This window comes from Pristiophorus japonicus, chromosome 7, assembly GCF_044704955.1.
Source record: "Pristiophorus japonicus isolate sPriJap1 chromosome 7, sPriJap1.hap1, whole genome shotgun sequence".
In the NCBI taxonomy this organism is placed as follows: domain Eukaryota; kingdom Metazoa; phylum Chordata; class Chondrichthyes; family Pristiophoridae; genus Pristiophorus; species Pristiophorus japonicus.
Genome location: NC_091983.1, coordinates 5,384,041 through 5,456,129, shown reverse-complemented (window position 1 = coordinate 5,456,129; position 72,089 = coordinate 5,384,041). Strand labels below are relative to the sequence as shown.

Genomic DNA, 72,089 nt, shown 5'->3' with positions numbered 1-72,089 from the left:
TGAGTATTTACAGTATTTTCTGTTTTTCTTTCTATTCTGCACGTTGTCTTGATTTCATGTGTCTCTCTATCACTGCCTGTCTTGATTTACATGGAACAAAAAGAATGGAAAGATCCCATACAGCTTTTACGGTCAGACACTCCACAAGGACATTTTTCAGTATCTCACTGACTGCCTGACTGTCTTGATGTGAAACAAAGTGATACACAGCAGCATTACATGTGGACCAGGCCAGAATCAAATCAATCAGGTTTAATACAACAGCAGCTAATAAGACAGTAGACCACATCTCACACAAACACACACTTTTGCTCTCTCTCTCTCGCACAGACACACACACACACACACACACACACAGCCTGCAGAGGGAGGATTGCTGTGTTGAAAGTTCAAAAATGAACAGACACTTTTCAATATCTTATCATTTCACTTTGTGGCCTACAGAAACAGGCTTGTTGCCTTTTGATTTCATTCTCTCTCTGACCGTCAATCTCTCTCTCTCTCTCTCAATGCCTGTTTCTGTAGGCCACAAAATGAAATAAGATACTGAAAAGTGTCCGTTTTTGAACTTCCAACACAGCAATCCTCCCTCTGTTTCTCTCACTCACACACTCTCCCTTTCTCTCTCTCACTCACACACTCTCCCTTTCCCTCTCTCACTCACACACTCTCCCTTTCTCTCTCTCACTCACACACTCTCCCTTTCCCTCTCTCACTCACACACTCTCCCTTTCCCCCTCTCACTGACTGTCCGTCCCTCACTCACACACTCCCTTTCTCTCTCTCTCACTCACACACTCTCCCTTTCTCTCTCTCACACACACACTCTCCCTTTCTCTCTCACACACTCTCCCTTTCTCTCTCCCTCACACACTCTCCCTTTCTCTCTCTCCCTCACACACTCTCCCTTTCTCTCTCTCCCTCACACACTCTCCCTTTCTCTCTCTCCCTCACACACTCTCCCTTTCTCTCTTTCCCTCACATACTCTCCCTTTCTCACACACATTCCCTTTCTCTCTCTCACTCACACACTCTCCCTTTCTCTCACTCACACACTCTCCCTTTCTCTCTCACTCACACACTCTCCCTTTCTCTCTCACTCACACACTCTCCCTTTCTCTCTCACTCACACAATCTCCCTTTCTCTCACTCACACACTCTCCCTTTCTCTCTCTCCCTTATACACTCTCCCTTTCTCTCTCACTCACACACTCTCCCTTTCTCTCACTCACACAATCTCCCTTTCTCTCACTCACACACTCCCTTTCTCTCTCTCCCTCACACACTCTCCCTTTCTCTCTCCCTCACACACTCTCCCTTTCTCTCTCTCTCCCTCACACTCTCCCTTTCTCTCTCTCTCCCTCACACACTCTCCCTTTCTCTCTCCCTCACACACTCTCCCTTTCTCTCTCCCTCACACACTCTCCCTTTCTCTCTCTCCCTCACACACTCTCCCTTTCTCTCTCTCCCTCACACACTCTCCCTTTCTCTCTCTCCCTTATACACTCTCCCTTTCTCTCTCTCCCTTATACACTCTCCCTTTCTCTCTCTCTCCCTTTCTCTCTCTCTCCCTCACACACACTCCCTTTCTCTCTCTCTCACACACTCTCCCTTTCTCTCTCTCCCTCACACACTCTCCCTTTCTCTCTCTCCCTCACACTCTCCCTTTCTCTCCCTCACACACTCTCCCTTTCTCTCTCTCCCTCACACACTCTCCTTTCTCTCTCTCCCTCTCACTCTCCTTTCCCTCTCACACTCTCCCTTTCTCTCTCTCCCTCACACACTCTCCCTTTCTCTCTCTCGCTGACAGTCCATCTGTCTGTCTGTGTGTGTCTCTCTCTCTCTCCCTCACACACACTCCCTTTCTTTCTCTCTCACTTACACACTCTCCCTCCCACACACATTGAATTGACATTTAGTGACATGACACACAGCCACGCATACATTCATACACGTTCACAAAGACTCTGGTTCGGCCTCAACTGGAGTATTGTGTCCAATTCTGGGCCCCGCACTTTAGGAAGGATATGAAAGCCTTAGAGAGGGTGCAGAAAATATTTACAAGAATGGTTCCAGGGATGAGGGACTTCAGTTTCTTGGATGGACTGGGGAGGCTGGGTTTGTTCTCCTTAGAGCAGAGAATGTTGAGGAGAGATTTGATCGAGGTGTTCAAAATCACGAGGGGTCTAGCCTGAATGGAGAGAAAATGTTCCCATTGGCAGAAGGGTTGTGAACCAGCGGACACAGTGATTTTGTTTCAGACATGAGATGCAGTAACAGTGCACACGGCAAGTTACGTGAACACAGACAGGCCCTGCTTACACACCAGCTTTTGCTCTCTCTCTCTCTCTCTCTCTCTCTTACACGCACACACACACACAGGCCAGCCTGCAAACAGTGCCAGCAATGATTGAAAGTGGATTTCTCTCGTTGCTCTGCTGTATTTGGCAGTTTAAAAGCAAAACATCACTTTTCAATATCTTATCTTTACACTTTGTGGTCTACAGAAACAGGCTTTCTATTCTGCATCTTGCCTTTTGATTTCATGTTTCTCTCTCTCACTGCCTGTATGTCTTGTCTGGATTAAGGTGGAGTGGACAAAGTCATCCACAAAGACATTTTTCAGTATCTCACTGACTCCCTATCTTGATGTGAAATAAAGTGATACACAGCAGCATTACATGTGGACCAGGCCAGAATCAAATCAATCGGGTTTAATACAACAACAGCAGGCAAGGCACCAGCCCACACTAACATGAGCATTTGCAATCTTTCTCTCTCTCTCACACACTCTCACCAGCCTACAGAGGGATGATTGCCATGTTGGAAGTTTAAAACAAAACAGACACATTTCAGTATCTTAACATTTCAATTTGTGGCCGACAGAAACAGGCTTTCTATTCTGCATCTTGCCCTTTGATTTCATTTCTCTCTCACTTACTGTCATTCACACTGTCTCTCTCTCACTGACGCGCGCTCTCTCTCTGTGACGCTCTCTCTCTCTCTGTGACACACTCACTCTCTCACTGACTCTCTCTCTCTGACACACTGACTCTCTCTCTCTCTCTCTCTCTCTCTCACTGACTCACTGACTCTCTCTCTCTCTCTCTCTCTCTCTCTCACTGACTCTCTCTCTCTCTCTCTCGCTCACTGACTCTCTCTCTCTCGCTCACTGACTCTCTCTCTCTCTCGCTCACTGACTCTCTCGCTCACTGTGCACTGTGCAGTTAAGATGATACGTGGCTTGAGGAATGGTTCAAGAGGGAGGGATTCAAATTCCTGGGACATTGGAACTGGTTCTGGGGGAGGTGGGACTAGTACAAACCGGAGGGTCTGCACCTGGGCAGGAATGTTTGCTAGTGCTGTTGGAGAGGGTTTAAACTAATATGGCAGGGGGATGGGATTCTATGCAGGGAGACAGATGGAAGTAAAATGGGGGCAGAAGCAAAAGGTAGAAAGGAGATAAGGAAAGCTGGAGGGCAGAGAAATCAAAGACAAAAATCAAAAATGGCCACATTACAACATAATTCTAAAAGGACAAAGAATGTTAAAAAAGCAAGCCTGAAGGCTCTGTGTCTCAATGCGAGGAGCATTCGTAATAAGGTGGATGAATTAACTGCGCAGATAGCAGTTAACGGATATGATGTAATTGGGATTACGGAGACATGGCTCCAGGGTGACCAAGGCTGGGATCTCAACATCCAGGGGTATTCAATATTCAGGAAGGATAGACAGAAAGGAAAGGGAAGTGGGGCAGCATTGCTGGTTAAAGAGGAGATTAATGCAATAGTAAGGAAGGACATTAGCCTGGATGATGTGGAATCTGTATGAGTACAGCTGCGGAACACCAAAGGGCAGAAAACGCTGGTGGAATTGTGTACAGACCACCAAATAGTGGTCATGAAGTTGGGGATGGCATCAAACAGAAAATTAGGGATGCGTGCAATAAAGATAGTTATCTTTAAACTAAAGGGTTAGTTTAATCTACTTATAGATTCGGCTAACCAAAATGGTACCAATACGGTGGAGGAGGATTTCCTGGAGTGTATTAGGGATGGTTTTCTAGACCAATATGTCGAGGAACCAACTAGAGAGCAGGCTATCCGAGACTGGGTCTTGTGTAATCAGAGAGGATTAATTGGCAATCTTGTTGTGCGAGGCCCCTTGGGGAAGAGTGACCATAATATGGTAGAATTCTTCATTAAGATGGAGAGTGACACAGTTAATTCAGAGACTAGAGTCCTGAACTTAAAGAAAAGTAACTTTGATGGTATGAGATGTGAATTGGCTAGGATACACTGGCGAATGATACTTAAAGGGTTGACGGTGGATAGGCAATGGCAGACATTTAAAGATCACATGGATGAACTACAACAATTGTACATCCCTGTCAGGCGTAAAAATAAAACGGGGAAGGTGGCTCAACCGTGGCTAACAAGGGAAATTAGGGATAGTGTTAAATCCAAGGAAGAGGCATATAAATTGGCCAGAAAAAGCAGCAAACCTGAGGACTGGGAGAAATTTAGAATTCAGCAGAGGAGGACAAAGGGTTTAATTAGGAGGGGGAAAATAGAGTATGAGAGTAAGCTTGCTGGGAACATAAAAACTGACTGCAAAAGCTTCTATAGATATGTGAAGAGAAAGCGATTAGTAAAGACAAATATAGGTCCCTTACAGTCAGAATCAGATGAATTTATGATGGGGAACAAAGAAATGGCAGACCAATTGAACAAATACTTTGGTTCTGTCTTCACTAAGGAAGAGACAAATAACCTTCCGGAAATACTAGGGAACGGAGGGTTTAGCGAGAAGGAAGAACTGAAGGAAATCCTGATTAGTAAGGAAAGTGTGTTCGGGAAATTGATGGGATTGAAGGCCGATAAATCCCCGGGGCCTGATAGTCTGCATCCAGAGTACTTAAGGAAGTGGCCCTAGAAATAGTGGACGCATTGATGGTCATTTTCAAACATTCTATAGACTCTGGATCAGTTCCTATGGATTGGAGGATAGCTAATGTAACCCCACTTTTTTAAAAAGGAGGGAGCGAGAAAACGGAATTATAGACCGGTTAGCCCGACATCAGTAGTGGGGAAATGTTGGAATCAATTATTAAAGACGTAATAGCAGTGCATTTGGAAAGCAGTGACAGGATCGGTCCAAGTCAGTATGGATTTAAGAAAGGGAAATCATACTTGACAAATCCTCTAGAATTTTTTGAGGATGTAACTAGTAGACTGGACAAGGGAGAACCAGTGGATGTGGTGTATTTGGACTTTCAAAAGGCTTTTGACAAGGTCCCACACAAGAGATTGGTGTGCAAAATCAAAGCACATAGTATTGGGGTAATGTATTGACGTGGATAGAGAACTGGCTGGCAGACAGGAAGCAGAGAGTCGGGATAAATGGGACCTTTTCAGAATGGCAGGCAGTGACTCATGGAGTACCGCAAGGTTCAGTGCTGGGCCCTAGCTATTTACAATATACATTTATGATTTGGATGAAGGAGTTCAATGTAATATCTCAAAGTTTGCAGATGACACTAAGCTGGGTGGTAGTGTGAGCTGTGAAGAGGGTGCTAAGAGGCTGCAGGGTGACTTGGACAGGTTAGGTGAGTGGGAAAATGCATGGAAGATGCAGTATAATGTAGATAAATGTGAGGTTATCCACTTTGGTGGCAAGAACAGGGAGGCAGAATATTATCTGAATGGTGACAGATTAGGAAAAGGGGAGGTGCAACGAGACCTGGGTGTCATGGTACATCAGTCATTGTATATTGGCATGCAGGTACAGCAGGCGGTGAAAAGGCAAATGGCATGTTGGCCTTCATAGCGAGAGGATTTGAGTATAGGAAGCAGGGAGGTCTTACTGCAGTTTACAGGGCCTTGGTGAGGCCACACCTTGAATATTGTGTACAGTTCTGGTCTCCTAACTTGAGGAAGGATATTCTTGCAATTGAGGGAGTGCAGCGAAGGTTCACCAGACTGATTCCCGGGATGGCAGGACTGACATATGAAGAAAGAGCGGGGATCTCATCAAAGCATATAAAATTCTGACGGGATTGGACAGGTTAGATGCAGGAAGAATGTTCCCGATGTTGGGGAAGTCCAGAACCAGGGCTCACAGCCTAAGGATAAGGGGTAAGCCATTTAGGACCGAGATGAGGAGAAACGTCTTCACTCAGAGAATTGTGAAGCTGTGGAATTCTCTACCACAGAAAGTTGTTGAGGTCAGTTCGTTAGATATATTCAAGAGGGAGTTAGATGTGGCCCTTACGGCTAAAGGGATCAAGGGGTATGGAGAGAAAGCAGGAGTGGGGTGCTGAGGGAATGATCAGCCATGATCATATTGAATGGTGGTGCAGGCTCGAAGGGCCGAATGGCCTGCTCCTCCACCTATGTTCTATGTTTCTATATTGTGTTTATTATTTTCAGACTAATCAATCGATTTGATTATTTTCTGGACAGGGCTTTATTGGGGAGTGTATGTAGAGTGTTTTCAGAGCAGAAGCTGTTGTGGGATCTTTCCATTTATTTCATTCCACTCCACTCATCTCAAATCACAGACAGATAGACATGTTGTTTACAAAAGGAAACTGTATACACATTATAGTTATTTATTCTAGATAGCATTTACTTATTTTATGCTTTCCTGCGCAGTTTCCTGGGGCGTTAATCATGCCTGTCCAATCCCCAACACCTTGCGGTTCTGAGCTCCACACTCACTTAGAAATCTCCAGCCCCTTGTGGTCCTGAGCCCCACACTCACTCACCAATCCCCAGCCATTTGTGGTCCTGAGCCCCACATTCACTCACCAATCCCCAGCCCACTCCCCCAGTCCCTTGTGGTCCTGAGCTCCACACTCACTCATAAGAACATAACACCATAAGAAATAAGAGCAGGAGTAGGCCATACGGCCCCTCGAGCCTGCTCCGCCATTCAATAAGATAATGGCTAATCTGATCATGGACTCAGCTCCACTTCCCTGCCCGCTCCCCATAACCCTTTACTCCCTTATTGCTCAAAAATCTGTCTATCTCCGCCTTAAATACATTCAATGACCCAGCCTCCACAGCTCTCTGGGGTAGAGAGTTCCAAAGATTTACAACCGAGAAAAAATTGTTCCTCATCTCTGTTTTAAATGGGCGGCCTCTTATTCTGAGACTATGTCCCCTAGTTTTAGTTTCCCCTATGAGTTGGAAATAACCTCTCTGCATCCATTGTCGAGCCTCCTTATTATCTTATATGTTTTGATAAGATCACCTCTCGTTCTTCTGAATTCCAATGTGTATAGGTCCAACCTATCTTCATAAGTTAACCCCCTCATCTCAAGAATCAACCTCATGAACCTTCTCTGAACAGCCTTACTGATTACTTACTGTACCTGCATACTAACTTTTTGTGTTTCATGCACAAGGACCCCCAGGTCTCTCTGTACAGCAACACTTTGCAATTTTTCTCCATTTAAATTGTAATTTGCTTTTCTATTTTTTTTTGCCAAAGTGGATAACCTCACATTTTCCCACATTATACTCCATCTGCCAATGTTTTACCAAATCGCTTAGCCTGTCTGTATCTATTTGCAGATTTTTTATGTCCTCCTCAACAATTTGCTTTCCTACCCATCTTTGTATCAACATTACACTCGGTCCCTTCAACCAAGTCATTAATATAGATTGTAAATAGTTGAGGACCCAGCACTGATCCCTGCGGCACCCCACTAGTTACTGTTTGGCAACCGTAAAATGACCCATTTATCCCAACTCTGTTTTCTGTTAATTAGCCAATCCTCTATCCATGGTAATATTACCCCCAACCTCGTGAACTTTTATCTTGTGCAGTAGCCTTTTATGTGGCACCTTCTCGAAATCCATATATTCCACATCCACTGGTTCCCCTTTATCCACCCTGCTCATTACATCCTCAAAGAACTCCAGCAAATTTGTCAAACATGATTTTCCTTTCATAAAACCATGCTGACTCTGCTGGACTGCATTATGTTTTTGCAAATGGCCTGCTATGGCTTATTTAATGATGGAATCCAACATTTTCCCAACAACAGATGTTAGGTAACTGGTCTACAGTGTCCTGCTTTCTGTCTCCCTTCTTTTTTAATTAGGGGTGTTACATTTACAATTTTCCAATCTGCTGCGACTTCTCCAGACTCCAGGGAATGTTGGTAGATTGCAACCATGCATCCACTATCTCAGCAGCCAATTCTTTTAAGACACTAGGATGTAGGCCATCTGTCCAAGGGAATTGTCCGTCTTTAGTCCCATTATTTTACCAAGTACTTTTTCTTTAGTGATATTAATTGTTTTAAGTTCCCCCTCCCTATATCTCCTTGATTATTGTCATGTATGTACATGCTGTTTGTAGCCACCAGATGGTGTAATTGCTGCGCGGTGCTGCTCTGGTATAAAAGTCCAGCCAGTTTGTGAGTCAAGCACTTTGGTCCAAAATAAAGCAGAAGCAAGGTTGTACCTTGCTTCGTTAAACAGTACTCAGTTTGAACCTTTATTGCATACATAACAATTGTCTATCATTGTGATGTTTTCAGTGCCATCTACTGTGAAGAATGATACAAAATATTTGTTCAAAGTCTCTGCCATTTCCCTGTCCCCCATTATTAATTCCCCAGACTCATCCTCCAAGGGATCAATGTTTACTTTAGCTATCCTTTTCCTTTTTATATACTATCTGCTTTTACATTTCTTGCTAGTTTACGCTCATAATCCATCTTCTATCTCTTTATTATTGGTTTTTAAAAATCTCCCAATCCTCTGGACTCCCAGTAATCTTGGCAATATTCTATACCATTATTTTCAATTTGATAGCATCCTTTACTTCCTTAGTTAGCTACGGATGGTTATCCCTTCTCCTACAGTCCTTCCTTCTCATTGGGATATATTTTTGTTGAGAGTTATGAAGTATCTCCTTGAATGTCTGCCACTGCTCATCAACCGTCTTGCCCTGTAATCAATTTTCTCAGTTCACTTGAACCAACTCTGCCTTCATACCTTTGTAATCGCTTTTATTTAAGATCAGGACACTGGTTTGAGACCCAACTTTCTCACCCTCCAACTGAATTTGAAATTCAACCATGCTATGATCATTCTTTCCTAGAGGATCCTTTACTATGAGATTATTTATTAATCCAGTCTCATTACACAGTACCAGATCTAAGATAGCCTGCCTCCAGGATTTTGAGCCAGAGATGATGAAGGAACGGCGATATATTTTCAAATCAGGATGGTTTATGACTTGGAGGGGGACTTGGAGGTGGTGGTGTTCCCTTGTGCCTACTGCCTTCTACATTTAGGCAGGGCTGGGAGCTGTGGTCAAAGAAGCATCTTGTAGATGGTACACACTGCAGCCACGGTGCACCGGTGGCAGAGGGAGTGAATGTTTAAGGGAGTGATGGATGGGATGCTCATCAAGAGGACTGCTTTTTCCTGGATGGTGTCAAGATTTTTGAGTGTTGGAGTTGCACCCATCCACGCAAGCAGAGATTATTCCATCACACTCCTGACCTGTGGCTTGTAGGTGATAGAAGAGCTTTAGGGAATCTGGAGGTGATGCACCTGCCACTGCTCTACTCTTGTAGTCACAGTATTTATGTAGCTGGTCCAGTTAAGTTTCTGATAAATGGTGATGCCCAGGATGTTGATGGTGGGGCATTAGACGATGGTAACACCGTTAAATGCCAATGTTGGACTCTCAATGTTGGTTTTATATGGTTGTCCCAAGGTGATTCAGAGGCAGAATCAGACAATGAGCCCAAGACAAAGGACAAGATGTTAGTAGGATGGATCGTGAGTTGGGTTAACCAGCTCAATTTCAAGGAGGAGCGCAAAATTGAGACACGGAGGGGTTTAGCGAGTAAATTCCAGGGAGTGGCGCCTGAGGCCACTGAACGTTCGTCCATCGCTGGCAGTGTGAAGCGAGCGGGTGATGCACAAGCGGCCACAGTCAGAGGAACAGAGAATTCTAGGGACGTGGGAGGGTCGTCGAGCTGGAGGAGGTTTCAGAGATAGGGAGGGGAAAGGCCATGAAGGGACTGAAGAATTTTAAATTGGAGGCATTCGAGGACCGGGAGCTAATATGGTGAGTGAACAGGAGAGTGAGGTTGGAGCGGAACCCGGGGAGGGGCAAGTACAAATATCAGAACTTGGAATAGCTAAAGATTTCAAGTATACAAGGTGGAAGAGCAGCCCGGGGAGCACTGGAACAGACATGTCTGGAGTTAACGCAGGCATGGAGGAGGGTTCAGCAGGAGATGGGCTTAGGAAGGTGTGGGGATAGACAATGGTAAGGGGATAGATGTATCTCCTTATGATAGAGAGTATAGGGGGTCGGGAGTTCAGCTCGAGGTTGTACACTGAGATTGTGGACAGTCAGGTTTAGCCTCAGACAGTGGCTGGAGAGGGGGATGAAGTGGCGAGGGGCGGAGTTTGTGGTGGGGTAGAATAAGATGGTTTCAATCTTCCCAATATTTAACTGGCGAAAATTCAAACTAAAGAAACAGCAGCATGTAAAAAAAACACTGAATCGAAACAGTGAAAGAATACAAAAATATAAACTACTAATATTTCATCGTTCAGTCATTCTCTCGTTAACCAGAATTGAGCAGAAATCCATCTGCTAATTTTAATTAACAGGAAATTATAGACGGAATGAGCTCAATTTGTTGATGTTCCCCCTAGGCAGTGACGTTCCACACCCAGAGTACAGGGCAGGTCATTTACCCAGCTGTTTCCAGATGTGGACACTCCATTATAGGAAGGAAATTAAAAAACTCTGGAAAGTCTGTCCTGCGGATCCACGAGGATGTTACCAGGGATGTGGAGTTACTGTCAGGGAGGGAATTTGAGAATCATGGGCTCATTTCACTAAAGTTGAAAAGATTATGAGACGATTTGATGGAACTCTTCAAGATTCTGAAAGTTTATGATGAAGTAAATGTTTACAGATCATTTCCACTGTTTGGTCAAAGGGCACACATTCAGGCGAATTCCAAGATTTACAGGCAAGACTGGATTTATTTCCTTATGTGCTGGTTAGAATGCATAATTTATCCCCAAAAACAGTTACCGAAGTAAGTCGATAAATTGTTATCAAAAGATAATTCTACTGTTTCTTTTGGAGACTAGGTGGGATGTTATTGGTAATAGCTAATGAGCAGGAGATTGGGATTAGACTGGGTGGGATATTAACGGTAATGGGTAGGGGCATAGGAACACAAGAACAGCGGTAGGCCATTTAGTCCCCGAGCCTGTTCTGCCATTCCATCAGATCATTGCTGATCTGCGATCTAACTTCATAAACCCGCCTTTGTCCCATATTCCTTGAAACTTTTATTTAACAAAAAGTGATCAGTCTTTGATTCAAAAATAACAATTGATCAGCATCAATTGTTGTTTGTGGAAGAGTTCCAAACTTCTACTACCCTTAATGTGTCGAGGTGTTTCCTAATATCACTCCTGAAAGGTCATGAACAGGTACAGAAAATAATCAAAATGTCTAATGGAATGCTGGCTGTTATATCTGGGGACTGTGGAAATTATGATGCAGCAATACAAAACCCTAATTTTTAAACTATGTAACCAAGTCCTAGAATCTCCATCCAGCAGAAATAATTCTCTCGATCCACCCTATCTGTTCCCTTTAACACCTTAAACTTCGATCAGATCACCCTTTAACCTTTTCAATTCTGAGGAATATAAACATAATTTGCTAATCTATCCTTGTAACTTAGCCCTTGGAGTCCAGGTATCATTCTGGTAAACCCATACTGCACTCCCTCCAAGGTCAATATATCCTTCCTAAGATGTGGTGCCCAGAACTGCTCACAGTACTCCAGGTATAGTCTAACCAGGGTTTTGTATAGCTGCAGCTTAACTTCCACACCCTTGTATTCTAGTCCTCTGGATATAAATGCCAGCATCCCATTACCCTTTTTGATTATTTTCTGTACCTGTTCATGAGATTTTAATGATCTACATACCTGGACACCCAAGGCTGTTGACATCTACTGTTTTTAAGCTTACCATTTAGAAAGTACCCTGTCCTACCCTTCTTGGGCCCAAAGTGGATGACCTTACTTTGGCCTATATTGAAATCCATTTGCTACAGTTTTACCCATTAACTTAAGCTGTCAAGATCTCTTTGTAATTTTATGCTTTCATCTACACTGCTGCCTATCTTTCGGTCATCGGTAAATCTGAATATATGACTTTCTATGCCATCATCTAATTCTTCAATAAATAGTGAATAGTTGAGGCCCCAACATAGATCCCTTCTGGGCACCGCTGGTCACATCCTGTCAATTTGAGTAATTACCTATGATCCTTACTGCCTGTCTCTGAGCCTGTTTCCTAACCATTCTCCCTCAATTCCATGGGCTTCTACCTTAATTTACAGTCTCTGATGTTGGACTTCATAAAATAAGAACATAAGAACATAAGAAATAAGAGCAGGAGTAGGCCATACAAGCCCCTCAAGCCTGCTCCACCATTTAATATGATCATGGCTGGTCCGATCATGGACTCAGCTCCACTTCCCTGCCCGTACCCCATAACCCCCTATTCCCTTATCGGTTAAGAAACTGTTTATTTCTGTCTTAAATTTATTCAATGTCCCAGCTTCCGCAGCTCTCTGAGGCAGCGAATTCCACAGATTTACAACCCTCTGAGAGAAGAAATTCCTTCTCATCTCAGTTTTAAATGGGCGGCCCCTTATTCTAAGATGATGCCCCCTAGTTCTAGTCTCCCCTATCAGTGGAAACATCCTCTCTGTATCCACCTTGTCAAGCCCCCTTATGATCTTATATGTTTCAATAAGATCACCTCTCATTCTTCTGAATTCCAATTGGGTAGAGGCCCAACCTACTCAACCTTTCCTCATAAGTCAACCCCCTGAACTCCAGAATCAACCAAGTGAGTCTTCTCTGAACTGCCTCCAAAGCAAGTATATCCTTTCGTAAATATGGAAACCAAAACTGTACACAGTATTCCAGGTGTGGCCTCACCAATACCTTACACAGCTGTAGCAAGACTTCCCTGCTTTTATACTCCATCCCCTTTGCAATAAAGGCCAAGATTCTATTGGCCTTCCTGATCACTTGCTGTACCTGCATACTATCCTTTTGTGTTTCATGCACCAGGACCCCCAGGTCCCGCTGTACTGCAGCACTTTGCAATCTTTCTTCATTTAAATCGTAACTTGCTCTTCGATTTCTTTTCTGCCAAAGTGCATGACCTCACACTTTCCAACACTTTCACACTCCATCAGCCAAATTTTTGCCCACTCACTAAGCCTGTCTATGTCCTTCTGCAGATTTTTTGTGTCCTCCTCACACATTGCTTTTCCTCCCATCTTTGTATCGTCAGCAAACTTGGCTACGTTACACTCAGTCCTTTCTTCCAAGTCGTTAATGTAGATTGTAAATAGTTGGGGTCCCAGCACTGATCCCTGCGGCACCCCAGAAGTTACCAGAGAATGAACCATTTATCCCGACTCCCTGTTTTCTGTTAGTTAGCCAATCCTCTATCCATGCTAATATATATTACCCCCAACCCCGTGAACTTTTATCTTGTGCAGTAACCTTTGATGTGGCACCTTGTCAAATGCCTTCTGGGAGTCCAAGTACACCACATCCACTGGTTCCCCTTTATCCACCCTGTTCATTACATCCTCAAAAAATTCCAGCATATTTGTCAAACATGACCTTCCTTTCATAAATCCATGCTGACTCTGCCTGACTGCATTATGCTTTTCCAAATGTCCTGCTACTGCTTCTTTAATAATGTCTTCTGGAAGTCCATATAAATACCATCATACTTTCGTCACCTCACCAAAAAATTCAATAAGATTAGTCAGGCATGAACAAATCCATGCAAGAGGTTGGGATTAGTCTAGGTGGGAATATTAACAGTAATGGGCAGTGAGCAGGAGGTTGGGATTAGACTGCTTGGGATATGAACAGTAATGGGTAGTGAGCAGGAGGTTGGGATTAGAGTGGAAAGGATATTGACAATAATGGACAGTGAGCAGGAGGTTGGGATTAGAGTGGATAGGATATGAACAGTAATGGGTAGTGAGCAGGAGGTTGGGATTAGAGTGGATAGGATATTGACAGTAATGGGTAGTGAGCAGGAGGTTGGGATTAGAGTGGATAGGATATTGACAGTAATGGGTAGTGAGCAGGAGGTTGGGATTAGAGTGGATAGGATATTGACAGTAATGGACAGTGAGCAGGAGGTTGGGATCAGACTGGGTGACTCAGGGAGCAGAGAAACACTTGCATAGCATCGATGGTTTCTCCGTCCCTGTAGTTTTTTGTGTTTGGGTTGTTTTCCTGGTTTGGGTTTCAGACATTTTCACTATTTGAGCTATTTTCTTTTAAATGTCTTTTGTTTAACCCACAGACAATTTTTTTTTTTTTACAACGAGCAGTTCCCCGATTTAGCATTAAATAGTTTCCGGTGACTCAGCTCCTTGCTTTCCCTCCAAGTTGCCTCTGTCTCTCCTTTTCCCAGTCCCATTAACATGGTTTCCATTTGCTTTCAGTGCACACAAGAGTTGTACCCGTACTGTTCCCCTGTCCCTTGTACAGATACTGACGGATCTGTTGGGTATTTACATCTCTTCGTATCATTGGTTCACTCTCTCAATATTTGCCGTTTGATACATTTATTTGATATTTTGCCGGTTTGTATTCTGTAACAATCTACAAGTCTAAGATTTGATATTGCACTAAAACAAATCACACGTTGGGGTGTATTAATTTGATATTGAGCCGAAATAGTGAGATAGTCCTGCAACTTTAAAAATCATTGTCGTGACCGCACTTACAATACTGTGTACAGTTCTGGTAGCCTCAGTACAAGGGTTATCGCAGCTGTTCAAGAGAGCAACGACAATGATTGAGAGGATGGAGGGGTTGGATTAGGAGGAACTATTATTTAAATTAGGCATTTCTCACTGGAGAAGAGAGGTCGCGACATGATATGATTGCTGTTTCACTTTGCCAAGAGTAGAAGCGCTTGAAGGAGGGTAAATTCAAAACTATTCTGTGGAAACTATATTTCAGTGAGGGACTGGTCATTCTGGGAACAGGCTCTCCAGGTAGATGCTGGAAGCATTTAGTATTGATTCTTTAAAGGGCAAATGAGATAGATTTATTTCAGGAAATAACATTTTGGGATGCAGTATAGGAATAATGAGAGATATGACATGTGGTAAGTGCAACATGCTGGGGAGGAATGGTGACTTTGGACCCAAGGTTCCCAAAGCTCTCCACCAACTCCATTATCATTGTAGCATGTGAATACCAGAGTGTTAGATGGGGAATTATACGGAGCTTGGTCTTTCCTCATCTAGCAATTCCTTTCTTCCTATATTAGGATATTCTGTCAGCTCTGTCATGTTAGAACAATCTAAGCTCATTCTGTGTCTCTCCCACTTACATGATATTCTTGTCCACTGAAGCATTCCTCACCCGTTAACCAGAGACACAGTCCCTCCACACACTCTTCAATCGCCTGTTCCAGTCTGTCCTGATAGAATTTTGTTAACTGGAACAGTTGTTAATCGTCGCACTTTGTCAAGAGCTCAGTGATTGTAGAGTTAGGATGTGTGAACACAAATGGCCACAGTAACATGCATTTTCAGAAAACCCATATACACTGCATGTGTCGCATTCCATCAATCTATTCTTAAACACACTGTGCAAATTTGTCAAACACGACTTATCTACAGCCTCCCCTGTATCTGCAAATGTTGATTAATTCAATCTTGAATTACACTTTCCAGGGGTTTGCTCACAACACAGCACCCCTGCTGCGCTCTATCTCATCGCAACTGCTCAATAGTCTGCAAAACCCAACGAGAATTGTGCTGTTTCCCTTCCTATTCCTTATATGTATAATTATAGATTCTATCTTAACATAACTCCCGGGAACATCCTTACGTTCTGGCACTGTCACAGAACACTAATACTGAAATCCACAACTATTGTTCACTCCCCTCAAAATGTAAGAATCAGGATCATTTTGCTGCAAGTCCTATGCAAACCCAAGCCCTGTCCTATAGTTTATAGATCACTGCACCCAGAAGTATAATGACAGCCGCTGCATAGGAACATCATTGCCTCCAAGTCATGCCATCCCGACAGGGATATATAAACGCTGTTCCGTCATCGTCGCTGGGTCAAAATCATGGAACTTTCTGTCCCAACTGTTATATTAATTCTCTCGAATGTCATATCGCCATATTTCCCACCCTCCAGTCACATCAGCTGATACACTTCCCACTGCTCCATTCACCCGCTCTGTAAAACCGTTGTTATTGATGGGTTCAGGTTGCGGCCGTCCCTTCCCTTCTCCCTGAACTCACTCTAGTGCCACAAGAACGTGAGCCCCTCCTCCTCCTCCAGCCCCACATTGACCTGCCTCACATTTCCCTCCATAAGCAGCCCAGTGCAAACCCATCCGGAGACCATCACAATGAGGCCCTGTCTTTTCGTCTAGTGCCTCAGTCTTAATATTTCCTCTATAAACGTGTTACTGGTTCCGACCATGGCATTTTGTGCTTTATTTTCCCTTCCCATAGATGGTCCCACCTATTCTCGGATGTTCATCCCTCTGGCACCATGGCGGCAACTTATCATTCGGGCCCTGCTCATGGCTGCAGAAAAGGCCGTCTAATTCCCCTGACTATAGAATCTCCCATCAGTATCGCTCTCCTATTCCTGTGCCCCACCTGCCTCTGACCCCCGCCCTACCCGGGGTGACCTCTTGCTGCAGTGTTCTCAGGAAGACCACCCCGAGTCAGTGCCTCTATCCACCTTACAGTCCCCAATACCAGGTATCTATTGAAAAGTTCCAGTACCGAGGGGCTCCCTCCACCTGTGACTACTGCTCACTCCAAGGTGCACGTGTGCACTAATGCCGCACAGAGACCATGACAGCAGCTCGAAGTGGGCTGGGCCCTGGAATCCACACAGCATTGGTTTTGAGTCTTGCAACCTCAGAGCCAATCCCAATTGCAGCTCTTGAAGTGTGTGTTCCAATGGTTGATGGGTTGCTGTGTAACGCCGGAAAGGGTTTGGTTTTCTCCCTTCAACTTTCAGTTGGACAGTGGGAGAATCCGCCAGACTCTGATTATTTGTAGCCTCTTGTGGAATACCGGAGGCGCGCATGTGCAGTACCCACATGGGTCATGCTTCCATATGGAGGTCAGGGGATCTGATGGTGGCCGGGTCGGGGCGAGAGAGAGAGAGACTGGGGAGAGAGAAAGAGGAAAAGATAGGGACAGAGAGAAATAAACAAGGAGCAGAGAGAAAGAGAGAGAGAGAGAGAGAGAAAGATGGAGAGAATGCGTTCAGATGTGTAGTCCGATCCCAGTAACTGAACGCTGGCTGCACTTCGTAACAACACAGGTGAACTACTATTTGTTTGCTGAAAAAAGACACAGAAAATACTTTGATTAAACAGATAATGTACAATTTTGATTTGGTATAAACGTTTGAAAAAGGAGATTAAAAATCGAGAGTACAATGAAGTTTGTTTCCCAATATTTAATTGGAAAGTACCTACAATAATTCAACTTTTTGAGCTAAGAACAGGGATTAATATTGTGGCAAATGTTTGAGAGAAAAACATTAAAAGTTAAATTCATAAATTAACATCTTTACGTCAACGTAATAGTAAATATTTCCCAGTCGTCTGATTGTTTATTTCTGTTCAATCATAGCTTTTTCTGCTTTCTGTTTTTAATTCGGTGATGCAAACAGTGTATGTGTTTTTCTGCATTTCTGACATGTTTCATTAGCTTAAGACGAAGTTTATTAATGGAAGTGATTGAAGTTGGAAATATGGATACCCTTTTTTTTCCAGTTCTTTTTAATACTGTGAACGAAAAAACTACAGCACTTTATATGTGTTGATTGTCTGGTTGCACTGTGAATAATATTCTAATCACTTATGTGGACCTACAGCACGTCAGTGTGTGGAAAGTATTTTTATCTAAGCTGATACCATACGGTATTTGTGTGCCTTTTGATTAAAATGGAGTCCTGGCCCTTCCAGAACTTTCTGCATTTTAGCAGCCAGCTTGCATAAACAGCTAAACCTGCTGTTAGATGGCTGATGGCCATCAGACAGCTAGGAGACAAGTCATGCTGAGACAAGTAACCCCCCATGGTGCTCTCCTATTGTCTACACTACAGGAGTTCCATGTCACCCCACCCTTATCTTCTAGCCATTATCTCTTTCCGAGACCTCATCCATTTGATGCAAACAGATAAACTGACCAGGAAATTGGAACAATCCTGACACAATACAAGACAGGTGATAGCCCATTACCTATGACTCATGGAGTAATGGCCGTTTGGCTTTGTGATAACCCTGACAAAAGGAAATATCTGGATACCATGTCAGGACCACGATATAGTAATTAACTCTTTATCTGTATTCACTGACTGTGAGACAGAGCAATACACAGGGAGAGGCCAGAACTTTCGTTTTACTGTATAAATATCTTGTTAAACTGAACCATTTCGGAGGTGTTCACTTAGCCCTTGACTGAGTGTGACCTACCCCTTGCAAGCAAGTAACTTAAAGAAACTTCTACCGGAGCTGTAAGTGTCGGAGTCATTCTTTTCGGAGGTCGAGATTTCGACAGTTATAACTTGGAGGTTCCACCGAGATGCATACTCTCTGTCCTGTGAGTAAAACGGATACGGGCATAGTGCCTCTCCAGTGAAAGGCTTCAGTGGCCAAACAAGGTGAGCCTTTTGCTCACAAGAGGTTTCTTCACTGTTGAATCGCATATGTAATCTGTTGTCCACAGCGGAGGTACTGCATCTACAAGACTCGGCATTTAAAAGTTAAAGGTATTTTTTTTATAACCATTTCTTTCTCAGCTCGCCAGCAGAAGAGAACAGATTCTGGAAAAAATCTCGAGACAGCCCGGGGAAGGTTTCAGTAGGTAAGGGAGCGCTAGTCGATCGAAAAGGGTTCCAGGTTCTTATGTGATAAGATTTTTATTGTTTTTAATTCGGAAGGGGTTCTTATGTGATAAGACTATTAAAAAAAAAGAGAAAAAAGAAAGCGCTAATCGATCGAAGGTTCTTATGTGATAAGATTTTTATTGTTTTTCATTCGGAAGGGGTTCTTATGTGACAAGACTATATAAAAAAAAATAAAGCGCAATCGATCAAAGAGTTTGGGTACGGAACCTTAAGTTTTATCAGTTTTTATTAGGATAAGTTAAGGACTCGGTCTGTAGTGGCGTACAACGCAGACTGGGAATTTGTTTAGAGGTTATGATTTGTGTACTCGCGGGAATATTGTTTGTTGTCCTTGTATTACTGTTGTGTGCAACACCTTTGAGAGAGATTGCCATTAGAGAAACGGGAAGAGTCACTAGGGAAAATTGTGATTCGGGGGAAAAAAAAAACCACAAGGATTGATTAAGAAAAGAAACAGTAACTGATTGATCAACTACGATTGGTTCGTGCCAACATATCTCACACACCCAGACTGAGCCCGAATTAAGAGCCTTTTCAGGCCACGTAACGGCCAGGAGAAGTGGGCGTAGAGAACTCGGTTGGCCGAAAGGATTGTGAGATCAGAAACTGTGGGAAAATCTTAATCATCCAGAATGGGTGCCGGAGCAAGTTAAAACACCACAAAAGGCACACCAGCCTATGTCATGCTCCAGAATTGTGGTCAGTCTTCAATTGACCAAAGAAACAAAAACGGTAAAGTGGACTAAGGGTGAAAACAGGCCATTTCCACCCGATGGTTCATTTAATTTAGAGAGAACAACTTGTCTCCAGGAGTGTCTTATAAACAGAGATCCAGGTAGAAAAAAAAAGGAAAGTAATAGAAAAGGCCTGGGTTCCGATTCTTCAAGCCCATGTAAAATTAACAGAGGAAGTAAATCAAATGGAAAAAAAAAGAGAACCTGATAGTGACTTATGGATTAAAAAAAAAATGAAGTTAGCAAAAGAAAAAGCTTTATTGAATGGAGAGAGACTTGTGAATGTCTTGTCGTTGAATGAGAGTGCTTCTGTGTTTTTTTCCTTGTGTCTGGAAACCTGTTTGGAAAGGTTGTGGAGCTGCCTGTTTGTTTTAGCTCCACCCACTTTTTCAAACAAAGTGAAGTTTTTTTTTACCCTTCATAGTGTTGTCCTGTATGTGGGAAGTTTAAGACATTTTAAGTTAGAAGCGCAGTTGTGGATTTATTCGGATGAGAAGTTACGGAGCTAGGAAATGCACAAAGGATAGGTTTGTTGAAACATGGTCCCGGTGGTTAAAAGTTGTAATTACTTTTTTTTTTAAAAGCCTTTGTGGGTCTCTCGAGGTGCAGACTGGGGGAGTACACTTTCATTGTCCTTGGTGTAAAATCTTGGTACAAAAGCTTCTAGCTCAGTAAGAGGATTTTTTTTAGATAAAGAATGGCAGTACAATATTTGAATTGGGATTTTGAGATATTTCAGGTGATCTCCTTGATCAACATTTTGGGTGTATTGGAAAAATCTTGGGTTTGGAAGCCTTTTAATAAAATTAGAAAACAAGTACTTTACATTCTGTGATCTGTGAATCACTATAAGCATAAATGAGAAGTCCGTGTAACACACAGATTCGTCCAGTTCAGAAGCCCACACAAATGGAGGTGTGTCCAAGATCTATGAGCTGTGAATGAATCTACTATATTCTCACAATGCTTAAAGGATGTGGAATGAAGTATCCCGGAATGCTTTCCAGAGTCTTAAGCAGTCCCTCACTTCAGCACCAGCCTTGGGATTACCAGATTACACTAAGCTATTCAACTTATTTGTGCATCACAAGTCGGGTTTTGCACAATCTGTTTTGAATCAGTTACATGGGGACAAGCAGCGACCGGTAGCATATTTCAGGACCCAACTAGACCCAGTGGCACGCGGACTACCAGGATGTCTTCCTTCATTGGCAGCAGCTTATTATGCTATGCAACAGGCTCAGACAATAACTCTAAATCATCAGACCATTTTGTACATCCCACAGTCTGTCGAGATTTTACTTACTAAATGTGCCACCCAACACCTAACCTCCGCAAGAACCACTAAATATGAAGTCGAACTGTTATCAAATCCGAACCTTATCATCAAAAGATGCACTACCTTAAATCCAGCCACTCTACTCCCCACGGAAGACGACGGCGAACCCCATTCATGTGAAATGGTAACCGAATTAGTGACGAAACCACGTATCAATTTAACAGATGTACCAATGTGTAACCCTGATCTAGTGTACTATGTTGACGGATCAGCCCTACGAAATGATAGGGGCCAACCTAGAGCGGCTTATGCAATTGTAACTCAGTTTAATGTTGTCGAAACAGCCTCTCTTCCAGACTCCTTTTCAGCCCAACAAGCCGAATTGTTTGCGTTAACTCGAGCCTGTATTCTGGCTGAAGGACACACAGTTAATATCTACACTGACTCCAGGTATGCTTTTGGGGTATCACATGACTATGGACAAATTTGGAAGATTCGCGGGTACCTGACTTCTTCAGGAACCCCCTATCAAAAATGCAGAACAAGTGGAAAATCTCCTGCGAGCCATTCAATGCCCTTTGAAACTTGCCATTATCAAATGCCAAGCACATACAGGCCAGTCGAATGAGGTGGCACTTGGGAATGCCAGAGCTGATAATGCAGCTAAGTCAGCAGCTCTGTCGAAAGGGGGGATGCAGGTGTCATTGTTCCCATTAAGGAAAAATAATTGCTCAGACCCGCCACCCACTATTAATGACGTGCTGGCCTTTCAGACACAGGCTAGTACGGAGGAGGTGGTGACCTGGACGAAGGATCAATGTTATAAAAATCCAGGATGAATATGGGTTCACCACGACGGCCGCGTGGTGGCCCCTAGATCCTTACTTCCATGGATTGCCCGATGTGTTCATACATTCACACATGCAGGCAAAGGGGGATTGGCAGATTATATTTTGGCAACTTGGTATGCACCAGGTATTTCGGCAATTGCAAAACAAATCTGTGAAAATTGTGTTACCTGTCAGACAATGAATCCGGATAAGACGGAAAAAGTAGAATCTGCCTCCCACCCAAATCCAGTCGGGCCTTTTATACATTTACAAATGGATTATATTGAATGACCTATGTGTATGGGATTCAAGTATGTATTAGTTATTGTAGATGTGTTCTCTAGATGGATTGAAGCCTTTCCATGTAAAAAGGCCGATGCCACTACTGTTGCTAAATGTTTGTTAAAAGAAATTGTACCGCGCTTCGGAATCCCTGCTAAGCTTTCTAGTGATAACGGGTCACATTTCACGGGAACTGTTATAAGAGAAATGTGTAAAGCATTGCAGATTAATCAACGTTTTTATTGCAGTTATCATCCACAATCAGCTGGACTTGTTGAAAGATATAATGGAATGCTTAAAAATAAGCTGGCAAAACTATGCAATGACACTGGACTGAAATGGACAGAACTGCTGCCCTTAGCTTTGATGGTAATGCGATCTGCAACCAACAGAACAGGCCTGTCACCGCATGAGATAGTTATGGGACGTCCCCAACGACTACCTTTTACAGCACCATTTACTGCAAAACAGATGGACATCCACAAAATGGAGGAAAATATGTTGAATTATTGTATTGCACTAACCAAATGTATTTCCAGCTTTCATTCACAGGTAAAGGAAGCCCAAGTCAAGCCAGCGGAAGGGAAGTGTCATAACCTGGAGCCAGGGGAATTCGTTTACATCAAGATTTTTAAAAGGAAAAGCAGTCTACAGCCAAGATTCGAAGGACCATACCAGGTCCTGCTGGCGACCAATACTGCAATCAAGGTAAAGGAAAGACCAACATGGATCCACGCATCCCATTGCAAACGGGCACCCGACCAGGAGGAAGGGACGAAGGAATCAGAGGAACAGAAAAAGGAAGACAGAATAAGGAACTGTATGGACTATGGGGACTGATGGTGCTGGGCTTGACAGGGTTTTACTTCACATTATTGATTACACCAGGGGTACAGACCCGCCACCGAAGGGAATTGCACGTAAACGTATTTATGGCACTGAGTCATAGGTATGCTCAAGAAAGAAACTTGTCGAGTTGTTGGATATGTTCCCATGTACCTGTCCACTCCAGGGGGGGTATTCCCCTGAGATCTGTCCCCTTTAACGAATCAGAAATGGTAGAATGGTTGACAGTGCAAAACAGGACAAAACTAACTAAGGGGCCAGAAACGAAGGAGCAAACAGAATGGAGGTCGGCAGGGTATAAACTTACAGCCTTCCAGGGATGGTACCAGCCCCATTATGATAATAACCATCAGCCTCCCTTCCTAAGCATTACTCCCAGAATTGGGAATCCTGAAAGTATAATATGACTAAAGGACCAGAAATGGGACGCAGCAAGTGTTCCCAAATGACTAAATGACAAGCCACAACTAATCCCACTGAGAGAAAGATAGCAACCGTTGGCTGGACAACGGTCCATAACAAAGCCCCAGGTGAAGGGTGGGAAGGTGAGACCACTCGAGTATGGATAGTGCGAAAGGACCAGGAGCTGACGTCCTATAATTGCACCTACTTTATTTGTGGCCATAAAGCCTACCCATGGTTACCAGCCAACTGGACAGGGTCCTGTTACTTAGGATATGTGGTACCCTTTATCAGATCAATAAAGACTCTAAGGGATGCCTATGGAAGCCACAGATTTAAACGGGATTTGACGTGGCTAAACGGAATATTCAAGGTAATGGTGCCACCCTATGGAATAGCATCGACCGAATGGCAGTTACGGGAACTGGCTAACTTAGTCGAATCAGTAGCCAACGCAACTTCCCAAGCCTTTGAAGGGATAAATGACGAAATGGTAGCTATTCGAACAGTGGCTCTCCAAAATTGTATGGCCTTAGATTATCTCCTCGCCAAGGAGGGAGGAACATGCGCATTAATAGGTGGAGAATGCTGTACGTATATCCCAGATAAATCAGAAGATATCGGCAGTCTAGCTGAAAACATCAGGATGGTTGGGAGCCCTGGGGAAATCTGTGGGACAGGGTTTGATCATATTCCTGCTGATAGTCTTCGCCCTGTATCTATTTGTCATCGTTAAGTGTTGCTGTGCCAGGGTGGGAGAAACTATGTTACCTACCGAGACCACGGCTAGAGTTATGGTAGCAACAACTGTTGAGGGCTCTTGTGTGGAAATGGAAATGGAGAGACTGTACAAGATCAGAATGGATTGAGTTGTCCTTGTGAAGGACAAAATGGGGGAATGTGGAAAGTATTTTTATCTAAGCTGATACCATACGGTATTTGTGTGCCTTTTGATTAAAATGGAGTCCTGGCCCTTCCAGAACTTTCTGCATTTTAGCAGTCAGCTTGCATAAACAGCTAAACCTGGTTTGAGATGGCTGATGGCCATCAGACAGCTAGGAGACAAGTCATGCTGAGACAAGTAACCCCCCATGGTGCTCTCCTATTGTCTACACTACAGGAGTTCCATGTCACCCCACCCTTATCTTCTAGCCATTATCTCTTTCCGAGACCTCATCCATTTGATGCAAACAGATAAACTGACCAGGAAATTGGAACAATCCTGACACAATACAAGACAGGTGATAGCCCATTACCTATGACTCATGGAGTAATGGCCGTTTGGCTTTGTGATAACCCTGACAAAAGGAAATATCTGGATACCATGTCAGGACCACGATATAGTAATTAACTCTTTATCTGTATTCACTGACTGTGAGACAGAGCAATACACAGGGAGAGGCCAGAACTTTGGTTTTACTGTATAACCATTTCGGAGGTGTTCACTTAGCCCTTGACTGAGTGTGACCTACCCCTTGCGAGCAAGTAACTTAAAGAAACTTCTAGCGGAGCTGTAAGTGTCAGAGTCATTCTTTTCGGAGGTCGCGATTTCGACAAGTGTCACAGAAAGCCGCTGCCCCTCCTGCTTGTGCAGCAATTGCTATAGTGACATGAAAGATGGGCTAACACACTGAATTATTTCAAATTAATACTAATTGCACATATGGATATGCCTCTTTTAACTCACTTTGGGCTTTTGGATTATTTGTCGATGCATAACAGTAACTGAGTGACGTTCCTGAAGTGTTAATGCATTATTATGCAGTTCCTTTATATCCCACTCATTTCTGACAAGTATTTTTTTGAAATAAATGTTTGTACTTGGCGAACTAAAAGCTTTTAATTAATTCGACCATAAAAACCTTGCATAATGAGCATGTAAATTACAAATGCATACAATATAAATAAATGTGAGGTGGTAAATTTTGGTAGGAGGAATACTTGGAAAATAAGAATCTAAATGGAGTAGAGGTACAAAGTGATCTAGGGGTACAGATTCACAAATCATTAAAAGTAGCAGCACAGGTTAAAAAAGCCATAAAAGTGTAAACAAAGCACTGGGGTTCATTTCGAGAGAAATAGAATTAAAAAGCAGGGAAGTTGTGTTAAACTTGAATAGAAACTTGTCTGTCTCATGATTTGAGACAGTGGGGTGAAAATGGCATTGGTGTATATATGCCTTTAGGTGGCTGTTGTTACTGTCCTTTTAAAATATCCTCACGGGCAAAAAGGTCACGCTCAAAGGAGTTCGTGGCCCTTTCAGTACAAAAATAGATTAGAGGGAACTTTGCCTGTGACTGTAGTGCCCCTCTGGATGGTCACTCACTTCCCTCTTTCTACTCACGTCCCTGTCCTGTTCCCTCTTCCTGTGTGAGCTCAGGTTCTTGCAAGGAATCCGGACCCTTTGTCAGGACAGAAATTATGTTGAAATTATTTTTCTGAAGCTACCTATGGCTATTCTCTTTCTCGTTGAAGATGTTGGACCTTCAGCCGTTGTTGTGACAGATGTTCCCAGGTTCTGATGCTCTGTAATAAATATATTAATAGGAGTGTTAGAGGGAAATATTAAAATGAGGAGAACATTGCCTTGTTAAACATGATATCAATCCCTCCTCCCCCATCAGCACATCAGCAGTTAGCTCTGGGATTGAGCATTTCCCGAGTGTTACGATCAACTCTCCACATCAGGTGTGACACAGACAGCTACCCAGTGAAATCCAGTGAGTCCCGCTGATCTCCACAACACAGTCCCCACGGGCTCCCGTCGGCCGAGCGCCCATTGGTGAGATTTACTGACAGTGCAGGCCCGAACCAGCCTTATTCTCGAGGCAGAGAATATTCAGCAGGGAAATGTGGAGTAGGTGATCATTGATGAATTAAATGATCCTTCTCTCAGCTTTGCACAGTCTGGTGGTATTGTATTATTTTTATTCACAGATTTTGTTTAATATTTTTGATTTGTTGTGTTGTGATATTAAATGATGAAATTTTATGATTATATATCTATCCACATACACAATATATAGCTGCCTGTAATTCCTCTGGTCTCTATGGGCAGTGGCAATGTCCGTCTATTCATGGAGATGTGACCTGGTTTATTGCTTCTTTTTGAATAAATTGACCGTATCTCTCATGGTGTCAGCACTTGAGCAATGAGCACTGTAGGAAGTGAGGACGTTTCCCACTGTTTCATTGATATTAACACTAATGTAGAATGAATTGTGTACCTTCATAATCAGGGGCTACATAACATTGATTTATTTCATTAACAATCTCAAAACACCATAAATATATAATTGGTAGTGTTAATTCCTGGATTCTTTTACTTCAATCTGGTTCAGTAAAATTACTGAGTCGAATACCTCTTGTGCTTTGAACAAAGCAGTCTTTATTACCGGCCAGTAAGACCTATCAGACAGAAGATATACTCTCTGGATAGAGCGTACACACTCTCTACGGATAGGTGAAGTTACATCGTAAAGCGTTAACAGTTATACAGTTTTGAAATCAGATAACAAAATACAAATGGATTGACAGTCTAACTCAGCCACTCATTAGTCAATCTATATGAGATGTTCTTCTTGAAAGCTCAAGTATTGCCTCTAAATGTTTCAATCTAATGGTGTGACTATTTACTGAGACCTTGCAATTCTGCAGATGTATTTCATGTTACAATTATATATTATTGGCAGGATTAGTGAAACCTTGAGACAGATTGTTAGCTATGCTGATGTTGCACTATTTGCAATCTGACATTCTCCCAGCTATTCTTCCATGGCTTATACATTTTCATATATCCCGTTTACTTTACTATCCTTAATTCCATATATTCCGTTCAGATATCCACAGTAGATTTAGCTGCTGTTTTACAATAACAGTTCTCCACTTGTGTGTGTGCAGACACACGCTCACCCATGTTAACTGTCTGTGTCCTTTCCTTTCCCCAGCAAGTGATTCAGTCTCGGATCAGTAGTTGAAGTTATTCTCCACCATTAATTTGTGAGGAGTTTGGAAAAGGGCAGCAGGGTTTTGGACGAGTGCAAGTTCACGGAGGCAGCCGGGAGAACGTTGGAATGAGAGACAACAATGGGACATCCAACTCGCTCTCACCGCCCACCGTGTGAGGTCACAGCCCCGCCCCCGTAACCCAGGCAACCACCCTGTGCCTGCCCGTCACTCTCACACCGGCCCCGCCCCTGTAACCCGGGCAACCACCCTGTGCCTGCCCGTCACTCTCACACCGGCCCCGCCCCTGTAACCCGGGCAACCACCCTGTGTCTGCCCGTCACTCTCACACCGGCCCCGCCCCTGTAACCCGGGCAACCACCCTGTGTCTGCCCGTCACTCTCACACCGGCCCCGCCCCCGTAACCCGGGCAACCACCCTGTGCCTGCCCGTCACTCTCACACCGGCCCGCGGCACACACCACGCAAAGCCCGCCCGCCGGCCCGCGGGATGGGACACTGTCTCAGTGCAGCACCTCCAGCGGTGGGAGGATAACAATCCCACCCGCCCCAGGGCTCAGTGCGGGGCCTAACAGGGAATTTTCACCGTGTTGGTGAGCGAGAGACCCCCAGAGGGAGAAGTGATCGGCCATTAACCCGGACACTGAGCCTGCCCGCCCGCCGAGTGCTCTGCCCCGGCTCCCCCCGCCCGCCGAGTGCTCTGCCCCGGCTCCCCCCGCCCACCGAGTGCTCTGCCCCGGCTCCCCCCGCCCACCGAGTGCTCTGCTCCGGCTCCCCCCGCCCACTGCGGTGCATCCGGGGACTCGGGGTGGGCGGAGCAGCTCCGAGCATGCGCACTGCGCCCACAGCACGATCGCTGCATAAATTAATGAACCTGGCTGAGTTCTCCCGTCCTACTGGCTGCACACAGCAGATTGACAGACCCTTGCACCAATCGCAGTTCCGCTCTGCCACAGAATCCCACCCCGCGTATTGCAGATCCGCGCGGGGTCAGGTGGCGCCTAATTTGAACCCGCGGCAGTTGAACTGTCACAGCGCGAGCCCCGCCCACCATGTGTGAGGTCAGGGCCCCGCCCACCATGTGAGGGGTCAGGGCACCGCCCACCATGTGTGAGGTCAGGGCCCCGCCCACCATGTGTGAGGTCAGGGCCCCGCCCACCATGTGTGAGGTCAGGGCCCCGCCCACCATCTGAGGGGTCAGGGCCCCGCCCACGTGAGGGGTCAGGGCCCCGCCCACCATGTGTGAGGTCAGGGCACCGCCCACCATGTGAGGGGTCAGGGCCCCGCCCACCATGTGAGGGGTCAGGGCCCCGCCCACCATGTGAGGGGTCAGGGCCCCGCCCACCATGTGAGGGGTCAGGGCCCCGCCCACCATGTGAGGGGTCAGGGCACCGCCCACCGTGTGAGGGGTCAGGGCCCCGCCCACCATGTGTAAGGTCAGGGCACCGCCCACCGTGTGAGGGGTCAGGGCCCCGCCCACCGTGTGAGGTCAGGGCCCCGCCCACCATGCGTGAGGTCAGGGCCCCGCCCACCATGTGAGGGGTCAGGGCCCCGCCCACCATGTGAGGTCAGGGCCCCGCCCACCATGTGAGGTCAGGGCCCCGCCCACCATGCGTGAGGTCAGGGCCCCGCCCACCATGTGTGAGGTCAGGGCCCCGCCCACCATGTGTGAGGTCAGGGCCCCGCCCACCATGTGAGGGGTCAGGGCCCCGCCCACCATGTGAGGGGTCAGGGCCCCGCCCACCATGTGAGGGGTCAGGGCCCCGCCCACCATGTGTGAGGTCAGGGCCCCGCCCACCATGTGTGAGGTCAGGGCCCCGCCCACCATGTGAGGGGTCAGGGCCCCGCCCACCATGTGAGGGGTCAGAGCCCCGCCCACCATGTGTGAGGTCATGGCCCCGCCCACCATGTGAGGGGTCAGGGCCCCGCCCACCATGTGAGGGGTCAGGGCCCCGCCCACCATGTGTGAGGTCAGGGCCCCGCCCACCATCTGAGGGGTCAGGGCACCGCCCACGTGAGGGGTCAGGGCCCCGCCCACCATGTGTGAGGTCAGGGCCCCGCCCACCATGTGTGAGGTCAGGGCACCGCCCACCATGTGAGGGGTCAGGGCCCCGCCCACCATGTGTGAGGTCAGGGCCCCGCCCACCATGTGAGGGGTCAGGGCCCCGCCCACCGTGTGTAAGGTCAGGGCACCGCCCACCGTGTGAGGGGTCAGGGCCCCGCCCACCATGTGAGGTCAGGGCCCCGCCCACCATGTGTGAGGTCAGGGCCCCGCCCACCATGTGAGGGGTCAGGGCCCCGCCCACCATGTGTGAGGTCAGGGCACCGCCCACCATGTGTGAGGTCAGGGCCCCGCCCACCATGTGTGAGGTCAGGGCCCCGCCCACCATGTGTGAGGTCAGGGCCCCGCCCACACAGCCCCTGAGCTCAGCTGCGGGAATGCTGCAATCAGAGAATAAAGAGACAAGGTGCTGGGAACACTCAGCCGCTCAGGCAGCTTGTGTGGGGGGACAGAGAGAGAATTAACCTGAGGGAAGATCATTGTCATTGGCCTGACATTCAGGGGCACGGGCCTTTACCTGCTGCTGGGGGAAGTGCAGCTGAAAGGGGGATGGGAACCAATGCAGGGAGACAGAGGGAAACAAAAAGGAGACAAAAGCAAAAGACAGAAAGGAGATGAGTAAAAGTGGAAGGCAGAGAAACCCAAGGCAAAAAACAAAAAGGGCCACTGAATGTAAAGGGGCTGCAGGAGGGGTCAAAACTAAAAATCATGGTTTAAAAACTAGTATTGAAACACTCGACCTAAATGCACGCAGCATTCGAAATAAAGTAAATGAGTTGACGGCACAAATCATTACAAATGGGTATGATTTGGTGGCCATTACAGAAACATGGTTGCAGGGTGGCCAAGACTGGGAATTAAACATAAAGAGGTATCTGACAATTCGGAAAGATAGACAAGAAGGGAAAGGAGGTGGGGTAGCTCTATTAATAAAGGATGATATCAGGGCAGTTGTGAGAGATGATATTGGCTCAAATGAACAAAATGTTGAATCATTGTGGGTGGAGATTAGAGATAGTAAGGGCAAAAAGTCACTGGTGGGCGTAGTTTATAGGCCCCCAAATAATAACTTCACGGTGGGGCGGGCAATAATCAAGGGAATAATGGAGGCGTGTGAAAAAGGAACGACAGTAATCATGGGGAATTTTAACCTACATATCGATTGGTCAAATCAAATCGCACGGGGTAGCCTGGAGGAGGAATTCATGGAATGCATACGGGATTGTTTCTTAGAACAGTATGTAACAGAGCCTACAAGGGAGCAAGCCATCTTGGATCTGGTCCTGTGTAATGAGACAGGAAAAATAAACGATCTCCTCGTAAAAGATCCTCTCGGAATGAGTGACCACAATATGGTTGAATTTGTAATACAGGTTGAGGATGAGGAAGTTGTGTCAGAAACGAGCATACTATGCTTAAACAAAGGGGACTACAGTGGGATGAGGGCAGAGTTGGCTAAAGTAGACTGGGAACACAGACTAAACAGTGGCACAATTGAGGAACAGTGGAGGACTTTTAAGGAGCTCTTTCATAATACGCAACAGAAATATATTCCAGTGAAAAAGAAGAGCGGCAAGAGAAGAGATAACCAGCCGTGGATAACCAAGGAAATAAAAGGAAAGTATCAAATCAAAGACCAATGCGTATAAGGTGGCCAAGGTTAGTGGGAAACTAGAGGATTGGGAAGATTTTAAGTAACAGCAAAGAATGACTAAAAAAGCAATAAAGAAAGGGAAGATAGATTACGAAGGTAAACTTGCGCAAAACATAAAAACAGATAGTAAAAGCTTTTACAGATATATAAAACGGAAAAGAGTGACTAAAGTAAATGTTGGTCCCTTAGAAGATGAAAGGGGGGATTTAATAATGGGAAATGTGGAAATGGCTGAGACCTTAAACAATTATTTTGCTTCCGTCTTCACAGTGGAAGACACAAAAACCATGCCAAAAATTGCTGGTCATAGGAATGGGGGAAGGGAGGACCTTGAGATGATCACTATCACTAGGGAGGTAGTGCTGGACAGGCTAATGGGACAGAAGGTAGACAAGTCCCCTGGTCCTGATGAAATGCATCCCAGGGTATTAAAAGAGATGGCGGAAGTTATAGCAGATGCATTTGTTATAATCTACCAAAATTCTTTGGACTCTGGGGAGGTACCAGCGGATTGGAGAGCAGCTAATGTAATGCCTCTGTTTAAAAAAAGGGGGCAGGCAAAAGGCAGGTAACTATAGGCCGGTTAGTTTAACATCTGTAGTGGGGAAAATGCTTGAAACTTTAAGGAAGAAATAGCGGGACATCTGGATAGGAATAGTGCAATCAAGCAGATGCAGCATGGATTCATGAAAGGGAAATTATGTTTAACTAACTTACTGGAATTCTTTGAGGATATAACGAGCATGGTGGATAGAGGTGTACCGATGGATGTGGTGTATTTAGATTTCCAAAATGCATTCGATAAGGTGCCACACAAAAGGTTACTGCAGAAGAAATGTATTAGCATTGGTAGAGAATTGGCTGGCGAACAGAAAGCAGAGAGTCGGGATAAATGGGTCCTTTTCCGGTTGGAAATCAGTGGTTAGTGGTGTGCCACAGGGATCAGTGCTGGGACCACAACTGTTTACAATATACATAGATGATCTAGAAGAGGGGACAGAGTAGTGCAACAAAATTTGCAGATGACACTAAGATTAGTGGGAAAGCGGGTTGTGTAGAGGACTCAGAGAGGCTACAAGGAGATTTGGATAGGTTAAGCGAATGGGCTAAGGTTTGGCAGATGGAATACAATGTCGGAAAGTGTGAGGTCATCCACCTTGGGGAAAAAAACAGTAAAAGGGAATATTATTTGAATGGGGAGAAATTACAACATGCTGTGGTGCAGAGGGACCTGGGGGTCCTTGTGCATGAATCCCAAAAGGTTAGTTTGCAGGTAATCAGGAAGGCAAATGGAATGTTGGCCTTCATTGCGAAAGGGATGGAGTACAAAAGCAGGGAGGTGCTGCTGCAACTGTATAAGGTATTGGTGAGGCCGCACCTGGAGTACTGCGTGCAGTTTTGGTCACCTTACTTAAGGAAGGATATACTAGCTTTGGAGGGGATACAGAGACGATTCACTAGGCTGATTCCAGAAATGAGGGGGTTACCTTATGATGATAGATTGAGTAGACTGGGTCTTTACTCCTTGGAGTTCAGATGGATGAGGGGTGATCTTATAGAAACATTTAAAATCATGAAAGGGATAGACAAGATAGAGGCAGAGAGGTTGTTTCCACTGGTCGGGGAGACTAGAACTAGGGGGCACAGCCTCAAAATACAGAGGAGCCAATTTAAAACCGAGTTGAGAAAGAATTTCTTCTCCCAGAGGGTTGTGAATCTGTGGAATTCTCTGCCCAAGGAAGCAGTTGAGGCTAGCTCATTGAATGTATTCAAGTCACAGATAGATAGATTTTTAAGCAATAAGGGAATTAAGGGTAAGTGGAGCTGAGTCCACGACCAGATCAGCCATGATCTTATTGAATGGCGGAGCAGGCTCGAGGGGCTAGATGGCCTACACCTGTTCCTAATTCTTCTGTTCTTATGTTCTTATTTATTGACTGTTTCCTGATTCAACATGTTAATGAAGTAACTGGGGAAAACCATAGATTGGATCTGGTGTTTAGTAGTGAACCTGACCTCGTATCAGGCCTCAGTGTGGGGGAACATCTGGGCAACAGTGATCACATTATATGGTCCCAATTGGCCAGGAGAACCAAAGGGACTGAGAACCTGCGACTCGGACTATATTTCAGAAGGGCAAACTTCTCCAAAATGGCAGAGGACTTGTAACAGGTAAATTGGCTAACCCCCCTCCTCGGTGGTGATGCGACCGATGTTGAATATAAATGGAACGTTTTTAAGAACAAGATTTAAAATGTTGAAAATAAAACGTAGCCAAAATAAATAGAAGGAAATGTGGTAAGAAAAAGCCAAGGTGGCTGACTGGCTCTGTACAAAGACAAAGAAGATATAAACAGAAATGTTTCTATAAATTAAAGAAATTTAACACTCAAATAAATAGGGTGAATACAGCAACTAAAGAAAACGAAGGCCGATATTCGATCAGCAAAAAGTCCCTCGGAAAGAAGGTTTGTAGACAACTGTGGCAGTAATGGGAAGAGCTTTTTCAGTTATGTGAAGAGTCAGAGAACTATCAAAGACTGTATTGGGCCACTGAAGGGTGTTCAAGGACAGGTTACAAAGGACTCACTGAGTATGGCGGAAATATTAATGAGTACTTTGCATCAGTATTCACTCTAACATCATGCTCATATATTAGAATTTAATAATATTAGTTTTATCAGTAACATTAACATAGATAACCATATTGTTTTAGAGAAAATTAAGAACTTAAAAATAGTGAGAGCAGCCGGGCCGAATGATATCCGCCCGAGGGTCCTCCTGGAGATGGGAATGTGCTGTGCGAGCCCCTGGCCTGTATGTTTAATAGCTCACTACATTCTGGAATGGTTCCTGCAGATTGGAAGGAGGCTAAAGTAGTCCACATTTTAAAAAAATGTGACAAGGCAGACCCGGGTAACCAAAGTGCCATCAGTTTAATATCAGTAATAGATAAGATGCTTGAAAGAATCACAAGGGATGCAATATATGAACACTTGGATAGGGAGGGACCTATTAGGGACACCCAACATGGCTTCATAAAAAGAGTTCATGTCTCAAATTTAATTGTATTTTTGAAGAAGTTACAAAGTTGGCAGGTGAGGGAAGCCCAACACACATTGTCTACTTAGATTTACAAAAACCTTTTGACAAGGTACTGCACAAGAGACTTCTCTAGAAGATCGGAGCCTCTGGTATTAGTGGAAATATATTGAGCTGGATACAGAACTGGCTGGCAGGACACAGGCAAAGAGCAGTTATAGATGGATTTGGATCTGTTTGGAGGCCGGTCACCAGAGGATCAGTGCTGGGACCGTTGCTTTTTATTATTTTTATTAAGGATCTGAATTGTGGGGTTGGGGCACAATTTGCAAATTTGGAAATGATACCAAGACCTGTGCGAGTGCTCGAATTGTAGAAGAGGCTCGTCTGATTCAGGCAGATCTTAAAGTGTTGGGACACTGGCCTCATGACTAGAAATTGATGTATAACTTAGATAAGTTCAGTGTTATGCAAGTGGGTAGGGCAAATGCTCAACATTCATATACTCTCCAGGTAAAGGCATTATAGATGGTGAAGATAGAGAGCGATTTGGGCATTCTAGTACATACATCCTTAAAGGTACACGAGCAATGCCGTGCAGCAACAGCAAATAGGGTGTTGGAGTGTATCCATATGACATCATCATAGGCAGTCCCTCAGAGTCGAGGAAGACTTGCTTCCACTCCCAAAGTGAGATCTTTGGTGGCTGAACAGTCCAATACAAGAGCCACAGCCCCTGTTACAGGTGGGACAGACATTCGTCGAGGGAAGGGGTGGGTGGGGCTGGTTTGCCGCGCGCTCCTTCCGCTGCCTGCGCTTGCCATCCTAGACTGGGTGATGTGTAATGAGAAAGGCCTAATTAACAATCTTGTTGTGCGAGGCCCCTTGGGGAAGAGTGACCATAATATGGTAGAATTCTTTATTAAGATGGAGAGTGACACAGTTAATTCAGAAACTAGGGTCCTGAACTGGGGAAAGGTAACTTCGATGGTATGAAATGTGAATTGGCTAGAATAGATTGGCGAGTGATACTTAAAGGGTTGACGGTGGATAGGCAATGGCAAACATTTAACGATCACATGGATGAACTTCAACCATTGTACATCCCTGTCTGGAGTAAAAATAAAATGGGGAACGTGGCTCAACCGTGGATAACGAGAGAAATTAGGGATAGTGTTAAATCCAAGGAAGAGGCATATAAATTGGCCAGAAAAAGCAGCAAACCTGAGGACTGGGAGAATTTTGCAACACAGCAGAGGAGGACAAAGGGTTTAATTAGGAGGGGGAAAATAGAGTATGAGAGGAAGCTTGCTGGGAACATAAAAATTGACTGCAAAAGCTTCTATAGATATGTGAAGAGAAAAAGATTAGTGAAAACAAATGTAGGTCTCTTGCAGTGAATTTATAATGAGGAACAAAGAAATGGCGGACCAGTTAAACAAATACTTTGGTTCTGTTTTCATGAAGGAAGACACAAATAACCTTCTGGAAATATTGGGGACTGAGCGTCCAGCGAGAAGGAGGAACTGAAGGATATCCTTATAAAGCGGGAAATTGTGTTCGGGTAATTGATGGGATTGAAGGCCGATAAATTCCCGGGGCCCGATAGTCTGCATCCCAGAGTACTTAAGGAAGTGGCCATAGAAATGGTGATCATTTTCCAACAGTCTATCGACTCTGGATCAGTTCCTATGGACTGGAGGGTAGCTAATGTAACACCACTGTTTAAAAAGGGAGGGTGAGAGAAAGCAGGTCATTATAGACCGGTTAGTCCAACATCAGTAGTGGGGAAAATGTTGGAATCAATTATTAAAGATGAAATAGCAGCGCATTTGGAAAGAAGTGACAGGATCTGTCCAAGTCAGCATGGATTAATGAAAGGGAAATCATGTTTGACAAATCTTCTGGAATTTTTTGAGGATGTAACTAGCAGAGTGGACAAGGGAGAACCAGTGGATGTGGTGTATTTGGACTTTCAAAAGGCTTTTGACAAGGTCCCACACAAGAGATTGGTGTGAAAAATCAAAGCACATGGTATTGGGGGTAATGTACTGATGTGGAGAGAGAACTGGTTGGCAGACAGGAAGCAGAGAGTCTGGATAAGCGGGTCCTTTTAAAAATGGTAGGCAGTGACTAGTGGGGTGCCGCAGGGCTCAGTGCTGGAACCCTAGCTCTTTACAATATACATTCATGATTTGGACGAAGGAATTGAATGTAATATCTCCAAATTTGCCAATGACACTAAGCTAGGTGGCAGTGTGAGCTGTGAGTAGGATGCTAAAAGGCTGCAGGGTGACATGGACAGGTTAGATGAGTGGGCAAATGCATGGCAGATGCAGTATAATGTGGATAAATGTGAGGTTAACCACTTTGAGAAACCTGGGTGTTATGGTACATCAGTCATTGAAAGTTGGCATGCAGGTACAGCAGGCAGTGAATAAGTCAAATAGCATGTTGGCCTTCATAGCTAGGGGACTTGAGTATAGGAGCAGGGAGGTCTTACTGCAGTTGTGCAGGGCATTGGTAAGGCCACACCTTGAATATTGTGTTCAGTTTTGGTCTCCTAATCTAAGGAAGGACATTCTTGCTATTGAGGGAGTGCAGAGAAGGTTCACCAGACTGATTCCCGGGATGGCGGGGCTGACATATGAGCAGAGACTGGATCGACTGGGCCTTTATACATTGGAGTTTAGAAGGATGAGAGGGGATCTCAGAAACTTATAAGATTCTGACGGGTTTAGACAGGTTAGATGCGGGAAGAATGTTCCCGATGTTGGGGAAGTCCAGAACCAGTGGTCACAGTCTAAGGATAAGGGGTAAGCCATTTAAGACCGACATGAGGAGAAACTTCTTCACTCAGAGAGTTGTGAACCTGTGGAATTCAAGACCACAGAAAAGTAGTTGAAGCCAGTTCGTTGGATATATTCAAAATGGAGTTAGATGCGGCGCTTACGGCTAAAGGGATCAAGGGGTATGGAGAGAAAGCAGGAATGGGGTACTGAAGTTGCATGATCAACCTTGGTCTTATTGAATGGTGGTGCTGCCTCGAAGGGCCGAATGGCCTATTCCTGCACCTATTTTCTATGTTTCTATGATGATGATAATGACTCAGAATTGGACACAATACTCCAGTTGAGGCCGAACCAATATTTTATGCAGGTTCATCCTAATATCCACACTTCTGTACTCTATCCATGAAGCCTAGGATCCCATAAGCCTTTGTGACTGCTTTCTCAACCTGCGTGGCCACCTTCAGTGATTGGTGCACACATACTCCTAGGTCTTTCTGTTCATGCACCCCTTGAGTTTATATTTCCTCTCCTCTTTCTTCCGACCAAAATGTATCACTTTTGAACTTTTCTACGTTAAATTTCATCTGCCACATGTCCACCCATTGCACCAGCCTCTCTGTCTTTCTAACATCTATCACTATCCTCCTCACTGTTCACTGTACTTCCAAGTTTTGTGTGAGCTGCAAATTTGGAAATTGTGCCCTGTACACACAAGTCTAAGTCATTAATATAGATCAAGAAAATCAGTGGCCCCAGTACCGACCCCTGGGGAACACCACTTCCTCCAGTCTGAAAAACAACCATTCACCACTACTCTGTGTGTGTCACTTAGCCACTTTCATATCCATGCTGCCACTGTCCCCGTTATTCCATGGGCTTCGATTTTGCTGGTATTGGTAACATGCCTGGGATCACTAAACACAAAACCCAGTCACTTTCAGCATCTCTTCTACCTTCAATATGTGAATAGAGCATCACGCCTGCAAACCTGGTTTAAGTTTATATCCACTCAGCAAATCTATTTAAGCAAAGCCTGTAGGCCGATGAGACACTGTTAAGGTGCCAGTGTGCTGCTGGTTTGCTCGGCATTTTGCTTGTAATGGACTCCGTATTTTGGTCCGCATTGGAGGCAGTTCAGTGAAGGTTTACTAGGGTAATTCCGGAGATGAGGGGATTGACTTATGAAGGTAGGTTGGGCCGTTACACACTGGAGTTCAGAAGAATGAGGTGATCTCAGTGTGGCCCTGAAGGACTGTGTCCAGGCTGAAGTTCTGTTTTCCCCCCCCTAAGATCCTCCCACCAGATTGTCCTTTCTCAGCTCCAGCCAGGTGATGCTAAACACTCAGGTGGGACAGACAAAAATCCACAGCAATGTGTTGAAAGCAACACTAATTTATGTGTCTATATCCCAAATATTAAACTCCAGTCCAGTTACAGGAGTTATTAACATCATCATTACAAGCGTTATAAACCCCAACTATCAGAATGAACACGATGCAGTCCAGGATGTTATTAACAGCAGCAATAACAGCAGAATCCAACCCCTGCAGTCACTTGTGAACTCGCTGGTGGCTCAGTAGGTGGGTTGACCGAATGAATCCCTTCCCACACTCAGAGCAGGTGAACGGCCTCTCCCCAGTGTGAATTCGCTGGTGTCTCAGCAGGTCAGATGAGGTCGTGAATCCCTTTCTACAGTCAGAGCAGGGGAATGGTCTCATCACAGTGTGAACTCGCTGATGTGTCAATGAGTCGGACAACTGTGTGAATCCCTTCCCACACTCCGAACAGGTGAACGGCCTCTCATGAACTCGCTGGTGTCTCAGCAGGTGGGATGATCGAGTGAATCCCTTCCCACATTCAGAGCAGCTGAACGGTCTCTCCCCAGTGTGAACTTGCTGGTGTCTCAGCAGGTGGTATGACAGAGTGAATCCTTTCCCACAGTCGGAGCAGGTGAACGGCCTCTCTCCAGTGTGAACTCGCTGGTGTCTGAGCAGGTGCTCTTTGCTTTTAAAACTCTTCTCACAGTCAGAACATTTAAAAGGCCTCTGCTCAGTGTGAACTTGCTGGTGTGTCAGGAGATGCTGTTTGCTTTTAAAACTCTTCTCACAGTCAGAACATTTAAAGGGTCTCTCCCCAGTGTGAACTCGCTGATGTTGCAGCAGGTGGGATGACAGAGTGAATCCCTGCCCACACTCAGAGCAGGTGAATGGCCTCTCCCCAGTGTGAACTCGCTGGTGTCTCAGCAGGTGCTGTTTTCTTTTAAAACTCTTCTCACAGTCCAAACATTTAAAAGGTCTCTCCCCAGTGTGAACTCGCTGGTGTGTCAGCAGGTTGGATGATGCGGTGAATCCCATCCCACAGTCGGAGCAGGTGAACGGCCTCTCCCCAGTGTGACCTCGCCGATGTGTTTCCAGCTGGGACGGGTAGTTGAATCGTTTCCCACAGTCCCCACATTTACACGGTTTCTCCCCAGTGTGACTGCGCTTGTGTCTCTCCAGTTTGGATGATTGGCTGAAGCCTTGTCCACACACAGAGCACGTGTACCGTTTCTCCCCACTGTGAACAATGCCTTCTGCTTCCATGGTCAAAAGCTGATGATATTCCAGTCCCGATGGATTGAGTGACTGTCAGATCTTGTGGTGATGTTTGGTTTGAGCTTCCAGTCTACAAATCCTCCCCTTTTAACACCCTGTAAAGTGAATTTCAAACAGGAAAAGGGAGTGTGAGAGAGAACCCACAAAAACACAAAGGCAGGTTGTGAAATTGAGCTTAATGAATCTGGTCATTTGTGGGGCTGGCACTAGAAAAAAGTGACCATGAAAGCAGCTGGATTGTCGTAAAAACACATCTGGGTCACTGCTGTCCTTCAGGGAGGGGGACCCACCTCCCTCGACAGTCCCACATGGGAAATTGTTGGTCCCACTGGGCCCAGAAGTACTGGGGGTGAAACCCAACAGCTTCTCCCCCCTCTCCACTCCAGCTGAAACTGATGCAACAAACAGACCCACACAGGAGGCTAGGGAGCGACTTCCACATCCAGCACCCACTCTGATTCAGAGCGGCTGGGAATTGCTGGGTCTGCTGTATAAATGCAAGTTGTTGTTTTCCTGGTGTGGGGGAGGGGCTGCCATCAGGGTTTGATGGTGACGGGCCTGGAGACTCTGACTCGGGGCCCGAGAGCCGCACTCGGTGTTGCCCGGGGCCCCGGAGGCGCACTCGGTATTGCCCGGGGCCCAGGAGCCGCACTCGGTGTTGCCCGGCAGGGGGGCAGTGGGTGGGGGGCCCAGAGGCTCTGACTTAGGGCCTGAGAGCCACACTCGGTTAAAAAAAAGACAGGCAGGAAACTATAAACCGGTTAGCCTAACATCAGTAGTGGGGAAAATGTTGGAATCAATTATTAAAGATGAAATAGCAGCGCATTTGGAAAGCAGTGACAGGATTGGTCCAAGTCAGCATGGATTTATGAAAGGGAAATCATGCTTGACAAATCTTCTGGAATTTTTTGAGGATGTAATTAGTAGAGTGGACAAGGGAGAACCAGTGGATGTGGTGTATTTGGACTTTCAAAAGGCTTTTGACAAGGTCCCATACAAGAGATTGTTGTGCAAAATCAAAGCACATGATATTGGGGGTAATGTACTGATGTGGATAGAGAACTGGTTGGCAGACAGGAAGCAGAGAGTCGGGATAAATGGGTCCTTTTCAGAATGGCAGGCAGTGACTAGTGGAGTGCCGCAGGGCTCAGTGCTGGGAGCCCAGCTATTTACAATATACATCAATGATTTAGATGAAGGAATTGAGTGTAATATCTCCAAGTTTGCAGATGACACTAAGCTGGATGGCAGTGTGAGCTGTGAGGAGGATGCTAAGAGGCTGCAGGGTGACTTGGACAGGTTAGGTGAGTGGGCAAATGCATGGCAGATGCAGTATAATGTGGATAAATGTAAGGTTATCCACTTTGGTGGCAAAAACAGGAAGAGAGAATATTATCTGAATGATGGCAGATTAGGAAAAGGGGAGGTGCAACGAGACCTGGGTGTCATGGTACATCAGTCATTGAAGGTTGGCATGCAGGTACAGCAGGCGGTGAAGAAGGCAAATGGCATGTTGGCCTTCATAGCTAGAGGCTTTGAGTCTTGGAGCAGGGAGGTCTTACTGCAGTTGTACAGAGTCTTGGTGAGGCCACACCTAGAATAGTGTATTCAGTTTTGGTCTCCTAATCCGAGGAAGGATGTTCTTGCTATTGAGGGAGTGCAGTGAAGGTTCACCAGACTGATTCCCGGGATGGCAGGACTGACATATGAGGAGAGACTGGATCAACTGGGCTTGTATTCACTGGAGTTTAGAAGAATGGAGCAGGGATCTCATAGAAACATATAAAATTCTGACGGGATTGGACAGGTTAGAGGCAGGAAGAATGTTCCCGTTGCTGGGGAGTTCCAGAACCAGGGGTCACAGTCTAAGGATAAGGGGTAAGCCATTTAGGACTGAGATGAGGAGAAACCTCTTCACCCAGAGAGTGGTGAACCTGTGGAATTCTCTACCACAGAAAGTTGTTGAGGCCAGTTCGTTAGATATATTCAAAAGAGAGTTAGATGTGGCCCTTATGGCCAAAGTGATCAAGGGGTATGGAGAGAAAGCAGCAAAAGGGTTCAATCATCAGCCATGATCTTATTGAATGGTGGTGCAGGCTTGAAGGGCTGAATGGCCTACTCCTGCACCTATTTTCTATGTTTCTAAAGAAGCAGTAGCATGACAGTTGGAAAAGCATAATTCGGTCAGGCAGAGTCAGCATGGAGTTATGAAGGGGAAGTCAAGTTTAACAAATTGCTGGAATGCTTTGGGCATGTAACAAACAGGGTGGATAAAGTGGGTGTGGTGTAATTGGACTTCCAGAAGATGTTTGACATAAAAGGTTACTACACAAGATAAAAGCTCACGGGGCTGGGGATAATATATTAGCATGGATAGAGGATTGGCTAACTAACAGAAAACAGTGTGTCGGGATAAATGGTGAATTCTCCGGTTGGCACTCAGTAACTAGTGGGGTGCCGCAGGGATCAGTGCTGGGACCCCAACTATTTATAATCTATATTAACGACTTGGAAGAAGGGACTGAGTGTGACGTAGCCAAGTTTGCTGACGATACAAAGATGGGAGGAAAAGCAATGTGTGAGGAGTACACAAATAATCTGCAAAAGGACATAGATAGGCTAAGTGAGTGGGCAAAAATTTGGCAGATGGAGTATAACGTTAGAAAGTGTGAGGTCATGCACTATGGCAGAAAAATATCGAAGAGCAAGTTATTATTTAAATGGAGAAAGATTGCAAAGTGCTGCAGTACAGCGGGACCTGGAGGTACTTGTTCATGAAACACAAAAGGATAGTATGCAGGTACAGCAAGTGATCAGGAAGGCCAATGGAATCTTGGCCTTTATTGCAAAGGGGCTGGAGTATAAAAGCAGGGAAGTCTTGCTACAGTTATACAGGGTATTGGTGAGGCCAAACCTGGAATACTGTGTGCAGTTTTGGTTTGGATATTTATGAAAGGATATACTTGCTTTGGAGGCAGTTGAGAAAAGGTTCACTCGGTTGATTCCAGACTTGAGGCGGGTTGGCTTATGAGAAAAGGTTGAGGAGGTTAGGCCTCTACTCATTGGAATTCAGAAGAATGAATTAGAGGTGATCTTATCGAAACAAATAAGATTCTGAGGGGGCTTGACAAGGTGGATGCAGAGAGAATGTTTTCACTGACAGGGGAGACTAGAACTAAGGGGCATAATCTTAGAATAAGGGGCCACCAATTTAAAACTGAGATGAGGAGGAATTTCTTCTGAGGGTTGTAAATCTGTGGAATTCGCTGCCTCAGAGAGCTGGGGAAGCTGGGACATTGAATATATTTAAGACAGAGATAGACAGTTTCTTAACTGATAAGGGAAAATGGGGTTATGGGGAGTGGGCGGGGAAGTGGACCCGAGTCCATGATCGGATCAGCCATGATCGTATTAAATGGCGGAGCAGGTTCGAGGGAATGAATGGCCTTCTCCTGCTCCCATTTCTTATATTCTTATTTTCTTATATTGTGGGCATCTGGTATGTGAATGAGGGTTTTACTCTGTATGTCAGTTTCTGATACGAAAGCATGGATTTTATCCTGTACCTGTTAATTTCTGGTAATTGCCTGTGGTTTCATTCTGTATCTTTCCATTCCTGGTGTGTGAGTGTGTGTTTTGCGCTGTATCTGCCCATCTCTGTTATGGGAATGTGAGCTCTACTCCATACCAGTCATTCTCCTGTATGTTAATATTGTTTTACTGTGTACCAATTCCTGATAGAGTATTCGTTTTACTTTCTAACTATCAATTTGTGTTATGGAGGTCAGTGTTTATGCTGAATCTGTCGGTCTCTGGTAAATGAGTCTGAGTTTTACTCTGTATACATCTGTCTCTGGTATGTGAGTGTGGACCTTTCTCTGTATCTCCATTTCTGTTATGGGAGTCTGGGTTTTATTCTGTACCTGTCAAGTTCTGATATGTGATTGTGGGCCTTACTCTATACCTGACAGTTTCTGCTTAATTGAGAGTGGGCGTTCCTTTGTACCTTTGTACCAGTTTCTGGTATGGAAGAGCGTTATTTATCCTGTACCTGTCAATTACTGGTAAGTGAGTATGGGCATGTCACTGTATGTCAATTTATGATTTACAATCTATATTAATGACTTGGATGAAAGGACCGAGAGTAATGTAGCCAAGTTTGCTGATGATATAAAGATGGGTGGGAAAGCAACTTATGCGCACACAAAAAATCTGCAAAGGGATATAGACAGGCTAAATCAGTGGGCAAAAATTTGGCAGATGAAGTATAATGTGAGAAAATGTGAGGTTTTCCACTTTGGCAGAAATAATAGAAAAACAAATAATAATTTAAAGGAGAAAAATTGCAAACTGCTACAGTACAGAGAGACCTGGGGGTCTTTGTGCATATTAATATGCAGGTACAGCAAGTAATCAGGAAGGCAAATGGAATGTTGGCCTTTATTGCAAGTGGGATAGAGTATAAAAGCAGAGATGTAAGCTGCAACTGTACAGGGTATTGGTGAGGCCACACCTGGAGTACTGTGTGCCGTTTTTGTCTCTATTTAAGGATATACTTGCATTGGAGGCTGTTCAGAGGTTGATTCTGGAGATGAGGGTGTTGTCTTATGAGGATAGGTTGAGTAGGTTGGGCCTATACACATTGGAGATCAGAAGAATGAGAGATGGTTTTATTGAAACATGTAAGATAATGAGGGGGCTCGACAAGGTGGATGCAGGGCGGATATTTCCACTCATCGGGTAAACTAAAACGAGGGGGCATAGTTTCAGAATAAGGGGCCGCCCATTTAAAACTGAGGTGAGAAGGAATTTCTTTGCTCAGAGGGTTATAAATCGATGGAATTCTCTGCCCCAGAGAGCTGTGGAGGCTGGGCCATTGAATATATTTAAGGCAGAGATAGACAGAGTTTTGAACGATCAAGGAGTCAAAGATTATGGGGAGCGGGCGGGGAAGTGGAGCTGAGTCCACGATCAGATCAGCCATGATCTTATTGAATGGTGGAGCAGGCTCCATGGGCCAAATGACCTACTCCTGCTCTTATTTCTTATGTTCTTATGGGATGATAACCCTGGGACTGCACATGGGGATTCCAAACCTGGGACTGTACATGGGGATTCCAAACCTGGGACTGTACATGGGGCTTTCCTGTTACAATTGTCTGTAGCTTAGCACTGAGCAGCGCCTTTAGGAGAGATGGTGAGAAATCCGAGGTGTGGAGAGGGAGAAAATAACTAAGTTGTTGCTTTACCCACAAGGACCGGTTGGGAACAGACACTGACGCACCTCACGTTGATCTGCGCATGCGTTTTGCCGCTCACTGAATCAAGATGGCGGAGGGCTGAACTTACCTTCCTGCACAAAGATGGCCGCCGTTACCCTGGGCCTGTGACCGGGAGAAAGCCCCGAAGCTGCAGTCGCCGATATTCCGGTTATTATTCCGGGCTTCCCACCGCAACAGTTGTTTACGAAGCCTCCACAGCTACCCGCTGGTCCTTTACTCACCTCCAACCCGCTGAAAATCGCCTCTTTTGCGGAGCACATATTGACCACGTCTACTCCGCCATTAGTCGCACCGCGCACTCCAAATACAACTCGTTTCCACGCCTGCGCACTGGGCCCCTGTAGTCGGGGTGTGGCACATTCTCTGTCGCATAGAATGCTGGATAAATACAACGCCATTGAAAGCCCTCTTCAGTGAATGGAATAGTATTTATTGTGAATGCATTGGGTACTGAACCATGTTCATTCTGGCAGTTAAACTTTGTTTCTGCTGCTCTTAATAACCCCTATGCATGAGCAGGAGATTATTGTTCTGTATAAATATTGAATAAATCAGCTTGTTTCAAACACCGTATGTCGAATATTTGATTTCTCCATAATAAGAGGAGACAAGTTAATATTTCCTTCCCTTCCATTTTAGAAAAATAGAAACACAGAAAATAGGTGCAGGGGCAGGCCATTCGGCCCTTCGAGCCTGCACCGCCATTCAATATGATCATGGCTGATCATTCAAACTCAGTACCCCACCCCAGCCTTCTCTCCATACTCCTTGATCCCTTTAGCCGTAAGGGCCACATCTAACTCCCTTTTGAATATGTTCAACGAACTGGACTCAACAACTTTCTTTGACAGAGAATTCCACAGGTTCACATCTCTCTGGGTGAAAATGTTTCTCCTCATCTCGGTCCTATATGGCTTACCCCTTATCCTTAGACTATGTCCCCTGGTTCTGGACATCACCAACATCGGGAACATTCTTCCTGCATCTAACCTGTCCAGTCCCGTCAGAATTGTATACGTTTCTATAAATCCCCTCTCATTCTTCTAAATTCCAGTGAGTACAAGCCCAGCCAGTCCAGTCGTTCCTCGTATGTCAGTCCTGCCATCCCGGGAATCAGACTGGTGAACCTTCGCTGCATTCCCTCAATAGCAAACACGTCCTTCCTCAGATTAGGAGACCAAAACTGCACACAATATTCCAGGTGTGGTCTCACCAAGGCCCTGTACAACTGCAGCAAGACCTCCCTGCTCCTATACTCAAATCCCCTCACTATGAAGGCCAGCATGCCATTTGCTTTCCTTACTGCCTGCTGTACCTGCATGCCTACCTTCAATGACTGATGTACCATGACACCCAGGTTTCGTTGCACCTCCCCTTTTACTAATCTGTCACCATTCAGATAATAATCAGCCTTTCTGTTTTTGCCACCAAAATGGAGAACCTCATATTTATCCACATTATACTGCATCTGCCATGCATTTGCCCATTCACCTAACCTGTCCAAGACCCCCTGCAACCTCTTAGCATCCTCCTTGCAGCTCAGACTGCCATCCAGCTTAGTGTCATCTGCAAACTTGGAGATATTACATTCAATTCCTTCATCTAAATCATTAACGTATATTGTAAATAGCTGGGTTCCCAGCACTGAACCTTGCAGCACCCCACTAGTCACTGCCTGCCATTCTGAAAAGGACCCATTTATTACCACTCTTTGCTTCCTGTCTGCCAGTCATTTCTCTATCCACATTAATATCTTACCCCCAATAACATCTGCCTTAATTTTGCACACTAATCTCTTGTGTGGGACCTTGTCAAAAGCCGTTTGAAAGTCTAAATACACCACATCTACTGGTTCTCCCTTGTCCACTCTACTAGTTACATCCTCAAAAAACTCTAGAAGATTTGTCAAGCATGATTTCCCTTTCATAAATCCATGATGACTTGGACCGATCCTGTCACTGCTTTCCAAATGTGCTGCTATTACATCTTTAATAATTGACTCCAGCATTTTCCCTTCCACCGATCTCAGACTAACCTTTCTATAATTCTGTTTTCTCTCTCCCTCCTTTTTTAAATGCGGGTTTACATTAGCTACCCTCCAATCCATAGGAACTGATCCAGGGTCCATGGAATCTTGGAAAATGACCACCAATGCATCATCTATTTCTAGGCCACTTCCTTCAGTACACTGGGATGCAGACTATCAGGCCCTGGGAATTTATTGGCCTTCAGTCCCTTCAATTTCTCAAACACCATTTCTTGACTAATAAGGATTTCCATCAGTTCCCCCTTCTTGCTAGACCTCCCCTAGTATTTTCGGGAGGCTATTCATGTCTTCCTTCATGAAGGCAGAACCACAGTATTTGCTCAAATGGTCTGCCATTTCCTTGTTCCCCATTAAGAATTCATCTGATTCTGACTGCAAGGGTCCTACATTAGTCTTCACTAATCCTTTTCTCTTCACATATCTATAGATATCTATAGCCTTTTCTTACTCTAGATTATTTCACTTCTCTCACAGTTCATCTTTTACCACATGAAATCCCAAGCTTTCCCAATATTTCGTTTGAACATACAGCTTGTGGGCGTCATAGACTGAACCGGCGTGTCTCACTTTAAACTCATTTTACGTTCTTTTCAACCAACTCTTGAAAGAACTATCTTGCTTAAGACAGGAAATCTGTTATTTTCTGCATTGTTTAACAATTTTTGAACGCGGTTAAGCGGTTAATAGATTTCCATACATACTGCATATGATCACCTTTCAAATGTTCTGATCTTTGTCATTGTTTTTGATGGGTTAGTTGATTACAATTGCTTGTTACTAACATATCTTGCAGTATTTGTTGCATCAAAATAATTGTTTAAATACTTCCTTTATCAGGTCTTTAGCTCCCCCACTGATCTCTGTTTCCTCTTGTAGGAGAATCTAGAACTAGGTGGCATAATCTGAGAATAAGGGGTCGCCCATTTAAAACAGAAATTAGGAGGAATTTCTTCTCTCAGAGGCTCATGAATCTTTGAAATTTTCTACCCCAAGAGCAACGAAGGCTGAGTCATTAAATATATTTAAGTTGCAGATAGACTGATTTTTGAAAGATAGGGGAGTTAAGGCTTATGGGGATAGAGCAGGGAAGTGGAATTGAGGCCAAGATCAGATCAGCCATGTTATTTGATGGTGGAGCGAGCTCAAGGGGCCAGATGGCCGACTTCTGCTCCTTTTTCTTTTGTTCTTAGCCTTGATTAGAGGCTGGGTTCAGATGTAGGTTTTGGGGTAAGTGGTTGTGGTTTGAGGTTATTTGTTAGGATTGGTATTCGTGGTTGGGGTAGTCAATAGGCTATTTGGCTGAGGATATAGTGATTAACTTAGAAAGCACTATTGGCAATATAAGTGTCACTGGACGTGCCCTTTTCCATTTCATGTTTTTAACCTCTCACAGAGGAGTCACAAAATAGCCTCACAATGTGTTCATTCAAGCAACTGTCTTTCCTGTGCAAGCCCCATTTCTTCCCGTCTTTCACATCTCTAAATTTGTCACAGAAAAATAAATTAGTGACATTAGATTTGGGGATTTTGGGACAAGAACAGACGGAAACATTTGTTGCGCTGGTTACAGCTAATCATCAGCCTGCCTGAAAAGAGCTTCTGACAATAATCTGTCACCAAACCTCACCAGTCACTGTCTGATTCCACCATCCTATCTTCATTCATTACCCACCTTTCGCCCGAACTAGAGCTGCTTTCACCGCCATGAACAATCCCCAACTGAGGCTCTCTAATTCTCGAGCAGGGCAAAAACACCGGCATGGACTGGTTCATCCAAATGGCCCAGTTTTGTGCCGTATATCCTATGTAATTTTATAGTCTCAGTGTAAGTGGTCCCTGGATTTGATGTCTCATTGTAACTGGTCCTTGGTTTAGTGTCACAATGTATGTGGTCCCTGGATTTGGTGCCATACTCTCTGTGGTCCCTCGATGTGATGTCATAATGTAAGTGGTCCCTGGATTTTGTGTCACAATGTAAGTGGTCCCTGGATTTGGTGTCACAATGTAAGTAGTCCCTGGATTTGCTGTCACACCGTAAGTTGACCCTGGATTTGGTGTCAACAGCAGCTCGTCACTATGACTGAAGGCAAACCCGCAGCCCAGCAATGCATTCAGCACAGAATGATCCCACACAAATCTATTCCCAATTAACACTGCCCACATTAATTCACCAGAAACAGCTCCATGTCTGCAAGGAACTGCAGCCCCACGTCTAACTTCAGGGAAACACACAATACATAACATTTTAAAGGAAAAATAAACCCCATCATAAATCACAGAGGCAATCAATTGGCAGTAAATCACCCTCACCCCTACACCTCCTTCACCCCTACACCTCCTTCACCCCTACACCTCCTTCACCCCTACACCTCCTTCACCCCTACTCTCCAAGACCCCTCACCCAACTCCTCTTTCACCCTACTCTCTAACTCCACCTCCCCAACTCTTCTAGCACCACATTTCTCTCAAACCCTCACCCCAACTCCTCTTTTAATCCTACTCTCCAAACTACTCACCATAACTACTCTTTCACCTCTACTCTCCAACCCCTCACCCAACAACTCCTTTTCCCTACTCTCAACACCCCTCACCCCAACACCTCATTCACCCCTCACCCCAAAACCTTGTTCACCCCCACTCTACAACCCCTCACCTCAACTCCTCTATCACCCGATTTCTCTGAAACTCCTCACTCCAACTCCTCTTTCACCCCTACTCTCCAAATCCCTCCCCAACACCACCTTCACCCCTACTCTCCAACTCTTCACCCCAACTTCACATTCACCCCTACTCTCAACCGCCCCCCCACCGGCCCCCCCGTCACCCAACTCCTCTTTCACCCCTGCAATTTCATTTAAAACATCACTTACACAAGTCATCCACACTGGAGGTAACTCTGAGGAGCTTCTGTGTGATGGTGAAATGATCACTCGACAACAAAGCGCAGAGACTGGTGGGTGGCTGCTCATTATCCTCGGTGAGATTTAATCACCGTTCCCACTGAATACTGCGGACAGAGATGGTCACCTTGGTAAAGAGATGCGACACCACTTTCTAAACAAGAGCACACAAGACAATGGGTCATCACTAAATGGTAAAGGAATTAAACACTCTGCAATTACATTGTAAATAATAGGACATTAAATTCTGGAAAATAACTGGCGAAGAAAATAACTTATCTCTGTGGAATTGACGACCAAACATTAGAATGATGTGATTAGGACAGACAGACAGGCAGAAAAACAGACAGACTAGACTAGACTAGATTAGATTGGGCTAGACTAGACTAGGCCCATCCTCCCCGTGTTACACAGTGTCTGATTTCACTGGGCCCCCGGGTTAAACACTGTCTGATCTCACTGCGCTCCCAGCTTACACACTGTCTGATCTCACTAGGCCCCCAGGTTACACACTGACTGATCTCACTGGGTCCCCAGGTTACACACTGTCTGATCTCACTGGGCCCCCAGGTTACACACTGTCTGATCTCACTGGGCCGCCAGGTTACACACTGTCTGATCTCACTGGGCCCCCAGGTTACACACTGTCTGATTTCAATGGGCCCATCCTCCCCGGGTTACACGCTGTCTGACCTCACTGGGCCCCCGGGTTACACACTGTCTGATCTCACTGGGCCCATCCTTGCTGGGTTACACACTGTCTGATCTCACTGGGCCCCTGGGTTACCCACTGTCTGATCTCACTGTGCCATTCCTCCCCAGGTTACAATCTGTCTAAACAGATTGGGCCCATCCTAACCAGGTTACACACTGTCTGATCTCACTGGACCCATCCTCCCCGGGTTACACATTGTGTGATCCCACTGTCCTCGGATTACATACACACTGTCTGATCTCACTGGGCCCCTGGGTTACACACTGTCTGATCTCACTGTACCCATCCTCCCCGGGTTACGCATTGTGTGATCTCACTTGACCCCGGGTTACATACACACTGTCCGATCTCACTGGGCCCCCGGGTTACACACTGTCTGATCTCACTGGGTCCCCGGGTTACACACTGTCTGATCTCACTGGGCACCCAGGTGACACACTGTCTGATCTCACTGGGCCCCTGGGTTACACACTGTCTGATCTCACTGGGCCCATCCTCCCCGGGTGACACTCTGTCTGATCTCACTGGGCCCCTGGGTGACCCACTGTCTGATCTCAATGGGCCCCAGGTTACACACTGTCTGATCTCACTGGGGCCCTGGGTTATACACTGTCTGATCTCACTGGGCCCCCGGGTGACCCACTGTCTGATCTCACTGGGTCCCCGGGTTACACACTGTCTGATCTCACTGGGCCCCCGGGTTACGCACTGTCTGATCTCACTGGGGCCCGAGTTACACACTGTCTGATCTCACTCGGACCCCGGGTTACACACTGTCTGATCTCACTGGGCCCATCCTCCCCGGGTTACACTCTGTCTGATCTCACTGGACCCCCAGGTTACACACTGTCTGATCTCACTGGGCCCCCAGGTTACACACTGTCTGATCTCACTGGGTCCCCGGGTTACACACTGTCTGATCTCACTGGGCCCACTCCCGGGTTACACACTGTCTGATCTCACTGGGCCCCTGGGTTACACACTGTCTGATCTCACTGGGCCCATCCTCCCCGGGTGACACTCTGTCTGATCTCACTGGGCCCCTGGGTTACACACTGTCTGATCTCACTGGGCCCATCCTCCCCGGGTTACACTCTGTCTGATCTCACTGGGCCCCTGCGTGACACACTGTCTGATCTCAATGGGCCCCAGGTTACACACTGTCTGATCTCACTGGGCCCCCGGGTTACATACTGTCTGATCTCACTGGGCCCCTGGGTGACCCACTGTCTGATCTCAATGGGCCCCAGGTTACACACTGTCTGATCTCACTGGGGCCCTGGGTTATACACTGTCTGATCTCACTGGGCCCCCGGGTGACCCACTGTCTGATCTCACTGGGTCACCAGGTTACACACTGTCTGATCTCACTGGGCCCACCCCCGGGTTACATACTGTCTGATCTCACTGGGCCCAACCCCGGGTTACACACTGTCTGATCTCACTGGGCCCACCCCCGGGTTACACACTGTCTGATCTCACTGGGCCCACCCCCGGGTTACACACTGTCTGATCTCACTGGGCCCACCCCCCGGGTTACACACTGTCTGATCTCACTGGGCCCACCCCCGGGTTACACACTGTCTGATCTCACTGGGCCCACCCCCGGGTTACACACTGTCTGATCTCACTGGGCCCCCGGGTTACACACTGTCTGATCTCACTGGGCCCCACCCCCGGGTTACACACTGTCTGATCTCACTGGGCCCCTGGGTTACACACTGTCTGATCTCACTGGGCCCACCCCCGGGTTACACACTGTCTGATCTCACTGGGCCCACCCCCGGGTTACACACTGTCGGATCTCACTGGGCCCACCCCCGGGTTACACACTGTCTGATCTCACTGGGCCCACCCCCGGGTTACACACTGACTGATCTCACTGGGCCCACCGTCCGGGTTACACAATGTCTGATCTCACTGGGCCCACCCCCGGGTTACACACTGTCTGATCTCACTGGGCCCCCGTGTTACACACTGTCTGATCTCACTGGGACCCCGGGTTACACATTGTCTGATCTCACTGGGCCCCTGGGTTACACACTGTCTGATCTCACTGGGCTCCGGGTTACACACTGTCTGATCTCACTGGGCCCACCCACGGGTTACACACTGTCTGATCTCACTGGGCCCATCCTCCCCGGGTTACACATTGTCTGATCTCACTGGGCCCACCCCCGGGTTACACACTGTCTGATCTCACTGGGCCCACCCCCCGGGTTATAACACTGTCTGATCTCAATGGGCCCACCCCCGGGTTACACACTGTCTGATCTCACTGGGCCCACCCCCGGGTTACACACTGTCTGATCTCACTGGGCCACCGGGTTACACAGTGTCTGATCTCACTGGGCCGCACCCCCGGGTTACATACTGTCTGATCTCACTGGGCCCAACCCCGGGTTACACACTGTCTGATCTCACTGGGCCCACCCCCGGGTTACACACTGTCTGATCTCACTGGGCCCACCCCCGGGTTACACACTGTCTGATCTCACTGGGCCCACCCCCCGGGTTACACACTGTCTGATCTCACTGGGCCCACCCCCGGGTTACACACTGTCTGATCTCACTGGGCCCACCCCCGGGTTACACACTGTCTGATCTCACTGGGCCCCCGGGTTACACACTGTCTGATCTCACTGGGCCCCACCCCCGGGTTACACACTGTCTGATCTCACTGGGCCCCTGGGTTACACACTGTCTGATCTCACTGGGCCCACCCCCGGGTTACACACTGTCTGATCTCACTGGGCCCACCCCCGGGTTACACACTGTCGGATCTCACTGGGCCCACCCCCGGGTTACACACTGTCTGATCTCACTGGGCCCACCCCCGGGTTACACACTGACTGATCTCACTGGGCCCACCGTCCGGGTTACACAATGTCTGATCTCACTGGGCCCACCCCCGGGTTACACACTGTCTGATCTCTCTGGGCCCCCGTGTTACACACTGTCTGATCTCACTGGGACCCCAGGTTACACATTGTCTGATCTCACTGGGCCCCTGGGTTACACACTGTCTGATCTCACTGGGCTCCGGGTTACACACTGTCTGATCTCACTGGGCCCACCCACGGGTTACACACTGTCTGATCTCACTGGGCCCATCCTCCCCGGGTTACACATTGTCTGATCTCACTGGGCCCACCCCCGGGTTACACACTGTCTGATCTCACTGGGCCCACCCCCCGGGTTATAACACTGTCTGATCTCAATGGGCCCACCCCCGGGTTACACACTGTCTGATCTCACTGGGCCCACCCCCGGGTTACACACTGTCTGATCTCACTGGGCCACCGGGTTACACAGTGTCTGATCTCACTGGGCCCACCCCCGGGTTACACACTGTCTGATCTCACTGGGCCCACCCCCGGGTTACACACTGTCTGATCTCACTGGGCCCACCCCCCGGGTTACACACTGTCTGATCTCACTGGGCCCACCCCCGGGTTACACACTGTCTGATCTCACTGGGCCCACCCCCGGGTTACACACTGTCTGATCTCACTGGGCCCCCGGGTTACACACTGTCTGATCTCACTGGGCCCCACCCCCGGGTTACACACTGTCTGATCTCACTGGGCCCCTGGGTTACACACTGTCTGATCTCACTGGGCCCACCCCCGGGTTACACACTGTCTGATCTCACTGGGCCCACCCCCGGGTTACACACTGTCGGATCTCACTGGGCCCACCCCCGGGTTACACACTGTCTGATCTCACTGGGCCCACCCCCGGGTTACACACTGACTGATCTCACTGGGCCCACCGTCCGGGTTACACAATGTCTGATCTCACTGGGCCCACCCCCGGGTTACACACTGTCTGATCTCACTGGGCCCCCGTGTTACACACTGTCTGATCTCACTGGGACCCCAGGTTACACATTGTCTGATCTCACTGGGCCCCTGGGTTACACACTGTCTGATCTCACTGGGCTCCGGGTTACACACTGTCTGATCTCACTGGGCCCACCCACGGGTTACACACTGTCTGATCTCACTGGGCCCATCCTCCCCGGGTTACACATTGTCTGATCTCACTGGGCCCACCCCCGGGTTACACACTGTCTGATCTCACTGGGCCCACCCCCCGGGTTATAACACTGTCTGATCTCAATGGGCCCACCCCCGGGTTACACACTGTCTGATCTCACTGGGCCCACCCCCGGGTTACACACTGTCTGATCTCACTGGGCCACCGGGTTACACAGTGTCTGATCTCACTGGGCCGCACCCCCGGGTTACACACTGTCTGATCTCACTGGGCCCCTGGGTTACACACTGTCTGATTTCACTGGGCCCACCCCCGGGTTACACACTGTCTGATCTCACTGGGGCCCGAGTTACACACTGTCTGATCTCACTCGGACCCCGGGTTACACACTCTCTGATCTCATTGGGCCCATCCTCCCCGGGTTACACTCTGTCTGATCTCACTGGACCCCCAGGTTACACACTGACTGATCTCACTGGGCCCATCCTCCTTAGATTACATGTTGTCTTATCTTACTGGGCATCTGCGTTACACACTGTCTGATTTCAATGGGCCCATCCTCCCCGGGTTACAAGCTGTCTGACCTCACTGGGCCCCCGGGTTACACACTGTCTGATCTCACTGGGCCCATCCTTGCTGGGTTACACACTGTCTGATCTCACTGGGCCCCTGGGTTACCCACTGTCTGATCTCACTGTGCCATTCCTCCCCAGGTTACAATCTGTCTAAACAGATTGGGCCCATCCTAACCAGGTTACACACTGTCTGATCTCACTGGACCCATCCTCCCCGGGTTACGCATTGTGTGATCCCACTGTCCCCGGATTACATACACACTGTCTGATCTCACTGGGCCCCTGGGTTACACACTGTCTGATCTCACTGTACCCATCCTCCCTGGGTTACTCATTGTGTGATCTCACTTGACCCCGGGTTACATACACACTGTCCGATCTCACTGGGCCCCCGGGTTACACACTGTCTGATCTCACTGGGTCCCCGGGTTACACACTGTCTGATCTCACTGGGCACCCAGGTGACACACTGTCTGATCTCACTGGGCCCCTGGGTTACACACTGTCTGATCTCACTGGGCCCATCCTCCCCGGGTGACACTCTTTCTGATCTCACTGGGCCCCGGGGTTACAAACTGTCTGATCTCACTGGGCCCATCCTCCCCGGGTTACACTCTGTCTGATCTCACTGGGCCCCTGGGTGACCCACTGTCTGATCTCAATGGGCCCCAGGTTACACACTGTCTGATCTCACTGGGCCCCCGGGTTACATACTGTCTGATCTCACTGGGCCCCTGGGTGACCTACTGTCTGATCTCACTGGGCCCCCGGGTTACACACTGTCTGATCTCACTGGGCCCCAGGTTACACACTGTCTGATCTCACTGGGGCCCTGGGTTATACACTGTCTGATCTCACTGGGCCCCCGGGTGACCCACTGTCTGATCTCACTGGGTCCCCGGGTTACACACTGTCTGATCTCACTGGGCCCCAGGTTACACACTGTCTGATCTCACTGGGGCCCTGGGTTATACACTGTCTGATCTCACTGGGCCCCCGGGTGACCCACTGTCTGATCTCACTGGGTCCCCGGGTTACACACTGTCTGATCTCACTGGGCCCCCGGGTTACACACTGTCTGATCTCACTGGGCCCACCCACGGGTTACACACTGTCTGATCTCACTGGGCCCATCCTCCCCGGGTTACACATTGTCTGATCTCACTGGGCCCACCCCCGGGTTACACACTGTCTGATCTCACTGGGCCCACCCCCCGGGTTATAACACTGTCTGATCTCAATGGGCCCACCCCCGGGTTACACACTGTCTGATCTCACTGGGCCCACCCCCGGGTTACACACTGTCTGATCTCACTGGGCCACCGGGTTACACAGTGTCTGATCTCACTGGGCCGCACCCCCGGGTTACACACTGTCTGATCTCACTGGGCCCCTGGGTTACACACTGTCTGATTTCACTGGGCCCACCCCCGGGTTACACACTGTCTGATCTCACTGGGGCCCGAGTTACACACTGTCTGATCTCACTCGGACCCCGGGTTACACACTCTCTGATCTCATTGGGCCCATCCTCCCCGGGTTACACTCTGTCTGATCTCACTGGACCCCCAGGTTACACACTGTCTGATCTCACTGGGCCCCCAGGTTACACACTGACTGATCTCACTGGGCCCATCCTCCTTAGATTACATGTTGTCTTATCTTACTGGGCATCTGCGTTACACACTGTCTGATTTCAATGGGCCCATCCTCCCCGGGTTACAAGCTGTCTGACCTCACTGGGCCCCCGGGTTACACACTGTCTGATCTCACTGGGCCCATCCTTGCTGGGTTACACACTGTCTGATCTCACTGGGCCCCTGGGTTACCCACTGTCTGATCTCACTGTGCCATTCCTCCCCAGGTTACAATCTGTCTAAACAGATTGGGCCCATCCTAACCAGGTTACACACTGTCTGATCTCACTGGACCCATCCTCCCCGGGTTACGCATTGTGTGATCCCACTGTCCCCGGATTACATACACACTGTCTGATCTCACTGGGCCCCTGGGTTACACACTGTCTGATCTCACTGTACCCATCCTCCCTGGGTTACTCATTGTGTGATCTCACTTGACCCCGGGTTACATACACACTGTCCGATCTCACTGGGCCCCCGGGTTACACACTGTCTGATCTCACTGGGTCCCCGGGTTACACACTGTCTGATCTCACTGGGCACCCAGGTGACACACTGTCTGATCTCACTGGGCCCCTGGGTTACACACTGTCTGATCTCACTGGGCCCATCCTCCCCGGGTGACACTCTTTCTGATCTCACTGGGCCCCGGGGTTACAAACTGTCTGATCTCACTGGGCCCATCCTCCCCGGGTTACACTCTGTCTGATCTCACTGGGCCCCTGGGTGACCCACTGTCTGATCTCAATGGGCCCCAGGTTACACACTGTCTGATCTCACTGGGCCCCCGGGTTACATACTGTCTGATCTCACTGGGCCCCTGGGTGACCTACTGTCTGATCTCACTGGGCCCCCGGGTTACACACTGTCTGATCTCACTGGGCCCCAGGTTACACACTGTCTGATCTCACTGGGGCCCTGGGTTATACACTGTCTGATCTCACTGGGCCCCCGGGTGACCCACTGTCTGATCTCACTGGGTCCCCGGGTTACACACTGTCTGATCTCACTGGGCCCCAGGTTACACACTGTCTGATCTCACTGGGGCCCTGGGTTATACACTGTCTGATCTCACTGGGCCCCCGGGTGACCCACTGTCTGATCTCACTGGGTCCCCGGGTTACACACTGTCTGATCTCACTGGGCCCCCGGGTTACGCACTGTCTGATCTCACTGGGCCCCGAGTTACACACTGTCTGATCTCACTCGGACCCCGGGTTACACACTGTCTGATCTCACTGGGCCCATCCTCCCCGGGTTACACTCTGTCTGATCTCACTGGACCCCCAGGTTACACACTGTCTGATCTCACTGGGCCCCGGGTTACACACTGTCTGATCACACTGGGCCCCCGGGTTACACACTGTCTGATCTCACTGGGCCAATCCTCCCCGGGTTGCACTCTGTCTGATCTCACTGGACCCCCAGATTACACACTGTCTGATCTCACTGGGCCCCGGGTTACACACTGTCTGATCTCCCTGAGCCCCCGGGTTACACACTGTCTGATCTCCCTGAGCCCCCGGGTTACACACTGTTTGATCTCACTGGGCCCCCGGGTTACACACTGTCTAATCTCACTGTGCCCCAGGGTTACACACTGTCTGATCTCACTGGGCCCCCGGGTTACACACTGTCAGATCTCACTGTGCCCATCCTCCATGGGTTACAAACTGTCTGATCTCACTTTGCCCAGACTGCCCGGGATAAACACTATCTGATCTTATTGTGCCGAACTTCACCAGTTCATACACTGTCTGTTGACACTGTGCCCATCCTACCCGGGTTACACACTGTCTCATCTCAATGGGCCCAACGTCCCCGCGTTACACACTGCCTCATGTCAGTGGTCCTATCTTAGAACATAAGAACATAAGAATTAGGAACAGGAGTAGGCCATCTAGCCCCTCGAGCCTGCTCCGCCTTTCAATAAGATCATGGCTGATCTGGTCGTGGACTCAGCTCCACTTACCCGCCCTCTCCCCGTAACTCTTAATTCCCTTATTGGTTAAAAATCTATCTATCTGTGACTTGAATACATTCAATGAGCCAGCCTCAACTGCTTCCTTGGGCAGAGAATTCCACAGATTCACAACCCTCTGGGAGAAGAAATTCCTTCTCAACTCGGTTTTAAATTGGCTCCTCCATATTTTGAGGCTGTGCCCCCTAGTTCTAGTCTTCCCGACCAATGGGAACAACTTCTCTGCCTCTATCTTGTCTATCCCTTTCATGATTTTAAATGTTTCTCTAAGATCACCCCTCATCCTTCTGAACTCCAACAAGTAAAGACCCAGTCTACTCAATCTATCATCATAAGTTAACCCCCTCATTTCTGGAATCAGCCTAGTGAATCGTCTCTGTACCCCTTCCAAAGCTAGTATATCCTTCCTTAAGTAAGGTGAACAAAACTTCCCCGGGTTAGACACTGTCTGATCTCACAGCGCCCATCCTCTCCGGGATTACACACTGCCTGATCTCAGTAGGCCCATCCTCCCCGGGTTAAATATTGTCTCCTCTTACTGGGCACCTGGGTTACACGCTGCCTGATCTCACTGGGCCCCGGGTTACAAATTGTCTGATCTCACTGGGCCCCGGGTTACACACTATCTGATCTCCATGGGCCCCCTGGTTCCACACTGTTTGGTCTGATTGGGGCCCCGGGTTACACACTGACTGATATGCTTTGCCAAACCCTCCATGGTCTACATATTGTCCGATCTCACTGGGCGCATCCGCCTCGGGTTACAAAGTGTCTGATCTCACAGGACCCATCCTCACCGGGTTACACACTGTCTGAGCTCACCAGGCCCCCGGGTTACACACTGTCTGATTTCACTGGGCCCTCGGGTTACACACTGTCTGATCTCACTGGGCCCCCGGGTTACACACTGTCTGATCTCACTGGGCCCCCGGGTTACACACTGTCTGATCTCAGTGGGCCCATCCTCCCAGTGTTGCACACTGTCTGATCTCACTGGGCCCCGGGTTACACACTGTCTGATCTCAATGGGCCCATCCTCCCTGGGTAAACTGTCTGATCTTACTGAGTGTGTCCTTCATGGGGAACACTCTATCTGATTTCACTGGGGCCGTCCTCCCCGGATTACACACTGTCTGATCTCACTGCGCCCAACCTCCCTGGGTTACACACTGTCTGATCTCACTGGGCCCCCGGGTTACACACTGTCTGATATCACTGGGCCCCCGGATTACACACTGCCTGATCTCACTGGGCCCCCGGATTACACACTTTCTGATCTCACTGGGCCCCCGGGTTACACACTGTCTGATCTCACTGGGCTCCAGGGTGACACACTGTCTGATCTCACTGGGCCCCCGGGTTACACACTGTCTGATCTCACTGGGCCCCTATGTTACACACTGTCTGATCTCACTGGGCCCACCCACGGGTTACACACTGTCTGATCTCACTGGGCCTATCCCCGGGTTACACACTTTCTGATCTCACTGGGCCCCCGGGTTACACACTGTCTGATCTCACTGGGCCCCCGGGTTATATACTGTCTGATCTCACTGGGCCAATCCCCGGGTTACACACTGTCTGATCTCACTGGGCCCACCCCCGGATTACACACTGTCTGATCTCACTGGGCCCAGCCCCAGGTTACACACTGTCTGATCTCACTGGGTCCCCGGGTTACACACTGTCTGATCTCACTGGGCACCCGGGATCCACACTGTCTGATCTCACTGGGCCCCCAGGTTACACACTGTCTGATCTCACTGGCCCCCCTGGATACACACTGTCTGATCTCACTGGGCCCCCGGGTTACACACTGTCTGATCTCACTGGGACCCCGGGTTACACACTGTCTGATCTCACGGGGCCCCTGGGTGACACACTGTCTGATCTCACTGGGCCCCCAGGTTACACACTGTCTGATCTCACTGGGTCCCCGGGTTACACACTGTCTGATCTCACTGGGTCACCAGGTTACACACTGTCTGATCTCACTGGGTCCCCGGGTTACACACTGTCTGACCTCACTGGGTCCCCGGGTTACACACTGTCTGATCTCACTGGGTCCCCGGGTGACACACTGTCTGATTTCACTGGGCCCATCCTCCCCGGGTTACACACTGTCTGATCTCACTGGGCCCCTGGGTTACACACTGTCTGACCTCACTAGGCCCACCCCCGGGTTACACACTGTCTGATCTCACTGGGCCCATCCCCGGGTTACACACTGTCTGATCTCACTGGGCCCCCGGGTTACACACTGTCTGATCTCACTGGGCCCACCCCCAGGTTACACACTGTCTGTTCTCACTGGGCCCCCAGGTTACACACTGTCTGATCTCACTGGGCCCCCGGGTTACACACTTTCTGATCTCACTGGGCCACCTGGATACACACTGTCTGATCTCACTGGGCCCCCGGGTTACACACTGTCTGATCTCACTGGGACCACCCCCGGGTTACACACTGTCTGATTTCACTGGGCCCACCCCCGGATTACACACTGTCTGATCTCACTGGGTCCCCGGGTTACACACTGTCTGATCTAACTGGGCTCACCCCCAGGTTACACACTGTCTGATCACACTGGGCGCCCGGGTTACACACTGTCTGATCTCACTGGGCCCCCGGGTTACACACTGTCTGATCTCACTGGGCCCCCGGGTTACACACTGTCTGATCTCACTGGGCCCCCAGGTTACACACTTTCTGATCTCACTGGGCCCCCTGGATACACACTGTCTGATCTCACTGGGCCCCCGGGTTACACACTGTCTGATCTCAGTGGGCCCCCAGGTTACAGACTGTCTGATCTCACTGGGCCCCCGGGTTACACACTGTCTGATCTCACTGGGCCCCCGGGTGACACACTGTCTGATCTCACTGGGCCCCCAGGTTACACACTGTCTGATCTCACTGGGTCCCCGGGTCACACACTGTCTGATCTCACTGGGTCCCCGGTTTACACACTGTCTGATCTCACTGGGTCCCCAGGTTTCACACTGTCTGATCTCACAGGGCCACCGGGTTACACACTGTCTGATCTCACTGGGCCCCCGGGTTACACACTGTCTGATCTCACTGGGCCCACCCCCAGGTTACACACTGTCTGATCTCACTGGGCCCACCCCCAGGTTACACACTGTCTGATCTCACTGGGCCCCCGGGTTACACACTGTCTGATCTCACTGGGCCACTGGGTTACACACTGTCAGATCTCACTGGGCCCCCGGGTTACACACTGTCTGATCTCACTGGGCCCCCAGGTTACACACTGTCTGATCTCACTGGGCCCCCTTGATACACACTGTCTGATCTCACTGGGCCCCCGGGTTACACACTGTCTGATCTCAGTGGGCCCCCAGGTTACACACTGTCTGATCTCACTGGGCCCCCGGGATACACACTGTCTGATCTCACTGGGCCCCCGGGTGACACACTGTCTGAACTCACTGGGCCCCCGGGTTACACACTGTCTGATCTCACTGGGCCCCCGGGTGACACACTGTCTGAACTCACTGGGCCCCCGGGTTACACACGATCTGATCTCACTGGGCCCCCGGGTTACACACTGTCTGATTTCACTGGGCCCTCGGGTTACACACTGTCTGATCTCACTGGGCCCCCGGGTGACACACTGTCTGATCTCACTGGGCCCATCCTTCCCGGGTTACACACTGTCTGATCTCACTGGGCACCCGGGTTACAAATTGTCTGATCTCACTGGGCCCCGGGTTACACACTATCTGATCTCCATGGGCCCCCTGGTTCCACACTGTTTGGTCTGATTGGGGCCCCGGGTTACACACTGACTGATATGCTTTGCCAAACCCTCCATGGTCTACATATTGTCCGATCTCACTGGGCGCATCCGCCTCGGGTTACAAAGTGTCTGATCTCACAGGACCCATCCTCACCGGGTTACACACTGTCTGAGCTCACCAGGCCCCCGGGTTACACACTGTCTGATTTCACTGGGCCCTCGGGTTACACACTGTCTGATCTCACTGGGCCCCCGGGTTACACACTGTCTGATCTCACTGGGCCCCCGGGTTACACACTGTCTGATCTCAGTGGGCCCATCCTCCCAGTGTTGCACACTGTCTGATCTCACTGGGCCCCGGGTTACACACTGTCTGATCTCAATGGGCCCATCCTCCCTGGGTAAACTGTCTGATCTTACTGAGTGTGTCCTTCATGGGGAACACTCTATCTGATTTCACTGGGGCCGTCCTCCCCGGATTACACACTGTCTGATCTCACTGCGCCCAACCTCCCTGGGTTACACACTGTCTGATCTCACTGGGCCCCCGGGTTACACACTGTCTGATCTCACTGGGCTCCAGGGTGACACACTGTCTGATCTCACTGGGCCCCCGGGTTACACACTGTCTGATCTCACTGGGCCCCTATGTTACACACTGTCTGATCTCACTGGGCCCACCCACGGGTTACACACTGTCTGATCTCACTGGGCCTATCCCCGGGTTACACACTTTCTGATCTCACTGGGCCCCCGGGTTACACACTGTCTGATCTCACTGGGCCCCCGGGTTATACACTGTCTGATCTCACTGGGCCAACCCCCGGGTTACACACTGTCTGATCTTACTGGGCCCACCCCCGGATTACACACTGTCTGATCTCACTGGGCCCAGCCCCAGGTTACACACTGTCTGATCTCACTGGGTCCCCGGGTTACACACTGTCTGATCTCACTGGGCCCCCGGGATCCACACTGTCTGATCTCACTGGGCCCCCGGGTGACACACTGTCTGATCTCACTGGGCCCCCAGGTTACACACTGTCTGATCTCACTGGCCCCCCTGGATACACACTGGCTGATCTCACTGGGCCCCCGGGTTACACACTGTCTGATCTCACTGGGACCCCGGGTTACACACTGTCTGATCTCACGGGGCCCCTGGGTGACACACTGTCTGATCTCACTGGGCCCCCAGGTTACACACTGTCTGATCTCACTGGGTCCCCGGGTTACACACTGTCTGATCTCACTGGGTCACCAGGTTACACACTGTCTGATCTCACTGGGTCCCCGGGTTACACACTGTCTTACCTCACTGGGTCCCCGGGTTACACACTGTCTGATCTCACTGGGTCCCCGGGTGACACACTGTCTGATTTCACTGGGCCCATCCTCCCCGTGTTACACACTGTCTGATCTCACTGGGCCCCTGGGTTACACACTGTCTGACCTCACTAGGCCCACCCCCGGGTTACACACTGTCTGATCTCACTGGGCCCATCCCCGGGTTACACACTGTCTGATCTCACTGGGCCCCCGGGTTACACACTGTCTGATCTCACTGGGCCCACCCCCAGGTTACACACTGTCTGTTCTCACTGGGCCCCCAGGTTACACACAGTCTGATCTCACTGGGCCCCCGGGTTACACACTTTCTGATCTCACTGGGCCACCTGGATACACACTGTCTGATCTCACTGGGCCCCCGGGTTACACACTGTCTGATCTCACTGGGACCACCCCCGGGTTACACACTGTCTGATTTCACTGGGCCCACCCCAGGGTTACACACTGTCTGATCTCACTGGGCCCACCCCCGGATTACACACTGTCTGATCTCACTGGGTCCCCGGGTTACACACTGTCTGATCTAACTGGGCTCACCCCCAGGTTACACACTGTCTGATCTCACTGGGCGCCCGGGTTACACACTGTCTGATCTCACTGGGCCCCCGGGTTACACACTGTCTGATCTCACTGGGCCCCCGGGTTACACACTGTCTGATCTCACTGGGCCCCCAGGTTACACACTTTCTGATCTCACTGGGCCCCCTGGATACACACTGTCTGATCTCACTGGGCCCCCGGGTTACACACTGTCTGATCTCAGTGGGCCCCCAGGTTACAGACTGTCTGATCTCACTGGGCCCCCGGGTTACACACTGTCTGATCTCACTGGGCCCCCGGGTGACACACTGACTGATCTCACTGGGCCCCCAGGTTACACACTGTCTGATCTCACTGGGTCCCCGGGTTACACACTGTCTGATCTCACTGGGTCCCCGGTTTACACACTGTCTGATCTCACTGGGTCCCCAGGTTACACACTGTCTGATCTCACAGGGCCACCGGGTTACACACTGTCTGATCTCACTGGGCCCCCGGGTTACACACTGTCTGATCTCACTGGGCCCACCCCCAGGTTACACACTGTCTGATCTCACTGGGCCCACCCCCAGGTTACACACTGTCTGATCTCACTGGGCCCCCGGGTTACACACTGTCTGATCTCACTGGGCCACTGGGTTACACACTGTCAGATCTCACTGGGCCCCCGGGTTACACACTGTCTGATCTCACTGGGCCCCCAGGTTACACACTGTCTGATCTCACTGGGCCCCCTTGATACACACTGTCTGATCTCACTGGGCCCCCGGGTTACACACTGTCTGATCTCAGTGGGCCCCCAGGTTACACACTGTCTGATCTCACTGGGCCCCCGGGTTACACACTGTCTGATCTCACTGGGCCCATCGTTCCCGGGTTACACACTGTCTGATCTCACTGGGCACCCGGGTTACACACTGTCAGATCTCACTGGGCCCACCCCCGGGTTACACACTGTCTGATCTCACTGGGCCCACCCCCGGGTTACATACTGTCTGATCTCACTGGGCCCAACCCCGGGTTACACACTGTCTGATCTCACTGGGCCCACCCCGGGGTTACACACTGTCTGATCTCACTGGGCCCACCCCCGGGTTACACACTGTCTGATCTCACTGGGCCCACCCCCGGGTTACACACTGTCTGATCTCACTGGGCCCACCCCCGGGTTACACACTGTCTGATCTCACTGGGCCAACGGGTTACACACTGTCTGATCTCACTGGGCCCACCCCCGGGTTACACACTGTCTGATCTCACTGGGCACCCGGGTTACACACTGTCAGATCTCACTGGGCCCACCCCCGGGTTACACACTGTCTGATATCACTGGGCCCACCCCCGGGTTACATACTGTCTGATCTCACTGGGCCCAACCCCGGGTTACACACTGTCTGATCTCACTGGGCCCACCCCGGGGTTACACACTGTCTGATCTCACTGGGCCCACCCCCGGGTTACACACTGTCTGATCTCACTGGGCCCACCCCCCGGGTTACACACTGTCTGATCTCACTGGGCCCACCCCCGGGTTACACACTGTCTGATCTCACTGGGCCCAACCCCGGGTTACACACTGTCTGATCTCACTGGGCCCCACCCCCGGGTTACACACTGTCTGATCTCACTGGGCCCCTGGGTTACACACTGTCTGATCTCACTGGGCCCACCCCCGGGTTACACACTGTCTGATCTCACTGGGCCCACCCCCGGGTTACACACTGTCGGATCTCACTGGGCCCACCCCCGGGTTACACACTGACTGATCTCACTGGGCCCACCCTCCGGGTTACACAATGTCTGATCTCACTGGGCCCACCCCCGGGTTACACACTGACTGATCTCACTGGTCCCACCCTCCGGGTTACACAATGTCTGATCTCACTGGGCCCACCCCCGGGTTACACACTGTCTGATCTCACTGGGCCCCCGTGTTACACACTGTCTGATCTCACTGGGACCCCGGGTTACACATTGTCTTATCTCACTGGACCCCTGGGTTACACACTGTCTGATCTCACTGGGCTCCGGGTTACACACTGTCTGATCTCACTGGGCCCCTGGGTTACACACTGTCTGACCTCACTAGGCCCACCCCCGGGTTACACACTGTCTGATCTCACTGGGCCCATCCCCGGGTTACACACTGTCTGATCTCACTGGGCCCCCGGGTTACACACTGTCTGATCTCACTGGGCCCACCCCCAGGTTACACACTGTCTGTTCTCACTGGGCCCCCAGGTTACACACAGTCTGATCTCACTGGGCCCCCGGGTTACACACTTTCTGATCTCACTGGGCCACCTGGATACACACTGTCTGATCTCACTGGGCCCCCGGGTTACACACTGTCTGATCTCACTGGGACCACCCCCGGGTTACACACTGTCTGATTTCACTGGGCCCACCCCAGGGTTACACACTGTCTGATCTCACTGGGCCCACCCCCGGATTACACACTGTCTGATCTCACTGGGTCCCCGGGTTACACACTGTCTGATCTAACTGGGCTCACCCCCAGGTTACACACTGTCTGATCTCACTGGGCGCCCGGGTTACACACTGTCTGATCTCACTGGGCCCCCGGGTTACACACTGTCTGATCTCACTGGGCCCCCGGGTTACACACTGTCTGATCTCACTGGGCCCCCAGGTTACACACTTTCTGATCTCACTGGGCCCCCTGGATACACACTGTCTGATCTCACTGGGCCCCCGGGTTACACACTGTCTGATCTCAGTGGGCCCCCAGGTTACAGACTGTCTGATCTCACTGGGCCCCCGGGTTACACACTGTCTGATCTCACTGGGCCCCCGGGTGACACACTGACTGATCTCACTGGGCCCCCAGGTTACACACTGTCTGATCTCACTGGGTCCCCGGGTTACACACTGTCTGATCTCACTGGGTCCCCGGTTTACACACTGTCTGATCTCACTGGGTCCCCAGGTTACACACTGTCTGATCTCACAGGGCCACCGGGTTACACACTGTCTGATCTCACTGGGCCCCCGGGTTACACACTGTCTGATCTCACTGGGCCCACCCCCAGGTTACACACTGTCTGATCTCACTGGGCCCACCCCCAGGTTACACACTGTCTGATCTCACTGGGCCCCCGGGTTACACACTGTCTGATCTCACTGGGCCACTGGGTTACACACTGTCAGATCTCACTGGGCCCCCGGGTTACACACTGTCTGATCTCACTGGGCCCCCAGGTTACACACTGTCTGATCTCACTGGGCCCCCTTGATACACACTGTCTGATCTCACTGGGCCCCCGGGTTACACACTGTCTGATCTCAGTGGGCCCCCAGGTTACACACTGTCTGATCTCACTGGGCCCCCGGGTTACACACTGTCTGATCTCACTGGGCCCATCGTTCCCGGGTTACACACTGTCTGATCTCACTGGGCACCCGGGTTACACACTGTCAGATCTCACTGGGCCCACCCCCGGGTTACACACTGTCTGATCTCACTGGGCCCACCCCCGGGTTACATACTGTCTGATCTCACTGGGCCCAACCCCGGGTTACACACTGTCTGATCTCACTGGGCCCACCCCGGGGTTACACACTGTCTGATCTCACTGGGCCCACCCCCGGGTTACACACTGTCTGATCTCACTGGGCCCACCCCCGGGTTACACACTGTCTGATCTCACTGGGCCCACCCCCGGGTTACACACTGTCTGATCTCACTGGGCCAACGGGTTACACACTGTCTGATCTCACTGGGCCCACCCCCGGGTTACACACTGTCTGATCTCACTGGGCACCCGGGTTACACACTGTCAGATCTCACTGGGCCCACCCCCGGGTTACACACTGTCTGATATCACTGGGCCCACCCCCGGGTTACATACTGTCTGATCTCACTGGGCCCAACCCCGGGTTACACACTGTCTGATCTCACTGGGCCCACCCCGGGGTTACACACTGTCTGATCTCACTGGGCCCACCCCCGGGTTACACACTGTCTGATCTCACTGGGCCCACCCCCCGGGTTACACACTGTCTGATCTCACTGGGCCCACCCCCGGGTTACACACTGTCTGATCTCACTGGGCCCAACCCCGGGTTACACACTGTCTGATCTCACTGGGCCCCACCCCCGGGTTACACACTGTCTGATCTCACTGGGCCCCTGGGTTACACACTGTCTGATCTCACTGGGCCCACCCCCGGGTTACACACTGTCTGATCTCACTGGGCCCACCCCCGGGTTACACACTGTCGGATCTCACTGGGCCCACCCCCGGGTTACACACTGACTGATCTCACTGGGCCCACCCTCCGGGTTACACAATGTCTGATCTCACTGGGCCCACCCCCGGGTTACACACTGACTGATCTCACTGGTCCCACCCTCCGGGTTACACAATGTCTGATCTCACTGGGCCCACCCCCGGGTTACACACTGTCTGATCTCACTGGGCCCCCGTGTTACACACTGTCTGATCTCACTGGGACCCCGGGTTACACATTGTCTTATCTCACTGGACCCCTGGGTTACACACTGTCTGATCTCACTGGGCTCCGGGTTACACACTGTCTGATCTCACTGGGCCCACCCACGGGTTACACACTGTCTGATCTCACTGGGCCCATCCTCCCCGGGTTACACATTGTCTGATCTCACTGGGCCCACCCCCGGGTTACACACTGTCTGATCTCACTGGGCCCACCCCCGGGTTACACACTGTCTGATCTCACTGGGCCCACCCCCGGGTTACACACTGTCTGATCTCACTGGGCCACCGGGTTACACAGTGTCTGATCTCACTGGGCCGCACCCCCGGGTTACACACTGTCTGATCTCACTGGGCCCCTGGGTTACACACTGTCTGATTTCACTGGGCCCACCCCCGGGTTACACAGTGTCTGATCTCACTGGGCCCACCCCCGGGTTACACACTGTCTGATCTCACTGGGCCCACCCCCGGGTTGCACACTGTCTGATCTCACTGGGCCCACCCCCGGGTTACACACTGTCAGATCTCACTGGGTCCACCCCCGGGTTACACACTGTCGGATCTCACTGGGCCCCCGGGTTACACACTGTCTGATCTCACTGGGCACCCGGGTTACACACTGTCTGATCTCACTGGGCTCACCCCCGGGTTACACACCGTCTGATTTCACTGGGTCCCGAGGTTACGCACTGCCTGATCTCACTGGGCCCACCCCCGGGTTACACACTGTCTGATTTCACTGGGCCCACCCCCGGGTTACACACTGTCTGACCTCACTGGGCCCCCGGGTTACACACTGTCTGATCTCACTGGGCCCACCACCGGTTTACACACTGTCTGGTCTCACTGGGCCCACCCCCGGGTTACACACTGTCTGGTCTCACTGGGCCCACGCCCGGGTTACACACTGTCTGATCTCACTGGGCACCCGGGTTACACACTGTCTGATCTCACTGGGCCCATCCTTCTGGGTTACACACTGTATGATCTCACTGGGCCCCCGGGTTACACACTATCTGATCTCACTGGGCCCCCGGGTTGCACACTGTCTGATCTCACTGGGCCCACCCCCGGGTTACACACTGTCTGATCTCACTGGGTCCCCGATTTACACACTGTCTGATCTCACTGGGCCCCCGTGTTACACAGTGTCTGATCTCACTGGGCCCCCGGGTTACACACTGTCTGATCTCACTGAGCCACCGGGTTACACACTGTCTGATCTCACTGGGCCCCCGGGTTACACACTGTCTGATCTCACTGAGCCACCGGGTTACACACTGTCTGATCTCACTGGGCCCATTTTCCCTGGGTTACACACTGTCTGATCTCACTGGGCCCATCCTCCCCGGATTACACACTGTCTGATCTCACTGGGCACCCGTGTTACACACTGTCTGATCTCACTGCGCCCCCAGGTTACACACTGTCTGATCTCACTGGGCCCACCGCCGGGTTACACACTGTCTGATCTCACTGGGCCACTGGGTTACACAGTGTCTGATCTCACTGGGCCGCACCCCAGGGTTACACAGTGTCTGATCTCACTGGGCCGCACCCCCGGGTTACACACTGTCTGATCTCACTGGGCCCACCCCCGGGTTACACACTGTCTGATCTCACTGGGTCCCCGATTTACACACTGTCTGATCTCACTGGGCCCCCGTGTTACACAGTGTCTGATCTCACTAAGCCCCCGGGTTACACACTGTCTGATCTCACTGAGCCACCGGGTTACACACTGTCTGATCTCACTGGGCCCCCGGGTTACACACTGTCTGATCTCACTGAGCCACCGGGTTACACACTGTCTGATCTCACTGGGCCCATTTTCCCTGGGTTACACTCTGTCTGATCTCACTGGGCCCATCCTCCCCGGGTTACACACTGTCTGATTTCACTGGGCCCCCGGGTTACACACTGTCTGATCTCACTGGGCCCCCGGGTTACACACTGTCTGATCTCACTGGGCCCCCGGGTTACACACAGTCTGATCTCATTGCGCCCCCGGGTTACACACTGTCTGATTTCACTGGGCCCATCCTCCCCGGATTACACACTGTCTGATCTCACTGGGCACCCGTGTTACACACTGTCTGATCTCACTGCGCCCCCAGGTTACACACTGTCTGATCTCACTGGGCCCACCGCCGGGTTACACACTGTCTGATCTCACTGGGCCACTGGGTTACACAGTGTCTGATCTCACTGGGCCGCACCCCAGGGTTACACACTGTCTGATCTCACTGGGCCCCTGGGTTACACACTGTCTGATCTCACTGGGCCCACCCCCGGGTTACACACTGTCTGATCTCACTGGACCCACCCCCGGGTTACACACTGTCTGATCTCACTGGGCCCACCCCCGGGTTACACACTGTCTGATCTCACTGGGCCCACCCCCGGGTTACACACTGTCTGATCTCACTGGGCCCACCCCCGGGTTACACACTGACTGATCTCACTGGGCCCATCCTCCGGGTTACACACTGTCTGATCTCACTGGGCCCCCGGGTTACACACTGTCTGATCTCACTGGGCCCACCCCCGGGTTACACATTGTCTGATCTCACTGGGCCCACCCCCGGGTTACACACTGTCTGATCTCACTGGGTCCCGAGGTTACGCACTGTCTGATCTCACTGGGCCCACCCCCGGGTTACACACTGTCTGATCTCACTGGACCCACCCCCGGGTTACACATTGTCTGGTCTCACTGGGCCCACGCCCGGGTTACACACTGTCTGATCTCACTGGGCACCCGGGTTACACACTGTCTGATCTCACTGGGCCCATCCTTCTGGGTTACACACTGTCTGATCTCACTGGGCCCCCGGGTTACACACTATCTGATCTCACTGGGCCCCCGGGTTACACACTGTCTGATCTCACTGGGCCCACCCCCGGGTTACACACTGTCTGATCTCACTAGGTCCCCGATTTACACACAGTCTGATCTCACTGGGCCCCTGTGTTACACACTGTTTGATCTCACTGGGGCCCCGGGTTACACACTGTATGATCTCACTGAGCCACCGGGTTACACACTGTCTGATCTCACTGGGCCCCCGGGTTACACACTGTCTGATCTCACTGAGCCACCGGGTTACACACTGTCTGATCTCACTGGGCCCATTCTCCCCGGGTTACACACTGTCTGATCTCACTGGGCCCCTGGGTTACACACTGTCTGATCTCACTGGGCCCACCCCCGGGTTACACACTGTCTGATCTCACTGGGCCCACCCCCGGGTTACACACTGTCGGATCTCACTGGGCCCACCCCCGGGTTACACAC

General features: G+C 49.0%; 1 protein-coding gene across 2 annotated transcripts; it reads right to left on the bottom strand.

The window, feature by feature from the left end:
- Positions 1–37,872: 37,872 nt before the first annotated feature.
- Positions 37,873–45,079, bottom strand: LOC139267035 (zinc finger protein 436-like). 2 transcript variants are annotated; one of them, XM_070884716.1, is made up of 2 exons: positions 45,019–45,079; positions 37,873–39,610 (listed from the first exon to the last, which is right to left on the bottom strand). In XM_070884716.1, the coding sequence occupies exon 2, from the start codon at positions 39,501–39,503 to the stop codon at positions 38,472–38,474; it is 1,032 nt and encodes a 343-aa protein (XP_070740817.1). In that variant the 5' UTR covers positions 39,504–39,610; positions 45,019–45,079; the 3' UTR covers positions 37,873–38,471. The 2 variants fall into 2 exon arrangements, with proteins under 2 accessions (XP_070740817.1, XP_070740816.1); XM_070884715.1 differs by having other exon boundaries at positions 44,865–45,061.
- Between the last annotated feature and the right edge of the window lie 27,010 nt (positions 45,080–72,089).

Bases quoted from the DNA above. Each gene is read 5' to 3' on its own strand.
- LOC139267035 (XM_070884716.1), bottom strand. From the start codon at position 39,503: ATGGAAGCAGAAGGCATTGTTCACAGTGGGGAGAAACGGTACACGTGC.